Source organism: Procambarus clarkii, chromosome 62 (assembly GCF_040958095.1).
Source record: "Procambarus clarkii isolate CNS0578487 chromosome 62, FALCON_Pclarkii_2.0, whole genome shotgun sequence".
NCBI classification, from domain to species: Eukaryota; Metazoa; Arthropoda; class Malacostraca; order Decapoda; family Cambaridae; genus Procambarus; species Procambarus clarkii.
This window is the reverse complement of record NC_091211.1, coordinates 16,816,403-16,888,491: the sequence shown is the minus strand read 5'-3', so window position 1 is coordinate 16,888,491 and position 72,089 is coordinate 16,816,403. Positions and strand designations below refer to the sequence as shown.

General features: G+C 40.6%; 4 protein-coding genes across 11 annotated transcripts in view; 2 read left to right on the top strand and 2 right to left on the bottom strand.

Annotated features, from left to right (window-relative positions):
* The window catches only part of LOC123766450 (uncharacterized), a 42,576-nt gene extending 10,677 nt beyond the window's left edge, over nucleotides 1–31,899 (bottom strand). Inside the window, exons 1-16 of one of the 4 annotated variants that reach the window (XM_069308223.1) lie at nucleotides 31,653–31,899; nucleotides 22,026–22,385; nucleotides 20,411–21,058; nucleotides 16,439–16,508; nucleotides 13,667–13,781; nucleotides 12,873–12,917; nucleotides 11,871–11,996; nucleotides 7,533–8,907; nucleotides 7,132–7,416; nucleotides 6,532–6,744; nucleotides 5,492–5,622; nucleotides 4,492–4,617; nucleotides 3,426–3,605; nucleotides 1,469–1,648; nucleotides 888–1,098; nucleotides 1–97 (exon numbers count right to left, since the gene is read on the bottom strand). The exon at nucleotides 1–97 is cut by the window's left edge and continues 71 nt beyond it. In XM_069308223.1, coding sequence (XP_069164324.1) covers nucleotides 1–97; nucleotides 888–1,098; nucleotides 1,469–1,648; nucleotides 3,426–3,605; nucleotides 4,492–4,617; nucleotides 5,492–5,622; nucleotides 6,532–6,744; nucleotides 7,132–7,416; nucleotides 7,533–8,907; nucleotides 11,871–11,996; nucleotides 12,873–12,917; nucleotides 13,667–13,781; nucleotides 16,439–16,508; nucleotides 20,411–21,058; nucleotides 22,026–22,049 — 3,826 coding nt within the window. In that variant the 5' untranslated portion in view covers nucleotides 22,050–22,385; nucleotides 31,653–31,899. Of the gene's footprint in view, nucleotides 98–887; nucleotides 1,099–1,468; nucleotides 1,649–3,425; nucleotides 3,606–4,491; nucleotides 4,618–5,491; nucleotides 5,623–6,531; nucleotides 6,745–7,131; nucleotides 7,417–7,532; nucleotides 8,908–11,870; nucleotides 11,997–12,872; nucleotides 12,918–13,666; nucleotides 13,782–16,438; nucleotides 16,509–20,410; nucleotides 21,059–22,025; nucleotides 22,386–22,668; nucleotides 22,690–31,652 lie in introns of those variants that run through there. The other 3 variants (XM_069308226.1, XM_069308225.1, XM_069308224.1) reach the window with 3 other exon arrangements.
* A 7,753-nt stretch (nucleotides 31,900–39,652) lies between these two features.
* On the bottom strand, nucleotides 39,653–46,810 carry Fib (rRNA 2'-O-methyltransferase fibrillarin). 2 transcript variants are annotated; one of them, XM_069308221.1, is made up of 5 exons: nucleotides 46,668–46,810; nucleotides 46,109–46,348; nucleotides 43,679–43,828; nucleotides 42,257–42,423; nucleotides 39,653–40,402 (listed from the first exon to the last, which is right to left on the bottom strand). In XM_069308221.1, the coding sequence occupies exons 1-5, from the start codon at nucleotides 46,678–46,680 to the stop codon at nucleotides 39,989–39,991; spliced, it is 984 nt and encodes a 327-aa protein (XP_069164322.1). In that variant the 5' UTR covers nucleotides 46,681–46,810; the 3' UTR covers nucleotides 39,653–39,988. The 2 variants fall into 2 exon arrangements, with proteins under 2 accessions (XP_069164322.1, XP_069164323.1); XM_069308222.1 differs by having other exon boundaries at nucleotides 46,677–46,799.
* A 1,461-nt stretch (nucleotides 46,811–48,271) lies between these two features.
* Hmbs (porphobilinogen deaminase-like protein l(3)02640) lies at nucleotides 48,272–66,677 on the top strand. Of its 3 annotated transcripts, none has more exons than XM_045755558.2 (7): nucleotides 48,272–48,427; nucleotides 50,375–50,447; nucleotides 50,765–50,898; nucleotides 53,659–53,794; nucleotides 56,144–56,325; nucleotides 57,932–58,129; nucleotides 60,479–66,677. In XM_045755558.2, exons 1-7 carry the CDS (start codon nucleotides 48,374–48,376, stop codon nucleotides 60,842–60,844), a joined length of 1,143 nt encoding a protein of 380 aa, XP_045611514.1. In that variant the 5' UTR covers nucleotides 48,272–48,373; the 3' UTR covers nucleotides 60,845–66,677. The 3 variants fall into 3 exon arrangements, with proteins under 3 accessions (XP_045611514.1, XP_045611517.1, XP_045611515.1); XM_045755561.2 differs by having other exon boundaries at nucleotides 48,325–48,447; XM_045755559.2 differs by lacking the exon at nucleotides 48,272–48,427 and adding an exon at nucleotides 48,480–48,532.
* A 4,299-nt stretch (nucleotides 66,678–70,976) lies between these two features.
* LOC123766446 (phosphatidylinositol 3,4,5-trisphosphate 3-phosphatase TPTE2) overlaps nucleotides 70,977–72,089 on the top strand; it is a 98,236-nt gene continuing 97,123 nt past the window's right edge. The window contains exon 1 of one of the 2 annotated variants that reach the window (XM_045755556.2): nucleotides 70,977–71,397. The gene's annotated coding sequence lies outside the window, so the exon portion shown is untranslated. The remainder of the gene's footprint in view (nucleotides 71,398–72,089) is intronic. The other variant, XM_045755557.2, reaches the window with a different exon arrangement.

Below are 72,089 nucleotides of genomic sequence, written 5' to 3'. Positions count from 1 at the left end.
CGGCCAGATCCATGACCTGTTGGCTGACCTTGGTGAGGGTGGCGCCACTGGGCCCCGTGTCACCTGGCCACCTCACCTCACGCACCCGCTCCATCAGCTGCAACACGTCCTTAGTAATCCCTTATCATGCACCAAATGACTTGAAACTTGCAACAACAATTTGGGTATATTTTAAAGTCTAAAAATAAGGAAGAGCATATTCGATAATATAATTGATTGTTTAGTTGATAGCATTCGGCTAAAGGCAGTAGCTGGAATTATGTTGGTTATTCAGAGCCTAATATACAAATAATTATTACAAAATTACCTGAACGAAAACTACCAGGCTACTTGTCGCCTGGTAGCTTCCCCGAAGGCCGTATGTAGAGTGACAACATGCTGCATAACTGTGACCATGACATATAGGCTAACACAGTGTAACTACCCAGAAGTGTTCTGGCAGCAACTCCCACTGATACAAACACAAATAACGAGGACCCACAGGGGGGGGGGGGTAGAAATAGCCTAAGCTACTCTATCCCTTTGAGATGTATTTCTTTCTTATCTCAATAAACATACTTGAACTTGAATTGAACGAGGACCCTTCACAAATCACGTACAGTCCCGACGCGAACATTAGAAACCGTGGCTGTCAAGCTAAATGTTGTTAAACTTGCTTTCTTCAGATCATTAAAACTGATCACATGAACTAATCGGTACAGAGATCGGTTTGTACGATACAGGGTCGGCGTTCAATCCTCGATGGGCCAAGTGGTTGGATACTGTTTCTTTCCTCGATCCTATCCCAGCTCCTTTTCCTCATATCCCTTCCCTCCCATATCATGTATAGTCACACTGGCTTAGTGCTCTCTCCTCATCATTACCATCAGACAATTCAAGGAACTCACCGCCTTCAAAAGGTCTGCACAGCCAACAGCTGATTGGCTGTATCCCTCCATGTCATCAACAGCCACAAACTCATCTTTCTGAATATCTCTGTCGACTTCTTCTAGTGCCAGGAGCTTGCTAAATACCAGCCAGTGTAGAAGGGTGGTGGAAAAAGCATCCCGGTACTCTTGGGGTATCAAGTGTTGTGGAAGACGACTCTCAATCCCAATCCTAGGGACAAAAATAATCATCTGATAATTTATTTGATTACTGTATGGTTTTGGGTCGGGCTTAAGGGTAATGAGAGGTGTACACCACAGTAGCTTACTGACTAACAACAAATAAGTGTACTATAGTCCTGAACATAGTCCAGGGTTAGAGTAAACTTTTACTATATATATACACAGAGAAGTTGGGTACATCTCTTGGTTTGTATATATATATATCCTTTGATTAATGTCTATAGAAGTTACCATGTGGCATTCTATCGCTAAATGTCAATTACTAAACAGTACATAATTATGTTGATATTAAATACAGAAATCAGTCCATAGTTCACTAATAAGTCTAAATATTACACTAATTATTCCAAATTACATACATATTGATTTGACTGAGGTTTGTAGTGAGGACCCAGGCAGCCTGGGCAGCAGAGGGCGTCACCTCCGGTGGGACTTGACTGGCCCCGTGCACATCATAGGCCAGGAGTGGGAGCAGCAGATGAAGGGCTGCTGTCAGCATCTTGGGCATCACCAGGTACAGGTAATCCACAGACAACTCTCTGACATTCCAGTAAATAAGCATCACCTCATTATATTTCTCGTATACATCCATATTTACATGTAGGAAGTGGCGGGAGGAGAGGAGTATTAATGTGATAAAACAATGCAATACAATGAAGAAATATAACAAAGATAGCCTAAATATACTTACAAATGTGTGATTATTTTTTAAATATTTCATAAACATTCCTGTGCCCGATGGTGAAGTTGTTAGGTGAAGCGAAAGATACAAAAGTTAGACAAATTATAGGGAGAAAATAGACACTTTCTAAGGTTAGCACAGAATTCGTTGATGTTAAGGAGAGCTAGAGATGTGTACGAGCATCTTACTGAGATTATGAAAGCGGGGAACAATGGTTTTAAGTAAAATCGCCATAAATATATAGAATGCCTGTGCATTCTATATATAATAACCATAATATTGCAGGAAACAATCCAATATACAACACTGGAATACACACATTGCAAAATCAAAGACAAAGGTAATTATTGCCTCTACTATTAAGGGATGACCTGTAACATCTCAAGAGTACCACTGACTGCAACACCTGTACCTACTTGTTGCCCCTACACACCTGTACCCACTTGTTGCCCCCTACACACCTGTACCCACTTGTTGCCCCTACACACCTGTACCCACTTGTTGCCCCCTACACACCTGTACCCACTTGTTGCCCCTACACACCTGTACCCACTTGTTGCCCCCTACACACCTGTACCCACTTGTTGCCCCTACACACCTGTACCCACATGTTGCCCCCTACACACCTGTACCCACTTGTTGCCCCTACACACCTGTACCCACTTGTTGCCCCCTACACACCTGTACCCACTTGTTGCCCCTACACACCTGTACCCACTTGTTGCCCCCTACACACCTGTACCCACTTGTTGCCTCTACACACCTGTACCCACTTGTTGCCCCCTACACACCTGTACCCACTTGTTGCCCCTACACACCTGTACCCACTTGTTGCCCCCTACACACCTGTACCCACTTGTTGCCTCTACACACCTGTACCCACTTGTTGCCTCTACACACCTGTACCCACTTGTTGCCCCTACACACCTGTACCCACTTGTTGCCTCTACACACCTGTACCCACTTGTTGCCCCTACACACCTGTACCCACTTGTTGACCCTACACACCTGTACCCACTTGTTGCCTCTACACACCTGTACCCACTTGTTGCCTCTACACACCTGTACCCACTTGTTGCCTCTACACACCTGACCATCAGTGTTCTCTATCAGAAGTAAGTTAAGTATCCCAGGATGCATACTGTGACAGTACTTTTTCTTAACTATGTGGGATTACATTAAACACAATTTTTTTATCCCACATATTTCATTTTAAACAAATAAAAAACAAATAAAACAAATTCATTTTAAACAAATTTTTGTTAAACTACCATTCAAGCTGTCATTGCAATCAATCTGAGCTACCTATGTGCTTTAATATACCTACAATTTTCTCTCATCTTTTATTTTTTTTTCTTGCTATGTAACTGTTATCATTTTTATAAATTTTGCAAGTATTTACCTACTAAAAATTTTCTTAGATTAAGGACCTGCCCGAAACGCTGCGCGTACTAGTGGCTTTACAAGAATGTAATTACTATGCTATGTATCCTCACAATCCCAATGTACCTTCTTGTATATATATAAATAAATAAATAAATAATTAAAATCAGACTAATAAGCAAAAGCATGCAACAAAACGCCATTACAGTTTGAATAGTAAGCCGGAGCAACAAACAAGTAATGTAACTCACATCATGAAAATTGGTTGATACGTGTGAAAGGAGATGGTGAGAAAGTTTAGAATAGGCTTGGTGAGGATGGTGGCTCTGCGCTGGGCGTCCCGCCACTCCATGAAGGCTCCTGGTGCCTGGCTGGGCACCAAGCTGGCGTCACTATCCCTCTTCACCTTCTCCTTGTTCAGGGCCTCAACCCTGACACACATACACACATTGTTCATATTAACCTCGCGCTCCTAACGTGTCTCAAACTTTAATTTAAACATTTACATTCACCTGGGCTCTAGCAGACTCGAACCCTGGACCCCACGCGTGTGGCGTGTGAGGCCCGAAGCTCTATCAACTGCGCTATGAGTAGTCTTAATAAGTTAACCTTTAAATTGTTTAATTAATAGATTTATAATCTACTATCTATAATTTTAAGTTAGTTCTTAAATTACCATCACGGTTTAATTTAAGGTTTCTATATGCTATCTAGGTTCAATTTGAGTTTCCTAATATAATTATGTCTACCTTAAATTAAAGGTTTCTAATATGCTCTCAATTTATAATAATATTACACTGATGAAATTTAATGAGGTTTCCAGTGTTAAGGTAATAAAGTTCTAATTTGATATTCCTAAGATCATGATAACCGTGAATGATATAATTGTTAACCATCAAATCCCAGAAGTCGTGTACATTTAGATATATATTACACTAGCTTTCACATGTTTATATGGCTGTAATTATAAAATATATATATACTGTATATGTTGGAAGAGATATTTTGCATTCGAAATTAAGCATAACATTAAGACGACTGACGCTATGCGTAATTTTTTGGTTCTTTATTAAATAATATATAACACAAAGATCGCATTTACATCAATTTACAAGGGAATATACTACATTTATATATAGTTTATATAATTCTCGGTAAACCAGTTTTCCATATCATCACAGAGCATGAGCCTTAAACACCAAATGGTATACAGTACTTGCTCCTGTCTCACAACAACTTAAATATTTTGTCTACTGAGTAACCGTAATTAGTAACTTTTTTCGTAACTTAATTAGTTTGTTTTTCTAATGAACTGACCAGGTCTCGACGTGTTTGGACAGGGCGCCGTGCAGCTGGTCGGTGAGGGAGGGCAAGCCTAGCTGAACCATCTCTCGCTCGAACAGCACCCGCAGCTCGTAGCAGTTCTCCACGGTGTTGAAGCACCTGATTGATTGATAAAGATTAAGCCACTCAAGCACGGGCATGAATAGCCCGTAATTGAAGCACCTGTGTGTAAAGCCCACCCAACACCACCACCTTCACTCACAATCTATAAATACCTTTCTTCATTTTAGAAAAAAAACTGCTGGCGTAGTTTCTTACTTGTATTTATACAATGAACTACAACTCACAGGATAAGTATGAGGTACACAGTAATCTACCATTCACAGGATGAATATGAGAGTCACGATAAACTACCACTCACACTATGAATATGTGGTTCATAAACTACCACTCACACTATGAATATGTGGTTCATAAACTACCACTCACATCTGATGAATATGAGGTGCTTCATAAGCTATCACCGTCCTCCTAAAGTTTCCCAACGTCAAGAAACTGTCGTACTAAAGTGCACTTATCCTAACCTACCAAAGGACCCAAAACAGAAAACGGGTCAGTTTGTCAATTTCGTGAGCCGCGACCATTTTCTAGTACGACCATTTTTGGCCTTAAGTAGAGTATACGTCAAAATGCGACGTTGTATTAGGATGACGGGTTGGATGAATATGAGGTGCACAGTAAACTCAGCATGAGGGGCACAGTGCCAATAAGAGGTCAGACAAGAACCCGGAGAGAGGTCTTTGTGTACTTGTCTATCCAAGATTTATCAGTAATGACAGTGGTTTAAAATGCAACACTTTATGACGTCTAATCTAGCCTATGGAAGGTATTGTAATCTACTGAAAATTAATATTAATTGCTTAAATTGCAGAAACAACATATTACTGCATAATTTTCATGTCTTTAATGATGGCTAATGAAGAATGTTATCACAAATTTGAAGATAAACGTTTGAGATGACTACTGCACTTACCTGAGGAAATTTTCCAGCCTTGGCAGTTCTATGAGGCTACAGGTGCTTGGAAAGGATGAGTGGAGCATCTCAAACTCCTCCAAGAGCGCCTTCCGCACCCACCTGGAGAGGGCGCTCCCCAGCTGACGTTTCTACAGAGTTATGGAACAAATTACCGGGTAACACAATCGACGTGGGATCGTTGGAGTGTTTCAAGAGTAGGTGAGACTCACTTAGGAGTTTGGGTGGGTATAAAAGGAGCTGTTCTGCATGACCAGTTTTTTTCAGTTTTCAGCCCCGTTCCTGTGCCAGGTAAGTCCATCACGGGCTCACCATAGCCCGTGCTACTTGGAACTTTTAGTTCCTAGTAGCTGAATCTTAAACAACAACAACAACGACCAGTTTCCTCTATTCTCATGTGCCTATGGCGTACCAATGTGTGTGTATGATAGCAGAATATAAATGAAGTTCGTCACCAACTTTTTAGCAAGAAGACATATTGTTAGCAGCAGGAATGATGTGCATGCAACAGTTTTTATAAACATAGCAACGGCCTATTTTGAATTAAAATTGTCTGCCCAGAATAACACTGCTGTCTGTCGATATTCTTTCTAAACTGAGAACCTGGAACTATTTTAAGGCATCGCTGTGCTTCGGATGTAATAGGATAGATAAATTGAATTAACAGATACTATTGATCCAATACAGCACTAAAGTTTTCAATAAACTGGAAACTTTCAAAAAGAGGAAAAATGTCGTTTGTACATCATGTGCGCCTCCTCAGCCCATAGGGAGGCAGAAAAAGTTTTTTTAAGAACATGAAATTAACTTAATTTTTAAGAAAATTAAATGAACTATATCGTTATGAAGTGTAATGCATAATCCAAGGTGTAGCAATGTACTATAAAATTTGAAGCACATAACTCTTCGCTAAAAGCATATTACTCCCATGTTAGACGGTTTGGCAAAATGTTGCATGAAGCAATGAGGAAATGCAACAAAGCCTGATCAAATTTGACTTTTAGAATTTAGATAAAAGATAACATTTGGTGATGGTGTACCTGTGTGGTGAGGTAGAGGCCAGCCTCCAGGTGAGTCCTAATGGCTTGGAGGAGAGGCAGCAGGAGGCCGGGGTCCGAGGGCTTGATCTCGACCATCACCAGCCATCTGGCCAGTGTCCGGTGTGGCTCAGACACCCGGGAGAAGAACACCAGTTGCTGCAGGAGAACATCTCCCACCACTCCTACACTACCCTTATATTGGTCCAACGTGTCCTGTAAAGGGAATATCATGCTATATGGGAGAGGAAGGGTGCTGTTAAGCGGGTACAAATTATCATTTCGTCAACGTCGTATATATGTGCATTGTATGAAGTTACTGGTCTTCAAGAAAGCTCAGAAACCATAAATAATTATGTATATATCTGTTTATATTCTCCGTGTCTTTATCTCACTAAGAACTCCTTCGTTACGATGATTGCTTGGTCTCTAGGCAATCTTGTTCTACTACACAGGATTTACCAGGGTTTGGGCATACCAGGCTTTGGACATACCAGGGTTTGGACATACCAGGGATTGGACATACCAGGGTTTGGACATACCAAGGATTAGACATACCAGGGATTGGACATACCAGTTTGGATTACTAGGGTTTGGACTTACCAAGGGTTCCCTTACCAGGGTTTGGACGTGCACATCAATCAGCTTGCGAAGAGTGGCACTGTAGGTGTCATAGCTGGTGGTGGTGAGGTCAGAGTCCGGCGGGAGTAGTGTCAGGCGGATGTGAATCTTACAAGCCATTCTAGCCTCCTTCTTGACCGTCTTCGATGTACCGTTCCCATCCACCTTGTTAGACTTCTTCTTCTTCTGACCCTGAACTGAGTTGTCTTTATCTTGGTTAAGAATCAGAGGCAACCAGCCTTCCTTTCTCCATGTACCTATTAGACTCTTAAAAATGAAATTATAATGTTTAAAAGAAAAGTGTATGTAACCTGAAGTATTAAAGAGATATTCAAATGTAATGTATAATACCAATAGGAACCAATGGATCTTTCCTTCCTTACCTTAACTGGGACGCTGACGTGCGCCAGACGTTCAGCCTTGAGGTGACCTTTGCCAATGCCTGACAGATAAGTCTGTATTTCTGGAGGATTTAGTGGGGCTTCCAAGGACTTGTCACTTTCATCAAGTTTATCGGTTGTATAGCCTTCTCTGTTGTATTTGGGGTCGCTCTGTTTCTTAGTATTTCCTTTGTCTCTCAAACTTCTGAATGCTCTTAAAGTTCTTGGTGTGGAAAACTTTTTTTTAAAAGACTTTCTCATGTAACAAGTAATCATTGGAGAGCCGTGTGCAGCAGCGTCCTTAGTGTGTAGCTGTGATTGGTCAGTATTAATGGTGTTATCTGGCGTGAGTGAGCCGTTAGTGTGATCCCCTTCATGGACACTCTCCATCTGGAAACTTGATATTGATATATTATCACTTGGCAACTGCTGTCTTCGAAGCTCAGGAGTGGATGTCTCACTCACACACTTTTTATCGCGTTTGCTTCCAATTCTTCTGAATATTTCTGTAGCTTTTTGTGATGACTTTCGTATGCCAAAATTGATCTTAGAGAAGGATGTGACGCTTAATGTACTCCTTGACCTCTCGCGGTCTAGATTATTATTTACATTTTCTTTTGTTATTTGAGATGAGTTTTTATCCAGATTTTCTTTTTCTCTCGTGGGTGAATCTTGACCATCTTTGCATTGACTGTAATTACCTGACTCTCCATTATCAGTAGATGAGGCATCACTTGTCTTGGATCTCAAAGAAGGCTTATTTTGTAGATCTTTTGAATCTAAAGAACTATTATGATTCAGCTTTCTGATACTGGAGCGTAATGACGCCCTAAAGTTACTCGCACTCATTTTAAAGCCGCCTTTATGCAGTTTGTTTCTCTCGGACGCCTTGTCGCTGGTGCGAGGCAGGTCAAGGTTCTGGACGCTGGCGGACCTGCCTCTTGGAGTACTTGTCATCATGGTGTCTGGGCTCAGTTCTGAATTGATTGAAATAGTATCTGATATGTCAAGAGTATGGCTTTCACTTCCCTCCAAGTCAACTTCGTCCCCATTTAAAAGTTGTCCACTACCAAAGCCTTTGCTGTCTGTACTGTCGTTGTGAAGGGGCACACTCTCAGTACTAACAACTGTCTTCTTTATTTTGACTTGCACGATTCTTGGAGCAACTTTGTGCTTTGCGGTTTTGGTTGAGTCGTGGTGTGGTGGTTGTAAGGGATCTGATTGGTGCTTGTTCTCCCAGAGTGACACATTGATGATAGGCGTGTCATCTGAGTGGTCGACTTCGTCCTCCTGAACGACGCTTCTCTCATCAGCTGCCACATCAGATGACTGACCCTTCTGGTCCGGCTCTGTGCTGGCGGCGCTCTCATCTGAGACTCTGTGGTATACACATCATATATACATTAAGCCTTATAATCAGTTATTATACACCTCTTTAAATAATATTTAATGATATCATTCATTTAATGTTTATTACAAAGTACAAAATTATATTCAATAACACAAAAGGGACAAAATTTGACATTATAACAAAAAATATCAGAACACAAATACCATCATTTGAAATACTCATATGAGTAAATTATGATTAATTACGGCCTTTAATTTAAGGGAAAAGTCGGTATAAATATATTTCTGTAGCTAAATGTGTTCTGGAATAATGTCAAATTTTGTCCCTTTTGTGTTACTGAATATCATTATTTTACTATTTTTCTCAGCTTGCATTGAATTTGTGATGAGGCGAAATCACCTAATTTATTGATCCCGCAAAGAAGTAATGTAAATAGCATTGCAAATTAGTGCAATGTAATAATCTGAACTAATATTCTCAGCTTTGGCAAAGGCCAGACCTGCACGATCCTGTGGCGTGTGAATTAATGAACAACCCAGCGGGTTTTCTTCCTATTGGGGAGTGTTGTACATGCTGCTATGGTGGTGTGTCCACTCACAAGATGAGTGGCGCTGCCCAATAAACTCGCCCCTCGGGGCAAAATTTAAAAAAAAAATTAAAATTAGAATAGAAATCGTGTTCGGATTATTATGATAGGAAGTTAACCAGACCACACACTAGAAGGTGAAGGGACGACGACGTTTCGGTCCGTCCTGGACCATTCTCAAGTCGATTTTGAGACTTGAGAATGGTCCAGGACGGAGCGAAACGTCGTCGTCCCTTCACCTTCTAGTGTGTGGTCTGGTCCACATTCTTCAGCCACGTTATTGTGACTCATCGCTTGCATTATAATAGGAAAGTTGAAGGTGATGGAAAGACCCAATATATGTGTAAGTGTATTAGAAACCAAATTTTCGTATATAACCTACATCCTTCCTCAAGGTGCTGTGTACAGTTTTTAGTGAAAGGGTGTAGGGTACATCCGAAAATTTGGTTTCTAATACAATTAAACATATCTTGAGGTTATCTTGAGATGATTCCGGGGCTTAGCGTCCCTGCGGCCCGGTCCTCGACTAGGCCTCCTTTTTGTTACACATCCAAAGGAAGCAGCCCGTAGCAGCTGTCTAACTACCAGGCACCTATATACCGCTAGGTGAACAGGAACATCAGGATGAAAGAAACTGCCCATTTGCTTCCGCCTCCGCCGGGGATCGAATCCGGAACCTTAGGACTACGAATGCCCAGCGCTGCCCACTCAGCCGTCAGGCCCCCATATACTGGGTCTGTCCTTCACCTTGATCCAAGCATTACGGCATTGAACAAATCCACAAGGGCCGTGACGAGGATTCGTACCTGCGTCCGGGAGCATCCCAGACACTGCCTTAATCGACTGAGCTACGACAGGGTAAAAGAGTTGAAACCGAAGTTCTACTGAACTTACTGGATCCTGCAGCCTCTCCGAGGCACAAGCCAGGATTTTACACAACTCCCCCCTGCACCCGAGCTATGTCAATAGGCCGTTCTCCCTCTTCGCCCTAACATCATTACACACACAGATCACACTAACGTGATGCATCAATTGAACAAATCCACAAGGATTTGATGCATCACGTTAGTGTGATCTGCGTGTGTAACTACGGCATTGTAGTAAGTTTCTCCGTAGGAGCGTTCATAACGTTGCCAGTAATTAGTCGGAGAAAACCTGCAAGGTTTGCTTGTGTGAGGAGAAGGAAGGACGGAGCAGTGTCTCCCTGCCCAACCACTTGGGCTGGACGGTATAGAGCGACGGCCTCCCGTCATGCAGGTCGGCGTTCAGTTCCCGACCGTCCTAGTGGTTGGGCACCATTTCTTCCCCCCGTCCCATCCCAAATCGTTATCTTGACCCCTTCCCAGTGCTATATAGTCATAATGGCTTGGCGCTTTCCCCTGATAGTTGAGTTGATGCCTCCTCCTGCTCACTACTGAACTGCTCACGTGAGCCGCCATCTGTGACGCCAAGGTTTAGGAAATAACATATCAAATAATTCAAGAAAAAGATAAACTATAATAAATGCAAATATTATTTAACAATGTTCTTGTTTTATCTCCAGTACTGTCAGTGTGTATACACAACACGTGACCCCCCCCCCTTCCCTCCCCCCTCCCTCACCGTGATGACAGTCACTAGCTTGGCTGACATTTCCCAGGACAGTGCACGTGATCACGCTCCTCGCACACTCCTCAACTCCTCCAACACTCCTCAACTCCTCCAACACTCCCGCCATCTCCCCAACACTCTCGCCATCTCCCCAACACTCCCACCATCTCCCCCAACACTTCCACCATCTCCCCAACACTCCCGTCATCTCCCCCAACTCTCCCACCATATCCCCCAACTCTCCCACCATCTCCCCCAACTCTCCCGCCATCTCCCCCAACACTCCCACCATCTCCCCCAACACTCCCACCATCTCCATCATTAACAGTCTCCAGTTCCCCCTCTCCTACACCTAACTCCCATTCTGCTAAATGTTAACATTACACTTCAGGTTCATTATATGTCACTTGACCGTTGCCCTGTAATATCCTCACACATCTCTACACCTTAGACCTGGACCTCACCTTCTCACCGTGTACCGGCCATATCTTCACCAAATTCAAATTCAAATTTAGGTAAAAGTACATATATAGAAGATGAGTTACAAACATAATGTTGGATTTATTGATAGAGCTAGTACATACAGTACCTAAAACCACTAATACGCATAGTATTTCGGGCAAATTTCGGCTAAAACCAGTTATTATTTAAAGAAATTCCAAGTATTGTGCAGTTGAACATGAATTTATGCACCTGATTTGTATGAACATGTTGCCCATATAACCCCACCCAATATGGATATTAGTAAATAAGTGCTTGGTACCTACTTAAGGCATCTTAAGAACATGTTGGTTTAACAACTGTGGGAACTTACCTGGAGGAAGCCGAAGCGTTGGCTTTATCTCTCCTGTTCCTGATGCTTTTGATGATGAGGCGACCGAGGATGTCCATAACGGGGCTGGTCTGGGCCTCCTCCACCACGGCCGGGATCCCAGCCTTCCTGTAACACGCCACACTCCTTATGCCTTGTCCTGGTCACCACCGTAACAACACAACATGTCCACTAACTTAGCAATGATCAAGTCAGGGGTATGTTGACCAGACCACACACTAGAAGGTGAAGGGACCGAAACGTCGTCGTCCCTTCACCTTCTAGTGTGTGGTCTGGTCAACATACTTCAGCCACGTTATTGTGACTCATCGCCTGCATATCAAGTCAGGGCTTCTGCATATACCGGGGGGGGGGGGGAGATACACATACAAGCCAGGTCTTCCGAATATTCTCGAAGATGAGTAATTAACCTATTGCCAATCTTTGTCAATGTGTGATGCTATAGATGTACAGGTGAGAGAGGAGAGGGGAAGAGTAAAAACTGTTTATTGGTTTCATTTAAGAAGATGCTAAGGCTATATGCCCGAAACGCTTTGCGTAATAGTGGCTTTAGGCATTGTATGTACTAGCTATATCTATAAGTTAAACAATCCTTGTAAATATTTATTGTATGTATGTACCTTACCTAAATAAAATTGTATTGTATTGTATTGTATCATACTACAGGACTTGATACCAATAGTCAGAGAATGTAAATATGGTAAGAGTGAGGGAGAAGTTGTACTCACTGACAGTTGGAGGAGTCCGTGCTCAATGTAAGAGGAATTTGTACTCACTAAGAGTAAGAGGAGTTTGTACTCACTACGAGTAAGAGCAGTTTGTACTCACTAAGAGTAAGAGGAGTGTGTACTCACTACGAGTAAGAGGAGTTTGTACTCACTAAGAGTAAGAGGAGTTTGTACTCACTAAGAGTAAGAGGAGTTTGTACTCACTAAGAGTAAGAGGAGTTTGTACTCACTAAGAGTAAGAGGAGTTTGTACTCACCAGACCTCAAGCAGCAGCGTCTCTGTGTACATGTTCTTCACGCCCCTGTAAGTCATGTCACCATATTAATACTGATCAAAGTTTAGTAAAAGAACCAAAGTTGGTTACAAAACAGTAATTCATCTTTTCCTTAATGTAATCTTTAGGTAATAAGCGGAACATTTTCCTTGAACATTCATTTATCTCATGTCAAATAATAGAATCACAATAGACTGAACCCAGGTCAATTAGATTCTTATTATGCACCCATTATTTTGTATGAAACAGATAAATCAAATAAGGGGGTGAGTATTCATATAAAAATAAGTATGATCTAACATTATCAGAGTCTACCCTGTGGGGTCTGAGCAAGAACGTTGTTCTCTCTGAAATATTTTTGCGCCGCGCTCGCAAGACGAGGATGGACTGCGCCAACAACCCGTCCTCTTAAAAATAACGTCGCTTTTCGCTGGTATGCGCACTATGGCCAAATTTGGACGTAATTTGAAATTAAATCGACTCACAAAAGTGACGTACTGTTCGTTTTCTGTTTGAGTCGCCCGGCTTACTCGGCAAGCTTAGAAGAGGCAACTTTCCATTAACGTTTTTCATAACGTTTTGAAACTTTATGAGAATTTCCTGCCCACCTAACCTACCAGAGGACCCTTAACTTACTGTTGTTGATAAAAACAATCCGAAATTTATATTCATTTTTTTTTATTTTCAAATTACGTCCATATTCGGCCATACGGGCAAACGGCCAAAAGCGACGTTCTTTTAAAGAGGACAGGTTATGGGCAGTTGAGAACACGTACATTGTGAGAGTGTTGTGGGTGACCTTGGTGGCGGAGGTGCTGCTGAAGGTGGTGAAGCGCCCCTCGCCTCCCATCACAGCTCGCACGAACACCACTGGTGGCGAGGGACTGTCTGCTTGGGGAAAACGTAAACAAATATTGCACTCATGTTTTCATTTTGCATAATAATTTTTATTTTATTTTATTTTACTTATATAAACAAGAGCTATTACATTCTTGTAAGCCACTAGAACGCATAACGTTTCAGGCAGGTCCTTAATATTCATTTTCCCCGGAATACGACCCGCCAAATCGTTTAACCAGATACCCATTTACTGCCGGGTGAACAGAGGCTACAGTTAAGGATTGGCGCCCAGTTAATCCTCCCCGGCCAGGATACAAACCCAGGCCAAAGTGCTCGCGAAGCGCCGGGCGAGTGTCTTACCACTGCGCCACGGGGACAATAAATTAATATATATTTACCTCACCCCATTCCCATTTTTATTATTAGAATATTTTGATATTACGTTCTCTCCTTTATTTATTTTTTATTATGTATTTTAAATAATTAAATCTACTGTTGCTCCTGGAAGACATTAGTAGGCCCAAGTAGGGGGGTAGAAATAGCCTAAGCTACTCTATCCCTTTGAGATGTATTTCTTGCTTATCTCAATAAACATACTTGAACTTGAAGTAGGCCCGACTGAGTAATCTTGCCTTTCACATATTAAATGAACTGTTCTTCAGCCAAATACTCGATTTAAAATTGTTTCTTGTCTAAGTATCTGACTGTATCAACCCTGAAAAAGCACTACCGGGTAAATCAAAAATAGTAGGAAGGTAAATGTAAAGAGAATAATATCAGCGGTGTATGAGAACCTGTGAAACATTTAAGAGCCTGAAGAATGAAACAACAGCTCAAAAATTAGCATGGCCAGGCTGGAGTCCTCATCTTATGACACATCAATTAAAACATGAAGCAAACTTGTTGTTTTGAACAAGATTAGTCCCAGAAGTGATTGAACTTAGGCATGAATATAGGCTGGGAGGGCTTAACATTTCTGGGAGAAAGGAAAATTAGAGGTGACATGGCTGAAACATACAAGATACTTAGGTCGTGGATAATATTTGCCTGAATTTACCTAAGGGCCGTCATTCCAAGGGGTCCAGGTGGTTGTGCACCATTCATTCACACTATCTTCATATCCTAGCTCCTTGTCCCCATACATATCCTAGCTCCTATTCCCCGTATAGAGTGCTTTTTACATTTAGTGGCACCTAGTTAGGGACAGGAAGCCGGCGGGTTGTTCAAGCTCCCCCATATTTCCTGAGGATTTGTATGGCTATATTTTGAATTAGATTACTGTCTTCAGCATTTAGGTTTCGGTGGGTAGGTGATTGTGTGGGTTTATTGCCCAGTGGGTAAAGACATCTGTTTCCCGTCCCACACTGTGACTATTTGCTAAGGGCTATTCATGCCCGTGCCACCTCTTGGGTGGTTTAATCTTCATCAATCAATCAATCAATCGGCTTGTTACACCTGGAGCTGCTGCCCTCTGGTCTGAAGTGTTCTTAGTTCTGAGACCCTCAGTCGTTCCTGGTGAGAGTTGATTTAGTCTTGGAATTATTTTTGTCGCTGTGCGTGAAAATACTTTCCACTAGTTATGTTTTTAGAAGGTGCGGTCTGCATGCTTAGACATAGTCCAGATGGAGAGGGGCCACATTTGTACACCTCAGTAGCCACTCTGTCTAACTTAAAGTTAAAGTTTGATTGGCTTTTTTTTTATCGTAACTCAAATTTGCTGAGCAGGTTTCAGTGATTAAGAGATTTTTTTTATTAAATCTATGGTCGTGCTTTTAATGCGGTTATTATGGTCTATATTGTTATGCCATATTCGTAATGTCTTGCATTTTAAATAATGAAGAACATTTGTTCATTTTTAAATATTTTTAGACATGACGTTGATCGTCTTGCAATGCATCATTATCGTTTTCATTTCCCAACTTCCCGTAGATTGTCGTGTTGTCTGTTAACTCGAAGTGTTGCCATATACGGCGTTGATGTCTGTTACGAAAAAAAAGCATTGACCCTAAAATAGAACCTTGCGGTACTCCATTCACAAACGGTATCAGAGCTTCCATTTATACGTGTAGCAAGAACACTGAAGAACACTGGGTACTGAAATGAGTCGCGGGAACTTGAGGAAGCATTTATCAAGTGCACTTGTACCGATAAAATGTAGAAAGGTCTCAGCCTTTCAGATGACCGACAGCTAGAAAAATTGGGACCAGGAGCTGAATATCGACCCTGCTAAATAATATAGGGAAGTGCAAATGTTAATGGACATAGTAAAACATACAAATTTAACTGTACATGAACACATCACTAATTGAGTACGTAAGCTTTTAAGGGTTGATAGATGTTAATCTTCTTGTTTGAGGAGCTGTTCACTTGAGACAGTTAAGCAAGTCCCAGCTGTGTCTGGGTACAAGTGACAGGATGAACAACCCAGCGGGTTTTCTTCCTATTGGGGAGTGTTGTACATGCTGCTATGGCGGTATATCCACTCCCAAGATGAGTGGCGCTGCCCAATAAACTCGCCCCTCGGGGCAAAATTTTAAAAATTTAAATTTGAGTACAGCAGAGCACCAACAGCAGTTAGGTACAGCAAGACAACAACAGCTGGGTACAGCAACACACTAACACTAGGTGTTAGTGTGTTAGTACAGCCACTAGGTACAGCAGCCGTTGGGTTGAGAACACACCACCAACAACACAGCCAGAATACTTACCTGTAGTGTGCTCCAGGGCGAGGCCTTCCGTTCTTATCTCCTCCAGCATCAGTTCCACCGCCGGCACCTCCTGCGGGAGCACATTACACGTGTTCCATGATGCCATACTGTAAACACTCAAGGTTATAACATGGTTGGTAACGGTCACGTCGCTACACACACACACATATAACACTTCTCCGTGGTAAACCTTATTCTCGATTCTATATGGACAACACAAGTCATCAGTATTTAAGCCAATATGTACAGTACGCTCTAGCCTAGTCCTCACTGTAGCAAGGAAAAGACATTATGAAGGAAAAGTGCAAAGTCAGTATGACTAGATTTAATAATGTTCATAATTCATTAGTGTCGGGGGACAGGCAGCCAGAGTGTATTCATACACTCTGAAGTATGAATATGAATATTCATACTTCATATGAATATTCATATTCATATGAAGTATGAATATATCCCCCCCCCCCTCCAAGGCCGCATTACTGACCCCGCCCAGGAGACAACCCCACAACAAGTTGACTAACTCCCGAGTACCTACTCACTGCTAGGTGAACAGATGCATAAGGTGAAAGGAAATGTACCCATCGATTTCTGTCCCTCCCGGGATTCGAACCCGGAAATCTCGATTGTGAGTCGAGAAAGAACCCAACTGTACAACCGGGACCCTCATTATTGCATAGGGATAAAATAGGGGGTATGGGGGGGTGGAATGGAGAAACGACACCCACCTACTTGGACCAGTGGGAATCGAATGTTGGCCTGCAGGAAGTTAGGTCGCCACTGTACCGACAGTGCAAGTGGTTGGAGTGCATTTAACGAAAAGCAGTGTAGCCAGATATATCTGTACAAGCCGTGCTGGGATATTGCTTTCAAGCGTCACGCTCATTTGTACAAATCTTATAATTCATAATAATTTGAATTTAAACAATGTTAACAATAAGTTTTTTTTAACCCTTATACAATGTTAACAATAAGGTTTTTAACCTTTAAACAATGTTAACAATAAGGTTTTTAACCTTTAAACAATGTTAACAATAAGGTTTTTATACTGGCCCGAAACGTGGCCTGTATTGAAGGGCTCAGCAAAACTTTATTTCACTTTGACACATTATCTATATTTGTTAATAATAATTTTCTCCGCTCTATCTCTTGCAAATAATAATAAATTGTATTATTTATAAATATAATAATAATAATTATTATTTTTATATTTAATAATAATAATTAATTATTATTATTATTATTATTATTATTATTATTATTATTATGGCCCTAAGGGAGGGTAGGGCGATAATAATGGTCTCCCCTTTATAATGGTCTCCCATGATGATGATGATGGCATGGTGGTCTGCCCTGGGACAATCAGGGGAAAGCGTCAAGCCATTACGACTATATAGCACTGGGAAGGGGTCAGGATAAGGATTTAGGATGGGACGCGGGGAGGGAAGGAATGGTGCCCAACCACTTGGACGGTCAGGGATTGAGAGAGAACAATTCTGGGAGGTTCGTCTGATTACATTTTACTGCTGTGTTCACTGAGTTTCTTACAAGTTTGATCGTATGTTTCATGCTTTCATACGATCGTATGATGATGGTTTGGATGGTAAAAATGATGGTAAGTTTGGATGGATCGTATTGGATGTATTTGGATTGGATCGTATAGGATGAGTTTGATCGTATCTTACAAGGATACGAAAGGTGAAAGAATAACAGTTGACTGGAAGAGAACCGGTAGATGAATAACAACATAGACGAAAGTGATAGTGATCTTGGAGAAAGAGGCTCTGAACATATGAAGTTCCACGTGAGACGTATACAAGAAATGTTCAGTGAAGAACACCAAGTGAACAGTTCCACACAGGGAATGTGAGGATCAACTTGAAGGAGGTTAAGTGGCACGAATTCTTCACGATAAGATAAAGTAGTGCATTTTTATTGACAGAAAGTGAACGAAAGAAAAAACAGAAGGTATAAAAAGAGCAAAAGGCATGTGAAATGATTAGTTAAGTAGAACAAAAAGAGAGAGAATAGGGAGATAGTGAGAACAAATTAAAAAAATAATTCAGAAAACAGAAAGCTATTTTGAAAAGAAAGAAGTGCAGGAGGGAGACTGATAGACGGGTCAATAGAGATGGTGCAGTGTTAAATGGTGAACAGGAGACTACAAGTGGAGGAGAGAGTACCTTCAACGTCTAATGAGAAGAAGTGATGAAAGCAGTAATAATGAAAGAAGTGGTGATGTGAACGTGATAGGACTTGATGGCGTTGAGAAGAGTGCAAAATAGCATGTCAGCCAAGACCTCGATTGACGAGTTGAGACCATCAGTAAAAGATGAGGTACATGAAGAAATTGTATGCTAATGAAAAAAAGGAATGGGGTGGTAGAGTACACAATCCCAGCTGGCTCACAATCCCAGCTGGCACACAATCCCAGCTGGCACACAATCCCAGCTGGCACACAAACCCAGCTGGCTCACAATCCCAGCTGGCACACAATCCCAGCTGGCACACAATCCCAGCTGGCACACAAACCCAGCTGGCTCACAATCCCAGCTGGCACACAATCCCAGCTGGCACACAATCCCAGCTGGCACACAATCCCAGCTGGCACACAATCCCAGCTGGCTCACAATCCCAGCTGGCACACAATCCCAGCTGGCACACAATCCCAGCTGGCACACAATCCCAGCTGGCACACAATCCCAGCTGGCACACAATCCCAGCTGGCACACAAACCCAGCTGGCTCACAATCCCAGCTGGCACACAATCCCAGCTGGCACACAATCCCAGCTGGCACACAATCCCAGCTGGCACACAATCCCAGCTGGCTCACAATCCCAGCTGGCACACAATCCCAGCTGGCACACAATCCCAGCTGGCACACAATCCCAGCTGGCACACAATCCCAGCTGGCTCACAATCCCAGCTGGCACACAATCCCAGCTGGCACACAATCCCAGCTGGCACACAATCCCAGCTAGCACACAATCCCAGCTGGCACAATCCCAGCTGGCTCACAATCCCAACTGGCACACAATCCCAGCTGACACACAATCCCAGCTGATACACAGTCACAGAGGTTGCCATCAGCTGATCTTGGGTGATGGCCTCAGAGCCCCACTTGCGGGTCTGATAAGTAATCACAAAGGTAATAATGTAAGGCGCCTCCTTACCACACAGGTTGTCAAGCCTGACAGGTGCCTAGCGATTATATATCTGATGGGAGCACCTTCGTGTGACTGTCACTTTCCTTATCTGTCTATAAACTAACTGCTACTGCCCACACGATGGACATGGGGGTCCATAATAACATAGCAAAAAAATGCTAAGATAATATCTAAAGGCTGTGTATTCATAAAGCGCGCGTAATCTAGTCGAAAGTTATCCAACCCCGTAAATAGTATCTATAGATATATTTTTTGTGTTACGAAACTGATCGCCAGAATATATTACTTCAGAGCAATCATGTGCCACTCTGGATTAAAAAGAAATTACCTGCTAAAATATATATCCTGTGTTGACTATAGCAAGTGAATACAGCACAACTAATAAACACAGAAATCACAACAGCGTGATATATCAAATGAATAAATCTACAAGGGCCGTGATGAGGGTTCGAACTTACGTCCAGGATGATCCCAGACGCGCCTTAATCGACTGCGCCACGACATGGTGAAAAGAATTGCAACCGGGAGTGCTACTACCCTCACACGGATCCCGCAGTCTCTCCGAGACACAGCTGATCTTGGGTGATGGACTCAGCTTGTTGACAGAGCCCGAGTGCATGGGGGAAATTGTGTAAAACTCCAGTTTGTGTCTCGGAGAGACTGCGGGATCCGTGTAAGTGCAGTAGCACTCCCGGTTGCAATTCTCTTCACCGTGTCGTGGCGCAGTCGATTAAGGTGCGTCTGGGATCATCCTAGACCTAAGTTCGAACCCTCATCGAACAACTATTCATTCACAGCACAACTAACCTTGCTATTACCAATGTCCTCCACCAAGCGTCGAAGGTCCAGACGGGTCACGTTGAACGCCTGAGTGATGACCTCCATGACATGGGCTCGGGAGACGCCGCTGATCTCCAGCGTCCTAGACGCTCCTGCTGGAGGTGTGGGGGTGGCTGGCGATGGAGGTGTGGGGGTGGTGGGGGTGGCTGGCGATGGAGGTGTGGGGAAGGTGGGGGTGGCTGGCGATGGCGGTGTGGGGAAGGTGGGGGTGGCTGGCGATGGCGGTGTGGACGGGGAGGCGCTAGCTGACATGGGGCTACTCCTCTCTCTTGCCGGTGACGTTTGCGGCGGGTAATCATCGTCAGGTTTGGGACTTGACTCTCTGGTGGGGGAAGCCTGACTATCGTCCTCCGTAAAGGGATTTGTATCATCGACTGAGGAGTTTGGCTCATCAGTAAATGGATTCTGATCCTCGATAAAGAGACTCTCATCAGAGAAAGGGTTGTTATCATCACTGGCAATACTGTGCACAGGGGAGGGAGAAATGTCGGTAGTCTCTAGAAGCGGATGTGAGGTAGTCAGGTGTGAGGTCTTGAGTCCGTTATGAGGGCCGTCATCGCTGGGGAAGTGACCGAAGCGGATGACATAAGCCACATCCAGCAACGCCGCTGTGTCCTGTAGCAAGGGTAAACACCGTATGTATATGTATATATATATATATATATATATATATATATATATATATATATATATATATATGTATATATATATATATATATACATATGTATATATATATATATATATATATATATATATATATATATACATATGTATATATATATATATATATATATATATATATATATATATATATATATATATATATATATATATATATATATAAACCCAATTATACCCAAGATGACGTGAGTACAGACTGGTACAGTTAGCCAAGATTTGCGACAGGATTTCAACAATACTCTAAGTGAAATAATTGAAACATTATGCCATTAAATGTTAATGATTTAACTGATTTAGATCACTTCTAGTTATGACAATCAGATCACTATTTTTGTTAAAGTTCGTCAATTTTCAAATTGTCCAAATGATATCTTGCAATATTATAATGTCCTAGGCTTCGAACACCGTTTCTCAGCCATCTATAGGATTAAGAACCTGCCCCGAAACGCTATGCGAGTTAGTGGCTTTACAAGAATGTAAAAACATCAATGTACTCTGATAAACCCAATGTACATTCTTGTGTATTCATAAATAAATACAATTCAGTTAAACTGCATCTGTATATTCTTCTGATTTTATTTCCCCGCTCTATTTTGATGTCATCTGCAAATTTGTTAATTTTGCTTTTGAATCTTGTGTCTAAATCAGGAATATTTATGTTAAACAACAGAGATCCCAGGGCAGAGACCTAGGGCACTCCACTAGCAATGGCTTCCAGCTCTGAGTTGGTTCCATTTAACCTTTGCCCACCTGTTTCCTCTGAAATAGTGATGATTTAAATATGGACAAAACCGTGAGATTTGGGAGGCATCACAGTAGTTTATTAACGGGTAAGAGGTGAGGTCCAGGAGTTAGAGCAAACTCACTGCAAATAAATACAAATAAAAAGCGAGTACACACCTGGGGACTCCGAAAGCTGTCCATAACAGCGGCTCCCGCGGGAAAAGTGAGGCCAGTGTGAGGAGGCTCCCACGCTGCCAGAGCCTGACAAGTCCCCCTCCCTCACGCTGACATCTTCCCTCACGCTGACACCTCAGCAGTAGTGTTAACGGACGCCTGCTTCTGACTCCTGCTGACGCCTCTCCACAAACCTGTCTCCGAACACTGCTCCCTGCTGTTTCCTCCTCTCCTCTGACCTGTCTCCTGACGCCTTGCTGCTGCCGCCGCTCCACGGACCTGTGTCCTGAGGCTGCTTCTTATTGGTTCCCCTTGCTAACGCCGCTACACAGACCAGTCTTCAGACTCGAGTCCCCAACACAGCTGTAAGAGGCAGGGGAAAGATCAACGTTACACTAAGTATGGCAGCTAACATGCTTTTGTGTCAATGACAACATAAATAAATAAGTTTGCGACAGGTAAACAAAAAAATCTTCATCTAAAATTGACTGATGCTTTATATGACTCCTTAAAACTGCACCTCTAGATATTTAAATTTAAATGGCCATAGTTTGGTATCCAGTTAGTGTATCCACAATTGAGGAATGCACAACTGGAGTATGCACAGTAAAAGCCTATACAACATCAGACAGCTGATTGTACTAACCCAAATAAGAATTCGCGACGCACTAGGATATACAAATGACCTTTCCAAAGCACAGGTTCGGTTGCTATCCCCAGTTTTGGCTTAAGAAAGGATTCTGAAAAGCATTCCATGACATAGTATAACAAATTCAAATGAAATCTGAAAGTAATTTGAATAAAAAAACGAAAGCCGTGATTAATTACATATGGAAGTTAACACGGCAAATGTAGAAATAGCCTCAGTGATTTGTATGTGCTAATGTTCGTATGTGACAGACGAATATTAGCTGGACAAATATTATGATACAGGAACCGGTTAGAGCAATACAGTGATAACTAATGCCAGCTGTCACTGATAGTACAGGTGACGTAGGATCTCGTGGAGACTATATCAATACTTCCCTGTCAGTGTCTACGAGAGCGTGAGGTCTAGCTGTTTAATTACGCCCCACCTTCTGACACTAGCGACTGTCGCATTGATGACCAGACCACACACTAGAAGGTGAAGGGACGACGACGTTTCGGTCCGTCCTGGACGATTCTCAATCGACTTGAGAATGGTCCAGGATGGACCGAAACGTCGTCGTCCCTTCACCGTCTAGTGTGTGGTCTGGTCATCATACTTTAGCCACGTTATTGTGACTCATCGCCTGCAACTGTAGCATTGTAATTTAACAGTCCTAATGTTCTAATTCCTTGTCGAATCTATCCTTAAAGTTGTGGATGGAGGTGGCTTCCACAACTTTTCAGTGTATTGCACTTGTCAACCCGTGCAGAGTACGAGTATTTCCTTACATTTCTTCGGCTCATTTGCGTTTCCAGCTTCCACTCCTTTCGTCTTACTTTTAATTTAAAGATGTTGCCCTTGTCCAACTTGTTTATTCCTCTTAATAACTTGCATAATGTGATCATTTCTCATTTGTTTCTTCTGTTCTCTAGGATTGCGAAATTCCATTAGCGGGTTAGTTTTTTCTCGTAGCTTAACCCTCTTAGCTCTGGCACCAATCTTGTTGCAAACTTCTGCTTTTCAATTTGGGTTTTATGCCTCACAAATTGCTTATTCCATTTCGGTGCTGCATAGTCCAGTATTCGTCTAACAAATGTTGTGTAAATTGCCTTGAAGGACTCTTGATTTAGGTTTCTAAAAGAGTTTTATAATGTGTGTCAAGCGTCTCATATATTGCCAATGTAACCTTGTTACGTGTGCCTCTGGCGTGAGTGTTGGAATTATATCCACTTTCAAATCTTTCTCTCTTTCCGATTCCTGTAGTTGCCTTCCCCTTATGGTGTAGATACTTCCTGGTCTCCTTTCTCAATTTCCCATCTTCATTATCTTGCACTTGTTGGGATTGAATTGCAGTAACCACTTATTTGCCATCTGGAGTTTGTTAAGGTCCTCATATAACTTCCTGCAAGCCTCATCTGATTTCACATTCATCATCAGCTTTGCGTCATCTGCGAACATTGACATGTACTAGCTCACTCCCTCGGGTAGGTCGTTCACATTAATTAGAAACACCAGCGGTCCGATGACCAAATCTTGTCATCACTACATTACATACATTGGGACCCCACTCGTTACATTCCTCCTGTTCGAAACTTGCCTCTGTAATCCTTTACACCACCGCCCACGGGATGGGTATGGGGTGCATAATAAAGAAAGAAATTGAATTCTCTCTGTTACTGTTTTTGCCGTTCAAGTACTCCCTTACTCAGTTCAGCATTTTCCCAATTATTTATCCCAGCCTGCGTCTACATCTTGTATACCAGGCTTTCATGACGACGTGTCAAATGCTTTTTTAACAATTTAGGAAAATACAGTCAACTAGCAATCTTTTTCCCTGTCTTATTTTGGGATTTATGGTTTCTGCGGGTAGGAGGTTCCATGGGTTTAGAACCCTGTGAGTGAAAAGCATCTCCTGTTTTCAGTCCAACATTGTGGCTTGTTGAGCTTGAAACCGTTGCTCCTTGTTTGTGTTACATCTGAGCTTTTGAATAAATTGTCCGTATCAACATCTTCCAATTTGTTCAGTAGTTTAAGTTTCGATGAGATCCGCCCTGTCATGCCTGGTTTGTTGTGTTGTTAGCTCTGTGGCCCTCAACCGTTCCTGTTTTGAGAGTTGACTTTGCTCTGGAATGATTTTTGTTGCCCTGTGTTGAGCTTTCGCCAACGCAGCTGTCTTTCTGAAGATGAGGTCTCCATGTATGGATACAATAATACAGGTGGGGGCGCACCAGGGATTTATACAATTGAATAACTACCTTCTTTTCCTTAAAGTTACTTGATTAACGCTTGATTATTCCTAGGGTTTGAAAAGCTTTTATTTTTTTAGTTCCGCTCCCAATTGTACAACTTTCAGTGAATGATGGATTCCGACTCCAAGGTCCTCTTCTTCATCAATCTGCTGCAATGTGGTGTTATTAATTTAGTAGTTGTGGCATAAGTTGTTATACCCCACATGCAAGGTCTTTCATTTATCGATATTAAAAAGCATTTGCCAGTCTTCTGACCATTTGTGGAGTTCATATAGATCTCTTTGTAAGCCTCAATATCATTTTCACTTCCAACTTTGCAATAGATCTTAAGTGTCATCTGCAAATCTAATGATGTGCTTTGTAATATTCTCATCTATGTTATTGATGTATTTGACATACGGGTTAGCCCCAAAATGGACCCCTGTGGTACCCCAACTCACCACATTTCTCCAGTCAGATACATTCCCGTTTAACACGACCCTTTGTTTTCGTTGTTTAAACATCTATTTTAACATTTGTATACACCCATGAACAGGCAGCCCAACCACGTCGGTATCACGTAACCAACTTACTGACTGATTAGTGTATATCGTCTTGTCAGATATACCAGAAAAGAACCAATGATATATTAGATAAGAGATGCTAGCACACAAAAAGAACATATATATATATATATATATATATATATATATATATATATATATATATATATATATATATATATATATATTATATATATATATATATATATATATATATATATATATATATATATATATGTAGGTCATATGAAATGTGAAAATATATTTGTTTGTAGTGATTTAAGAATTAAATTGTCCTTAGCGTATAAATGAAGTACTACTTTGTGTGTAAAGATGATTCAGCAACAGTTCCTAGAACATTTATCCTTATATATATATATATATATATATATATATATATATATATATATATATATATATATATATATATATATATATATATAATATATATATATATATATATATATATATAATATATATATATATATATATATATATATATATATATATATATATATATATATAATATATATATATATATAATATATATATATATATATATATATATATATATATATATATATATATATATATATATATATATATATATCTTTGTGACAAACATATCTGTACTATAAGAGAGAGTGTCTATCTGTCTGTGCAAAGTTGGAAGCCAGACGATTGGGGTTAGCCTCACCCAAATTTGCAGGGGGATGTGATCTGGGTTAGGGCACGGACATAGGCTGCTCGGGGTACACCTAAATTAAATGCTTAAAAAAAATTAAATGTAACCCCTTTCCTGAAGCGACTTTCATAAAGTCCTTAATTAAATTGGGGGATCTCTGTAAAGTTTAAACTTACTCCCGCCGTTTACCTGAGCAATCTCATCATTTACATAAGAAAGATAGATGGATATATACACACACACATGAATGAATAGATAAATGGATGGACGGATAGATGGATGAATAAATGGATGGATAGATACATGAATGGATATATTGGTGGATGGATATATGAAAGGATAGGCGATGGATAGATTGATAGATGTATGGGAGACAGACAGACCCATATGTGGTTAATTTAACATGTGTACAAGACTGTGTGCGTGCATGTGTATTATGCCAACGACAGACTGACGTATGGCGAATGACAATATGTCGCTGTGTTAGTACCTACCAGGTTAGGAACCGTTAAATCTGGACAGTTAATGGATGGGGTAACCCTGTGGACTTCAACAACCATGAACTAGTTTCCTGCCCCCGAGGGGAAGGGGTATACCTAAGGCTGTTGCTGTTGCTTTAGATGCAGCTACTGGGAACCAAAAGTTCCAAGCAGCACGGGCTATGGTGAGCCCGTAGTGGACTTACCTGGCACAGGAGCGGGGCTGTAACAAGTAGCACGGACTATGGTGAGCCCGTAGTGGACCTACCTGGCACAGGAGCGGGGCTGTAACAAGTAGCACGGGCTATGGTGAACCCGTAGTGGACCTACCTGGCACAGGAGCGGGGCTGTATGGCTTATGTACACTAAGGCATATTTCCTCAGTAAATGACTACTCAAACATGAGGATGTGTTAATGTCCACACATGGGTGGGATTACAACATGGGCGAGAGCGCCCCGGGGCTCGCCTGTCGCAGCCTTAATCTGTGATAAGATAGCAGAAGCATACACTACTTATCCATCAGTGTTGACGAGTGGTAAATTGTGTTCAGGTCACCACAGGGGAACCTCACAGCCTCCACCACCAACACTGCACGTCATTGTCACTCTACTCACCATCACCATCACCAAGATGTTTCCCGCATGAATAATTCAACCTGTCCTAATAGAACCTCGCATTCAGACGTATTCACTACCTAATGCCAAAAACCGTCGTATTAGAACATTTAAGCGGCTAATTGACATACTGTCCCATTTTCTGTTTAGGGTCCTCTGGTACGTTAGGATAAGGGCACTTTAATACGACAGTTTCTTCAATAATTTTAAGAGCATCCTTAGTGCATGTTTAAAGCCTACCATGATCTCAAGTTCAGATCCGGTAAATCGTACGTCTACATAATTCCAGGTCGAGATCCCGAGAATAATACAGTATAAATAATCCCAAGTTCAGATCCGGTTAACAGTAGGCCTAAGTGATCCTAGGTTTAAATCCGGTAAACTGAAGGCCTTCACAATCCCAGGGTTCAGGTCTAGCTACGAGTTCCTTAAAATACATTATATTTAAGCTTAAATCTGTTTTATGACATATTCATAATTTTCTGGTCGTCACTGTGCCTATTACGAGAATGATTTCGTCACCTGTAAAGATTATTAACAACAACAACACGGGTTGTGGACACACTTGAGAGTGCGAGGCTCCAGTAATGAACACAACACGGGTTGTGGACACACTTGAGAGTGCGAGGCTCCAGTAATGATCACAACACAGGTTGTGGACACACTTGAGAGTGCGAGGCTCCAGTAATGAACACAACACGGATTGTGGACACTTGAGAGTGCGAGGCTCCAGTAATGAACACAACACGGGTTGTGGACACACTTGAAAGTGAGAGGCTCCAGTAATGATCAAAACACGGGTTGTGGACACACTTGAGAGTGAGAGGCTCCAGTAATGGTCACAACACGGGTTGTGGACACACTTGAGAGTGAGAGGCTCCAGTAATGGTCACAACACGGGTTGTGGACACACTTGAGAGTGAGAGGCTCCAGTAATGGTCACAACACGGGTTGTGGACACACTTGAGAGTGAGAGGCTCCAGTAATGGTCACAACACGGGTTGTGGACACACTTGAGAGTGAGAGGCTCCAGTAATGGTCACAACACGGGTTGTGGACACACTTGAGAGTGAGAGGCTCCAGTAATGGTCACAACACGGGTTGTGGACACACTTGAAAGTGAGAGGCTCCAGTAATGATCACAACACGGGTTGTGGACGCACTTGTGAGGGCGAGGCTCCAGTAATGAACACAACACGGGTTGTGGACACACTTGTGAGGGCGAGGCTCCAGTAATGATCACAACACGGGTTGTGGACACACTTGAGAGTGCGAGGCTCCAGTAATGATCACAACACGGGTTGTGGACACACTTGTGAGGGCGAGGCTCCAGTAATGATCACAATATATATTCACATAAGGCTAAATTTAATTATTTTAGTACTCGAGTACTTTCTTTGCCGGATAAGTCGATTTTTTGGCAAAATATTTGTAATTAATTCCGGTAAACTGTACTACCACAGTTGCGTTGAGTTTTGATAGGCTGCTAGCTATAATATACTTGAGCATTATAATCATACATCAAAATCGGAATATCATTTCTTGTAATTATTTATGATGTTCCCTTCACCTGGACTGTATTGTTATTTATGATGTTGTCATTCACTTCGTAATGTTCTCGTAACTCCCGTAGACCATTCTTCATTCCCTCGGGAGCTTCGGGCCAGATTCACGAAGCAGTTACGCAAGTACTTACCAACGTGTACATCTTTCCTCAATCTTTGACGGCTTTGGTTGCATTTATTAAACAGTTTACAAGCATGAAAACTTTCCAATCAATTGTTGTTATTGTTATAAACAGCCTGCTGGTGCTTCGGAGCTCATTAACTGTTTAATAATTGTAAACAAAGCCGCCAAAGATTAAGAAAAGATGCACAGGTTCGTAAGTGCTTGCGTAACTGCTTCGTGAATCTGGCCCTTCGTTACCAAAAAAACAAATGATTGCCGATATCGCTGTTGCCAGTTGGTTTCACCGCCGAGACTAACGTAGCCGAACAGCTAGGCTTTGTTTGTGAGTTTATGATTCCCGTTGTCAGGGGACAGGAAGCCTATACTTATACTTATTGAGGCCTCCCTAAGCCATTAAGATTAAGATTCAGCTACTGGGAACTAAAAGTTCCAAGTAGCACGGGCTATGGTGAGCCCGCTAAGGACTTACTTGACACAGGACACACCTTCCCCGGGATGCAACCCACAATAATTGTCTTAGTCCCGGATGCCTATTTTATTGCTAAGTGAACAGTTCCATCAGGTGAAAAGAAACGAGCCATCGTTTCTGTCATGCCCGGGGACTGAACCCAAGTCCCTTGGTTGGAAGTCGAGGACGTAGACCACTGTGCTACAGGAGCTCATACGGTCATACCTAACACATATGTTCTTTATCACATTGAGGTCACAATATCATTCCTCCAAAGTCTGACATTTATCAGGGCTTTATCTAGCCCAGCCCTAAAACACTCAGATAATGATAGCTCATTAACTCCTCAGACTCTCAAACGCCATGAGAGCACCACTGTAAAAAGTTATGATTCGTTTAGACCTGAAACCTATGTATATGGGCAGCACGAAACGTTGAATTAACACTGATATCATTAATTCAACGATGAATTAACACTGATACCATTAATTCAACGACGAATTAACACTGATATCATTAATTCAACGATGAATTAACACTGATACCATTAATTCAACGATGAATTAACACTGATACTATTGATTCAGTGATGAGTTACCATTACTCTTAGATACTGTGCTCTCACAGTCGCTACCGGCGCCCTTATAAGCTCCACTCGCCTTGCCTCATCACCAGCTATGTACAATCACCAAATTTACAATGAATTATTTATCATTCATTGTATCGGGGGACAGGAAGCCAGAGTATATTCATATACGTTAGGCTTATATCGAAAAGGTCTAATTACTGACCCCGCCCAGGATGCAACAACCCCACAACAGCTGACTTACTCCTGAGTACCTACTTACTGCTAGGTGAACAGGGGCATTATGTGATAGGAAATACACCCAACCATTTCTGCCCCATCCGGGATTCGAACCCGGAATTCTCGATTGTGTTGTTGTTGTTATAGATTCAGCTACTCGGAACAAGTTCCAAGTAGCACGGGCTATGGTGAGCCCGTAGTGGACTTACCTGGCACAGGAGCGGGGCTGAAAAAAAAGCTCGATTGTGCGTTGAGGATGAACCCGACAGCACTACCGGAGCCCCTTAATTATCTACAATCATGCGCCAAATTTAATGATTTAGACAACATTAAATATATGTTAAATGTGAAATATATTGACCAAGTTTGCAGACAGAAGCCAGAGACGGATGAGGCTATAGTGTCTTGAGTGACACATTAGTAACACATAGATAACGACCTTATCGCCAACACATACGGTACAAGTTACACAACTACCCGCCAGTAGGCTGCAACCCCTTATACATTTTTGTTTATTATTATTATTATTTTCTACCACAGACGTGGCCACACATTTACAATGCTAACTAGCATATATACATTTTCTTCTGTCCTCCATGGACAGGGTGAGAGATTTGTCAAACATACAGTTCAGGGATTTATTGAACAATCAACCACAGGTGATTGTAGTGCTTTTAAAATGCTAGGCTAAGCTACATACGTAAATACATAGATACACAGATTTATGTATGCTACATCAAGTGTTCGATGTGTCTTTTACATAGTGTCATTAATGTGCATTTACAAAGGTGAAACGTAATTCTGATCAGCTTCCACATACCCCTAATACTGTCTGGCTCAGTGCTGTCATCACGTTGATACAAGGCACTAACTCCCTGCATACCTCTTACTGCCTCACTTTCACGTACAGTAAATCAATGCCACTGTGGTGATGGGTTAAATAAACAAGATACCTTGTAAATTTGTGTAACGTGAATAAATATTGACAAAGTCCAAGTTATAGTCCCGCTCCTGTGCCAGGTAAACCCACAACGGGCTCACCATAGCCCGTGCTACTTGGAACTTTTTGTTTCAAGTAGTGAATCTTAAACAACAACAATGACAGTCATGAATGAACAATTAAATAAATCAACAACAATCTTTATCTGTCCGAAGTATGAGGCCAGACCCTTGGCGCTAACTTTACCCAACTTTCACATGTGACACATGGGTGGTATGGGAGTGTCATAGGCCAGACAGAGATGGCCCAGATATCGACCCCCCTACGATTTTCACGGTCTGAAATATAGGTCGTGTTTCCATAGAATTATTTTGCAATTTCGGTGCTTCATAATAATCATTTTCCGAGAGAGAGCAAGAGGTGGGGAGGTGGGCGACCACGACTAGGTTATGACAGTCACACACCACCCATGTGTCATCTTGAAAAATTAGGCAAACCTTTATTTATATAAATAAATGTGACAATCTGAAGTGTATGAGTACTTACCGGGTCTCAATATCACAATTCCGTTGTGTGATATGCTTAACTAATTAATTGTTTTCTAAGCCATGCAGACGAGAGAGCAATTGTGTTATAATGAGCACATAGTAAGCGTGAGACTAACAAGACCCCCACAGTAAGAGGAGAGTGTGTGTGTCCTGAGGGTCGGGTGTGGTGGTGGTCAGGCAGGAGCGGCTGCCTGAGGACACCAACAGTGTTGAAGAACAACTGGAGACGGCGTCCTGGTGGCTCCCCCATCCCCAGCAACACTCAAGCCTCGCCGCTCTATCTTATCTTTTCACCACTCCTCTGTGATAGCCAGCCAGCCTGTAATTCCTCGTGGTGATGTGCGGATAACAACAGTCGCAGATTGTGTTCCGTAAATGCCGTCAGATTATCGTGATACAGATTATATTAACGTTACCGGATGTGTGGGGAGGGAGGGAATGGTAGCCTATGGTCACACCCGACGGTCAGCATAACATTTGATTTTGATTGTTCGGCGGCTAGTTTATTGTGCACCCCATACTCATCCTGTGAGCGGTAGAGCAAAAGCATTACAGAGGGCACAAAAGGTCTTTATCAGACCTCATCTTAGATTATTACATAAACAATTTCATCTATCCTTCACACCTTAGCACTGTTCCTGTCTCTTAATACGACGTTCAATTGCCACTTTTCACTTCAGCGGATTAAGGAACGATACTTAAGACATCGTTAAACGTGGTAACCTATATTATTATTATTTGAGTTACCTTCCGCTTGTTACCAATATATCTGACGTCACTCCCATCCTAACATATAATCTGACACCTCAGTAGTCCACCTTCCGCTTGTTACCAATATATCTGACGTCACTCCCATCCTAACATATAATCTGACACCTCAGTAGTCCACCTTCCGCTTGTTATCAATATATCTGACGTCACTCCCATCCTAACATATAATCTGACACCTCAGTAGTCCACAGTTTCAACCATGGCATACATCTTGCAAGCAATTTAGACGCTCACACAAGCTCAAGATACACTTATACACAATCCATGTATGGAACAAACTAATTCGTGGGTTGTGGAGTGGTGGAGGCAAACTCCATACACAACTTTTGTAGGTGGACTCAACCATACACGGATTGTGGTAGAAACTATTCATATCCCCAAATACTTACGTTACAAGTGGTTCCATTCTTTTTAAAATCTTTGAATTACTGTAGACAATTAAGACGCTGTACATTTTCAGATATGCTCCACTAACCAATGTAACTGTGAGTTTAGACACGCTAAACTGTCCAATTTATGTTTAAATTCTCTGGGATGCGCAATAAACTACCGCTCATAGGAGGAGTATGGAGTGCACAATAAACTACCACTCATAGGAGGAGTATGGGGCGCACAATAAACTACCACTCAAAGGATGACTTGTACTCCTACACAGAACGTCGCATTTCGCTCGTGTGCGTTAGACAAGGACAAAAATCGTCGTACTAGAAAATGGAAGCGGCTCGCGAAAGTGACGTACTGTCCCGTTTTCTGTTTTGGGTCCTCTGGTAGGTTAGGATAAGACATTTTAAATTTACTGTATTCTTGACGCTGGGAACCTTAGGAGAACGGGCAGGAGTATGGGGTGCACGACAAACTACGCACCTCCGGCGCCAGTAATCAAAATATCAATGCTGTGGACCTAATATTGTTAATAATAATATAGGATACAAACCCACACGTGTGTTTGTGAAATTTATGTAAGTCTTTAAATTCTTTCTTTCTCAAGCCTTTCGCACTCGTCTGAGTGTGTGATTAGAACGAGACTTAAATCTCAACGTCTAATAAGCTGCCATCCTGGGTCCAGTCTGCTTGACCGAGGGAGCCGGTCGGCCGAGCGGACAGCACGCTGGACTTGTGATCCTGTGGTCCTGGGTTCGATCCCAGGCGCCGGCGAGAAACAACGGGCAGAGTTTCTTTCATCCTATGCCCCTGTTACCTAGCAGTAAAATAGGTACCTGGGTGCTAGTCAGCTGTCACGGGCTGCTTCCTGGGGGTGGAGGCCTGGTCGAGGACCGGGCCGCGGGGACACTAAAAAGCCCCGAAATCATCTCAAGATAACCCCCTGACCAGGTCACCACTATCCCCGACTGACGCTGTACCTGCAGATTGATGAAGAGTAAGCCACCCAAAAGGTGGCACGGGCATGAATAGCCCGTAAGTGGAGGCCCTTTTGAGCCATTACCAGTATCAATAGATGATACTTTAGATCTGTGGAGGTGCGACTGCACCCTGCGTGACGGGAGATGTCTCCCATTGTACCTGCAGTAATGTCTTCCACGGAAATATGGTCATGTGACCTTCCCGTAATCCTGTTATTCTGGGAAGTGGAGTTATTAATAGTGGTGTTCATCTGCCTGTTGTCCCTTGTAACCCTTTCCATACCCCCTAAGGAACGTGGCTAATGGAACTGCTTTCATTATTATCTATTTATTGACACCTAATTTTAATTCACTCAGAATCATTTTCCTAGTAAAGCTATCCTCTGAAGTAAATTTTTTGTTAATAACAACTCCAGTTCCCAGAATAGCAGGATTACAGGAAGGTCACGTGGGGAGAGGGGGGGGGGGGGGATTGAAATAGCCTAAGCTACTCTATCCCTTTGAGATGTATTTCTTTCTTATCTCAATAAACATACTTGAACTTGAATCATATTTCCGTAGATGGCATTACCGCAGGTACAGCATCAGCCGGGAATAGTGGTGACCTGGTCAGGGGGTCAAGAAGGAGAGAACTGAACCCAGGATGGCAGCCTTATTAGTCGTTGAGATGTAAGTCTCGTTCTAATTACACACTCAGGAGAGTGTGAAAGACTTGGTGTAAATTCCTTTTATAAATTTCACAAATACACAAGTGTTTGCTTTTATCCTATGTTATTATATCTGTGAGAAGACATTACCATTACTAATAGTAATGAGAAAATGCGTAGGAGCCGTGATGAAGGTTCGAACCTATGCGGTGGGTGTTCCCACGCTCTAGACAACTAGATCACCACATGGTGTAAGGATTGCATCCTGGAGTTTACTGAACACACGAGAGTTTCCTGAGGCTTCCACTGAAGCCGGACCAGGATTTTCACACCATCCCCCGCCCATGCTCTCTGGCTCATGTAGGAATGTTCTACCGCTGATCTCTCTAGTGACACCATCACCTCATTATAGTGGCACCATGATCTCATTATAGTGGCACCATAATCTCATTATAGTGGCACCATAATCTCATTATAGTGGCACCATAATCTTGGCATCATGATATAATACACCATGACCTTATTATAGTGCCACAATGACCTCATTATAGTGACATCCCTGCCATTATAGTGACACCATAGGTGTTTCCGAGGACCAATGTCCTCGCGGCCCGGTCTCTGACCAGACGGCCTGGTTAATTGGTGGCATTGTCTACCAGGCTATATAGACGCAACTGCTCGCAGTCTGGCCCGAGTTGACCAGATGACCTTTGGTGGCGAGTTCATTTTTGAACGCCGAAAGAAGTCGATGAGTTGTGTCCCTTTAATGTTGATGTAATTCACGTGGCGTACCTGTTGCACCTTCGACTTTTTAACGGATTTTCTGGCACCATCTGACATTGGGAGTTAGAGATAGCCTAAGCTACTCTATCCCTTTGAGATGTATTTCTTTCTTGTCTCAATAAACATACTTAAATCTGTCATGCCTCCTGGTCTCGTAAGGGATTATTTTCGTATGCAAATTTGAAACCAGGTCCTCCCGTCAGAGATTTCAGTTCTTTGCGCGTTCTTCAGCCTTGAATGGGGCTGACAATGTGCAACAACTGTGTTCCATCCTAGAGACTACGTCTTAAAAAGCATCATTACAGCAGCGCCATCCCTGTAATTTGCTGTTTGTTGTTGTTATAGATTCAGCTACTCGGAACAAGTTCCAAGTAGCACGGGCTATGGTGAGCCCGTAACTTACCTGGCACAGGAGCGGGGCGAGTATCACAGGCTATGGTGAGCCCGTAGTGAACTTACCCGGCACAAGAGCGGGGCTATGTGTGTGTAATTTGCTATAGTTGTACTTAATTAAATACATTTCACTCTAGCCTTCACCCCCCCCCCCCCGCTTAGCTACCTGTGCTGACGGTGGTGTCGGTGGGAGGTCAGCCGGGCAGCTGACGCAGAGGCTGCGGGTATCAGCTGCTGACGACGCTTGCCCCATGGCTTCTGCCCCACCACTACATCCGCCAGAGGCCCCTTGCACAACGCTATCTTTCCTACACACACAGCTTGGGGGGCTTTGAGGATGCCAGAGTTGCACTGTGCTTCAGCGGCTGGAGTGGGTGGACGGGGGTAGGGGGGCCAGGGGTGACCTGTGGCTCCTGGCATGGCGTCTCCTGACCGAACATTATCCCGTTTCTCCACCATTTTTCAAATTTCAAATTTCAAATTTCAAAATCAGATTTCAAATGTTTATTCAGGTACTTATTGCACCTTCGACTATTGTTGTTTTTTACAACTGCTCTGGTTTAATATACATACATAATTTGGCAGCAGCTTTTCTTGTATAAATATATTATTGGATATGACAAAAATGTTGGAATTGATGATTCTAGCACGCATCTTCAGCATTTTTCTTATGTTTGTCTTCACTTGAGAAAGAAGTTTACAAATTAACTCTCCAAAGTTCAGTCCAACCACTTGGGTTGGGCGGTAGAGCGAGGGTCTCGCTTCATGCAGGTCGGCGTTCAATCCCCGACCGTCCAAGTGGTTGGGCACCACTCTTCCCCCCCCCCCCCGTTCCATCCCAAAATCCTTATCCCGACTTCTTTCAAGTGCTATAGTCGTAATGGCTTAGCGCTTCCCCTGATAATTCACTCCCTCTCCAAAGTTCATTCTGAAATTTTTTATTATGACCTGACCCTAAGAGATGCGTTTCATTAACCCTTGTCAACATTATTAAAGGCAGTGTTCGAACTATTACAAGTGTTGTTGAAGCACGGGGTGACACGGGCATGAATAGCCCATAAGTAGTAGAAGTTTGAAGTGAATGTGATCTTTGGTCGTGAAATACAAGTGTTGATTGATTGATTAAGATTAAGCTATCCAAGATGAGGAACGGGCATGAATAGCCCGTGTCAAATCGCTGTCATACCCTCAGCTGATGGTCATTGCCAACTGCACTGATTACCATCCATACCTTGCCTGGTACAGTAGTTACATTACAATAGTACATTCATGATTGGTAGGCCATAATAATGTGTACAATAAACACTGGACAAACCCACCTATGTCTGTTCTTCCTAGCCAGTTTCTCCTGCTTAAGTAAACTGTATTCAAGAGCATATTGAATTATTCAGGACAAAATGTAAAGAAATCTACTCTTAAGCCTTACAATCATAATACATTTTATGCTAAAACTACAAACATAAGATTCTATACACTAACTTTACATCATTACCCTATTTCCTTTGTCTATGGGGTGGAGAGACATCAACCCCGAGCAGTGAAGTGTGGGGGTGGAAGGGGTAGGGATGGGGGGGGGGAGAGGTACAATACTGTATATCAAAAGTAGGCCAAAGTTGACACCCATTCACCTTATACAGTAGATAATTTACTGTCAATTACCATCGACAGTAAAAAGGAACATAAGAAATATTGAGAAAATTCGTGTTAGAATTATTAATCTTACTTTTTCGGTCATATTTAACAACTTATACAGTAGACTACACTTTTCTGCAGACCAGTACTACATATGCATATCGTCCACAGCAGAAACTATTGTATAAATGTAATAATATGCATTCCATCGCTTCAAGGCAGGAATGAGAGAGATTTTGAAAATATTATTTGAAACATCTGGATCCAATTAGTCCAGATTTACAAGGTTGAACTCTAGGTTCAGTAGAATGCATTGAATACACTTATGGAAATTATCTCCATCTAGTATCAAAAGCAAATGTAAATGAAATTAAGATATAAAATAATCACGTGTGAATAGCTAGGAGGCGGGTCCCAAACATCTCTGCCCTCTCATTCACACTGATAAGTAATCACATATTTCCAATATTTGTATCATGACCACCTCCACACACATATATATATATATATTATATATTAGACGTACATTAGGTGTGACAAATCTGAACTGAGGTGGGATTTTGCTTGGCAGTGTCACTTTGAATCTAGTCATGTTGAAGGCAGTTGGAAAATTATAATTATCAGAGGCAGTGTTCATGATTATTTACATTGAACCCATAAATGTGTTAATATATTGAACATATGTATTCCACAACCCTTACATACTGTCTACATTATAAAAATGTATTAAATACACTTTTTTTTCCTGAAACTCCGTATATCGTGTGAGCCATGACAAGGAAGGCATCTCCCCTACACAGGAAAGTTAAGCACTCTCATCAAAGATAAATAACAATTACACTATTGCATCATGTTACTTGCCTCATTTGCAGTCTTACTGACCTGATAATTACCGACTGCTGCTTTTTTTCAGTAACTTCTCCAAGTCTATTTTATAACCATATATAATTTCCCACTTTATCTATCTTTGTGGGTATGTTTTGCAGTACTGTACCTGTATTTGGCAACAGACACCTGTTATTTATAAATCAAAAGTTAAGTTTTCCATTCATTTCAGGACAGAAGTACAAGATTTTTCACTTGACACTCGCATGCTAATACAATTATGGGTTCAATGTGAATAATAATGAACACTGCCTCTGATAATTATAATTTTTCAACTACCTTCAACATGACACTGATTCAAGGTGACACCGTCAAGCAAAATCCCACCTCAGTTCAGATTTGTCACACCTTATATACATCTAAAACTCATCCAATAGTCGTCTTAGAACCAAACTAATATGTACTGGACTGGCATTTACAAATATCCTGTACTAATGAACCTACCTTTGAATAGACAACAGACAAAGAATAATCTGCTAATACATACGGAATACTTTTAATTTTAACGGTATTAGTTGGGTGCTCAAGGTGTGGTTGATGCAATGAGGGGCTACGTCCCTGCTATCCAATTTTTCAATTCTTTTCACCCTTTACTGCTAGAATCCTTTACTTCAAGTGTAAAATCCTTGATCCTTTACTGCTAGAATCCACTCGGTAAAACATCTAAACTACTGGGACCGACTAAAGAGCCTAAATCTGTATTCCCTTGAGCGCAGGCGGGAGAGATACATAATCTATACGTGGAAAATAATTTAGGGGCTGGTCCCAAACCTGCACACAGAAATAATATCACACGAGACCAGAAGGCATGGCAGGATGTGCAGAATACCCCCGTTGAAAAGCAGAGGTGCAACAGGTACTCGGAGAACTCTTTATCAACATCAGAGGCCCCGAGACTGTTCAACACGCTTCCACTACACATAAGGGACATAATTGGCAGACTCCTCAGTGTTCAAGAGAGAACTTGACAAACGCCTCCAAAGGATACCTGATCAACCAGGCTGTGACTCATACATCATGGATGGGGCTGCGAGCAGCCGCCTCCAACAGCCTGGTTGATCAGTTCAGCAACCAGGAGGCCTGGTCGGTGACCAGGCCATGTGGACACTAAGCCCCGAATGCACCTCAAGGTAAGGTAACCCTGCTAGACATTTTCCCCATTACACAGTAACTGATTGACTTTTGAAGTTTCATTAAAAATATTTTTATTGCATTAAAGTCTGCTATTTTGTAATGTTCCTTTAATCGGCAATCAATTGAGGTGCTGAGTTAGTGTGTGGCACCTGCACCACATTCCCCTTAAAATGTAAAACCTCAGTTTGAAACTATATAGCATAAAAAGCTGGATGTAGGCTTTGAAGTGAAACCTTAGTAAAAGCTTTTTCAACCCATTAGTAGTAAGGCTACTCATCAATAAACACTTCAGTACTACAAGCAAGTCTACATCTTTTCACTCCTTTCCACAAGAGACCCATCCACTAAACATATCACACACACATATGCAAAGGCTAAATAATACCCAAAAGTTAATTAAAAGTTTTTATTGAAATACATTAATATAATTATTTCATGTAACAAATAGTAATTAATACAGATATGAACGCGGATGCTCGTCTCATACTGCTCAGGTATGAGCACTTCAGACAGTACAATGAGCACCAACTGTATGATAAAATCCATATAATTGTAATAATGCTCTGACAATTACCAGTCGGTGTACCCCAGTGCACGTACAGGGTCAAAATGATTTCCCACCCTATAAAAATCACAATACCTTCAATGTTATATGAAGACAGGCCATTTCTATATTGCCATAGCTTTTAAATTAAAACATACCAATAAGCAATATGCTATATATCACACTATTTGTTTTTCTTTGGTGGTCTGTAAACACCTACTACTACTGCATGATCTCTCTCATATGGTTCTAGAGTTAGCTGTTCCTGGGGTTTGAGAAGGTCAGTTTGAAGCTTTTTGATTTCTCCTGCAAACACAGCTTCAGCTGGGGCAGTTGAATCAATGCAATTAGCCTTGATGGATATGACATAATGGCCACCTACTTTCAAGAAATGCTGGGCATTGATAGCAACAATACGAGCTTGATCAGGCTGGGCAACATCAGCAAAGATACAATCTACCATACTGCAGATCATACGATACTTGTGTGGGTGACGAGCGTCCTCTACAATGGGGACAATGTTCGTGCGTTTCTTTGCCATGTTCACTAAGTCACGTCCCGAGCGATGAGAAAACTCCACTGCATACACAACGCCTTCCTAGTTTAGGATAAATGAAATATATATTAAAATTATTTACACAAATAAACATATAATTTTCTTAAATATTATTTTTCTGGCACTTAAGACTATGTTACCACAGACAAACTCTACCAAGCCTCTATGTTAGTGCAGGCCTACTGAAGATCAAGATTCCAGAATCTAGTCTGCTTATTGAGGCTAGAGAGATGCTTCAGGTTCAGAGATTGTCCCAAAACCTAGAAAAAGCACCCAGAAAGTACAGGAATAGCAAAAACAAATAATCTTGATAGGTATACATAACAATTCAACCAATATTTGGATGTTGGCAAAACTTAAAAGTGGTTGGGCACCAAGCAGTGCCCAACCACATGGGCTGGACAGAAGAGCGACCGTCTCCCTTCATGCATGTTGGCGGTCAATCTCAGACAGTCTCGAAGTTATCTCGAGATGATTTCGGGGCTTCAGTGTCCCCGCGGCCCGGTCCTCGACCAGGCCTCCACCCCCAGGAAGCAGCCCGTGACAGCTGACTAACACCCAGGTACCTATTTACTGCTAGGTAACAGGGGCATAGGGTGAAAGAAACTCTGCCCGTTGTTTCTCGCCGGCGCCTGGGATCGAACCCAGGACCACAGGATAACAAGTCCAGTGTGCTGTCCGCTCGGCCAACCGGCTCAGTCCAAGTAGTTGAGTACCAATCCTTTACCCTGTCTGATCCCCAATCCTTATCCTGATCCCTTCCAAGTACTATATAGTTGTGGTGGCTTGACACTTTCTCCTAATAGTTCCCTTCCCCTTTGCTCTAATTCAACCAGCCCCACACAAGGTGGCAGCCCAGGATCCCTAGGCCATAAACAATCATACACCTTACAACACATTTCTGAAGATAAAATGAAGGTAACAACCAGACTGAAAAAAAGAGCACCACGAGGGAACAGGGAACACAGGAAGATGAACACCCCAAACCCTGACCCATGAATAATTGAATGAGACCCAAAATGAGGAATACTAGTACATGCTGGCAAGTTCACTGTCAACAGGAAACAAACCAGTGGCAAAACCGAGACCCCAAAGCAGGGAAGCAAACGGCAAAAACAGGCAGCCCTCACATTCAACAATGGAAAGGGTGAGAGGCAAATAGGCTCGGCTTTAAATAAAAAAAAAAGGGGGAGGGGGGGCACAAGATAGTCAGGAAAGAGAACAAGAAAGCAGGCATGAAAATATACAACTGGAAGACCAAACAGAAGGACTAGATAAAAAAAATTGTACGAGCCACAAATCACACATCCCACTGAATGCACCTGAATGAAAAAAAAGAGCGTCTTGCTCCCCTATGCAGAATGTCCAGAGTATAAAACAGAAAGGGGGGCAAGCCCCAAGACACAGCTTTGGCACTCTGCTTCGAGTGCCAAAGCACAGAACTCACAGCCAGTTATTTTTGGCTCACATTTGGGTACAGTATTTGAAATTTAAAGTCAATACAATGAGACATTCTCTCAGATGTTAAAACAAACTTAGCAGAAAATAAAAATAAGAAATCTCTACTTAAGTCATAAATGTAATTATGTACTATTAATGGTAATTATCTCAATTACTACAGATTCGAATTTTGGTATTTAATTGTGGCTGCTTGACCATTTCTGAAATACTTTGCTTATGAACAGGTATGAATATGATTAAATAAAATTTTACAATTATGGTTTGGTTTTCCATTGTCAGAAAGCCTACTGGGCTTATCAGGATTTCCTTAGACTTTCCCCAAGATGCAACTCAACAGTTGCCTAACTCCCTGGTATCCATGCAGAGAAACACTTTAATTAAATACATCTCTAGATAAACGAGTAAAATTCAAGTTTAAAAACAAAGAAAACTTACCGGTCCTACTACATCAGAAACATGTGATACCGTTGTGCCATTTGCGGCTCCCAAGTATAGAACCTTTGAGCCAGGAGGCATGTAAATATTTCCAATCCCTCCCACAATAGCAGCAGCCAATTTTGAACGGAATGGATTCCACACACGGTACTCAATCTTATCGGTGCCTTCCTGCAAAGTATTACAGTAACATGTGAACTTAAATTGTGAAAAACACTAAGCATAGAAGTGACAAAATTATATAACATGCACCAGAAATTTAATTTAAGCAGGATCTGATCCTGCACCATTCTGGAAAAAGAAAATTTAGGTTTTTACTACATAAACATACAGTAGTTCCAGCAGCTATTAGCCGAGCCTTTTGAATTTATTTTAAGTTTAATCCTTGGAAAATTTAGCAGAGATGTATTAGAGTATAATATACACAAAAGCTTTAATTTTCTTTCTATTTAAAATGAAACGGCATCGACAGCTTGGTAGTATAGAAATATACATGACTATCTGTAAATCGTACAATTTTAAGCATATTTTTTTTAGGTAAAATACAAAATGATCAATTGGAAATCTAGTACTTTGAATGTGCAGTATTGTATCCCTCAATTTGCTAAATGTTATTTTACAGGGTTTAAAGTGTTTCATAAATTATTTCCACTCCAATATGCAATTAAAATGAACCTCAAACAAGCAAAATTGGTATTATTTGTGCCATTTAAATAGTACAAATAATATGTAACTTAGTTCAAGATAGGCTGGAGACCGGTGAATGCTGAATCATTCATTCATGCACAAGCCAAACGGCTTTTTTGATCATGTTGCAATTAACCAAAGCCAGTTTTTTTTTTATCAAATTGGAGATTCGTTATGATGGAACACGGTGCAAATGGGGAGTAAGAAAAAGTTTCCATAATTTACTCTTATCTTTACAATCATTATCATACATCATAAACGTCATCGGCATCAACGTAGTTATGCAGTCCCCGTGGTGCAGTGGTAAAACACTAGTTCGTATACTGGCCAGGGAGGATTGTCTGGGTGCCAATCTTTAACTGTATTCTCTGTTCACCCAGCAGTGAACGGGTACCTGGTTGTTATTAAAATGATTTGACGGGCCGAATTCCGGGGAACATTAGGATTAAGGACCTGCCTGAAATGCTATGCATGCTAGTGGCATTGCAAGAATACAAGAACTCTTGTATATATAAATAAAAACAAAAATAAATAAATGTGGTAAATTATTGTTTTTTACAATCTTCTTTCGGTGATGAGCTACAGCTCATTATATACAACCCTTCATAAACTGTCATCTATACCACATATATTACCTTATTAGTCTTAAAGGAATATAATACTACCAAGTTTTTCTTTATACAATTATGTATCATTAATAGAAAATCCCCCCCAAAGAACAGCGAGCAAAAATACTTGCCTCTACACTCATTCTCTTCTCTCCATAAACACTTTCCCCAGGAACCATATTCTTTGTGACTAATGCATCCTCCTTACCACGAGCAATAAACACTCCCTCGTGACGATGGGGCTCAATTAAAACAGTCTTTCCACCCCTAAAACCTCCTGCAAAAACAACCTTAATCAGATTGATGCAAAATATTGTGTGGATAAAATGATACACATGCTACATTTACATATGTATAATATGCATGAGATTTGAAGAATGTGCTAATTATTGAAAGTAAGTAATTATCAAAAGGCACCAAGCTGGGAAGACAATTGCAGATATACAAATATTTCAGCCCATCTAAGACAATAGTACTAATAGCAATTATTAGGTCAAATATACAAATACGTACTGCTGGACCCCCCAAAAGCTCACATTTTGCATTACTGAATGAGCCCAATTGGAATAACTAAAGAACTTAACCTTACCTGTCCAAACAATCATAGGCCTAATAGACATTATGTTATACCTAAGAATGTTTGGTTTTATGCTTGCTTTCTTGGACTATAAAATTAATTAGTACAAAATGTGAACTTTTGGGCCTAGTGTTCGACTAAACAGTTACTGTAAGTACTACAGATGACCACATGCTTTCTGGGCGACCACTTATCCGAATACGCCTGTTATACATTTTGGGCGTGTCCGAATGAAAAAGTTTGATTAATTGGTGGGGCAGGCAGTCTGAATAAAAATGTGTGATAAAGATTGAACTAGTTTGTCCAGTGATCGTACATGGTGCCACTTTAACAGTGCTCATACACTGATGGATGGCTCCGAAGCTTTAAACTCTGTCTTGGCATTAGGTACATTACAGTACATCATTTTAGGTGGGCTGAAATATTTATCAATAAATCTACCAATCTGTAAGAAACAACTGCTCTTTTAAAAGCACTGCACTGTCAAGTTTTTAAATGCATACTATTCTCTAGACCATCAAATGATATTTGTTAGGCAAAAGTTAGAACTGCAAGAAAGATAGTAGTACAGAGCTGACAATGGCAGAGAAACACCAAGAGTTAACTTTACTGATGATTAACATTTTGCCTGTAAGAACTATCACTTCTAACATATACAAGATGAGCTGTTCATAAAATTATAAAGTGAGAAGGTTGGGTGATTTCAGCAATCCCTTTGTGCTAAATGGCTTAAAACCAAAAATTAATGATTAATCATTTATCTTTTTAACCCCCTCCCCACTTTTTCCCTTTATAAACATCTAACCTTGTGTTTCTATAATCTGATAAAGTACTACTAATAATGTCATCTTCAATATACTCTTAGCTATGATTTTTTACATGCAAGAGGATTGTGAACCTTACAGCTAAAACTCTCCAACAGCTCCTGCATCTGGTATTTAGCATTTAAAAAAAAAAAAACTGTCCAAATTTTAATTCGGTTATATAAAATTAAACAAATGAGGATAAGAACATACATTATAGAATAGATATCCATGGATGACTACTACTACTACATCCGAATATCACACAACTTAAAGTACTCTAATTACCAGCCATAGAATACATAAACATTACAACAGCAACAGAAATAAATAAATACCAAAACAAGGTGCCAAACCAGGAAAACTAACAAACACAAAGTGCTCATACCATCAACATGTCTGATCTAACTATCAACAGTAATGTGTCACTAAAACATGTATTTATTTGAAGAAACCTGATAATCCAAGTGGTTGGGCACCATTATTTGCCACCATCCTATACTACTCCTCTTTTCCTCATATGCCTTCCAAATGCTAACATACAGGCTTAGCGCACACTCCTCATAACTACCCTATCTTTAAGAACATTCACACAAACTGTGTATAGTACCCAAGAACACTAGCACAACATTGGTAACCAAATCATCTAATATCAGACCACTATTAATGAATTAAAACGTGGTCTTTAATGACAATGTTAACGTTTTATTTTCAGGCAAAGTGTAGAGGATATAATATTGATATCCTGTATCCAAATACGTAGTATGATTAGGGGTTAACAAATGTTCTCAAGTCTAATTGTGCCATCACTGCTACTCCTTTTTAAATAAACCTAACCCAACAAGAATAAATTGGTTTGTGACATTACTGATGCAGCTGTACTAAGAAATACACTTAGCAAGATCATCATCAAGAGCATGTAGTACAGATCTAGTAGTCAAGCCAAGACATTACTGCTAACTTATAAATAAAACTATTGGGAGAAAACACCCAGCCATTACGACTATAAAACCCTTGGAAGGGATTAGGATAAGGATTTAGGATGGGATGGGGGAAAGGAATGGTGCCCAACCACTTGGACGGTCGGGGATTGAACGCCGAGCTGCATGAAGCAAGACTGGCATTACCATTCAGCCCAAGTGGTTGGGCTTATAAATAAGAGTGAAGCATCACATACCTCTTCCTCCACGTCCACCTCGCCCTCTGCCACCGCCACGGTCTCCACCACCACGTCCACGGAAACCGCCGCCACCACGTCCTCCTGGTGAAAATCCTCCACGACCCCCAGGTGAAAACCCTCCACGACCTCCGGGTGAAAATCCTCCACGACCACCACCTCGGCCTCCACGGAAGCCACCACCGCCTCCGCCTCCACGGAAGCCTCCTCCACCACCACCACCTCCACGGGGTGAGAAATCTGAAACAAAACACACAATGCAAGGTAGACGTTTTATATGACGATTGCTCCATAGCCAAATACTACTACGCCTCATTAGTGACCTTGTAAACAACACAATCGTAATAAAAATGCATGCAAGCTCAATTCAAATTATCCACTGTATGATTTGTATAAGTACAAAACACAAATTATTGAATAGCTGCTCCTTTAGCCATCACGTGGAGACCATCAACAACGCCACTGGCCATGAGGTACATCACAGTAATACACTGATGACCCGTCTCCCTTCTCTCACAATGAACACTTGGAGGTCATTAACGATCCTTAGGCTACTCACCAGGCTTACCCATGAGGTTATAGGAGTACTAAAAGGCGAGGAACCACCAACTACACAACCCGGTCGGCCGCCTCCCACGTGTAAACAACAGTGTGTGTTCCTCGTCCACGCCGGTCCGCTTGCTCCGACCACAGGAACGCAGGAACGGGACGCCTCGCTCACATATAATTCTAATATATTTATTATTTAACTAATGTAGGTTAATTTTTATAACAAATAAATTGCAAAATAAATTTTTAATCGTTTTATATAGATTTTCAAGCTATATTATTGCCTATTTGTTTTCAATTTTGATTTTTTAAGATTTATATAGTTTCAGTATATTTACATAGATATTTATATTTTCATTACTACTAATGAAATATTTATGCATAATTAATAAATATACAAATAGACTGTTTATATATATTTTAAATGCATGTATTAATTTGATAAATTACAATTCTGCCAGTAATTCAATTTCAATTTCTTTCTTTATTATGCACCCCATACCCATCCCGTGGGAGGTGGTGTAAAGGATTACAGAGGTAACTTATTTGCTTTAACCACTTCACTACAGAACCTCTATACTTTGCCTTTGTTAATTTATTTACACAATCCATTCTACTTTCTTGTAAATATATATAAACATGAAATAAAATATTATTGTAAACGAAATATATAATAGTCAAAATTGCAAAACACGTGAATGGTCATTTCGTATAAAAGTATTTCTCACACTGTAAGTTACGTACATTAAGGGTCCCTACAACTATTTATGTACGCAAAGTACAGTTTCGTTTCTGTACGAAATTTCGGCCCAGAGATATCCAGTGGTCACTTCGTATTGGAGACACTTTCCACGTGTATTTTAAACCCTACTTCAACTGAATTTATCCTAGTCTATCGAATAAAATGTAATATAAAAAATGAATACATTTCTTTATGGACTCTCATTTCATGTGCTCCCCTCAGTCCTGTGAGTTGGGGATATTAAATGAACTCAGCTAATTTTTTATCTACATTCTGAAATCCTTTATATAGAACAGGGTAGCAGCAAATTGCTGCGAATTCCTAAGTTTGTTATAATAGGATTTAAAGTCTACCTGAAAAAAATCAAGGCAAATGGAGGGGGGGGGAGGTGGAGGGGATCTTCGACAAGCCGCCGGCTTCCTGTCCTCATTGAGTTGAGGTCACTAGTATTAGTGGCCATCAGGAGCATGTAGTACAGACAAAATCAGGTAAATCAGGTCAATAAGGAAGGTATTTTCTCCTCTGATTCCATGTACTGTATGACTAACCATCCTGTAAGATGGGAATATTAGATGAACTTATAGCTAGTTTTTTTTTAACTACACTGTGTAATCTTTCATATAGAATAGGGCAGCAGCACATTGCTGTGTATACCTAAGATTGTTAATAAAAACTAAAAAGTAAATAAGAAAAGTTACAAATAAAGTTTGCTTTAGTTTGTAACGGTTAAATTAAAATTATTATTGCCCGAAACGCTATGCGTGCTAGTGGCTTTACAACAATGTTAATTCAACTTATTTTCTATATTCTCTGTTAACCCTTAATGTAACTTCTTGTATATAAATAAATAAATAAGTAATTGTGGTTTGTGTACGAAGCGACTGTGTGTGGTAGGCTGTGGTGGGGTCAGTCGCCGGCGAGGACCAGAAGCAGGTGGTGGTGGTGGCAGCTGGTGCAGGAGGCTCTCCCTCACTATGGCCTCTCCTCACACCCACACCCTCGTCAGGATCGGCTCCAGGGACAGTGAGGCGAGTTGCTTCACCAGCAGGTGTTGACTACTGCGGTTACCCCCCAGCTGGTGGATACCTGTGTATCCACCTGGCCAATGTTTTCCCACAGCACCACCTATTTATGTAATGTTATCAGCACCTGGTGCAGTGTCCTTACCAATATTGTTGCCCCTAGTGATGTTATATTGGCAGCTGGTATAATGTTATTGTGTGTGTGTAGTAGTTTTGGTTGGAATTACATGTTAATGCGGTGTTTTATAAAGGGAAACATATGTTGTGATTAACTAACACCAAAGTGTTGTCCAACGTGGGCTCTCACAAGCACTCGAGGCCTCCTCTTACTATATTAAAAATTATTTGTTTATATATGGCAGTGTTGGCACAAGGCATATGGGGAACACAGTGCGTGCGGCAGTCTGATATATAATCATGTAGGGTCTCGGGGTACAGTTGACTTAATTTCCTTTCACTTAATGCCTCTATTCACCTTGCAGTAAATTGGTGCCTGCAAGATAGTCAACTGTTGTGGGGTTGTACTCTAGAAAGGTTATGTAGGTTGATCTTGGTGGGGGGAACCTCGATGCAAGCTTGAAGTGTATATACATACGTACTTTGTCAACGACAAAAGCGGGCCCTAATATCCCTGCAAAAAAAAAAATATTTATTATTAATTGCCAGAAACAATGGTGGGCTTGTTTCCTGTAATGATTCTGGCAGTACTGTGGCTGTACTTAACGATCAGTACAGAGAACTGAGGTCTAGCTCTCCTTCCTACTTGCCTTGGTGTACCTGTTACAATATAACTTTACTATGCTGGTGTTAGTAGCCTGTGTTCAATCCAGTCCAGTTGAGTAGCCTGTGTTCAATCCAGTCCAGTTGTACACAGGCAGTCTGGCTTGGCTCTTTTTCTGTTAAACTTGTATATCATGTGTGAAGATGTCGTCATAAATATTTGTATTAGGCAGTCATTAGGCAGCTATATATTATGTTAATATAATGGTAAATAAATGACCTCTGATCTTCCAGTATTTTACTGTCAACAGCTGAGAACAATTTGTTCCAGCACTACTTCAAGAAAGGATTAAAATAGCAAGTTTGCTATAAAGTACTATGGTGCAGAGCAGAAAGCTTAAAATATAACAATTATAATGCAACCAAATAGTCATTTAAAGATAATGATAGAGAACACTGCATAAACATCAGAGGTCCGCAGTTGTTCAACATCCTCCCAGTGAGCATAAGAAATATTGCCGGAACAACCATAGACATCTTTAAGATAGTTTTCTCCAAGAAGTGCCGGACCAACCGGGCTGTAGTGGGTGTGTAGGCCTGCAGGCCGCTCCAAGCAACAGCCTGTTGGACCAAGCTCTCACCAGTCAAGCCTGGCCTCGGGCCGGGGTTGGGGAGTAGAAGAACTCCCAGAACCCCATCAAGCAGGTATCAAGCAGATAAGGCAGCCAGTAAGTGGAGTGTTGCTTTTCCTGAATATGCACTCCAGGTGTGACTCACCATCATCATGATTTGGCAGTTTTGTGTACACACATGTGCGCGCACACACACACACACACACACGTGTGCACATAAGATAATGTTTGTTGGCACTGCAGCTGTAAACAACAAAAAATGCAACCTCAATTACTGTGTTTGGATGACATTGGTGCTGTATACTTGTCTGCCTCTAGTACATACATCACAAAAATGAAGTGCTTATTATACATTTTTTAAAAATAGCTGATGTAAGAACATTTTTATGGTTATATTTTTTTATATTATTATTTAAGCTATAACAAATGTTTTGATCCTTTTTGCACAAAATAAACTTTTAACATATTTCTTTCAGTAGAAATATTATAAAGTTAAAAGAATTAGAACTACTGACAAATTAGCAATGAACAAAAATGTTGTGCTGCCTATTGTCATTCATATTACTCATATTATAATTGTACATTTTTATTTCATATGCAGTTGGCCCTTAAGCAGACGGAGATGGCAAGAGCTGCGCTACTAAAAGTACATCCACATCTAAAGTCTGAAATTGGTAATTGTCTTTTTTAAATCAGTAGACTGACATAGGGTACATTGTAAATACTGTAATGTAATATACAAATATACAGTATTTGGCTTGTGTAAAGCAGAGGCATTCACTTAATTTTGTGATATTGGATAAATGGATATTTGATAAATAAAACTACACTGAGCAGTATAAGCTTCCCTATATATTATATACAGTATATAGTAGTAGTACAGTATTGATTTTAACATGCACAAAATTAGATATAACTTGTCATTGAGATATAGATTGAGATTGCTTATCCAATTTCAAATTTGTTAATTACTTTTTGTTATACCAAACAGTGTCAATGAAAACTAAAGGCGATAAGATCCTAGATGTGGCACTGTCAAAGATTGGTAGCAAGAGCCTCTTTACAAAGGAGTTAGAATTTGCTCTGGAGGAGAAGACTGTGGATATGGTTGTGCACTCTCTGAAGGTTAGTCTTGAAAGTTTTGTAGCGATCAGCTTAACTGCTCAAAGTACAGTATGTGGAATGGAAATAGTGATTGGTTGACGATATGATTTGTAAAAAATTTTTGCTTTTACATAATTGTAATAATTATCATTCCTTACTTTCATAATGATGGGAAAAGCAATACATACAGGGAAAAAGGGTTAAAGCTACTAATTGTATGCTCATTCATACATACTACTTATACTTTGTACCATAACAAGGAACAGTACCATCACACTCCAACAAATACTCCACACTTGTGTAAGTCTCTTCATAGATTAGGAAGTCAGTAAGCCACCTGTGTTCCTTCATTTATTTCCTTTTGATACATTGCTTCCACTTGGCTTTCTTTGCCACTCTTTCATCCAACATTCACATTGATATCACATATGAGTATGCTTCTTAGTCTTATGAATCAGTGTGTTTCATATTTTATAACTTTCCCTGCCACTATTTATTGTGATAACACCACATACTATCCTCAGACTCTACATTTCCACTGTCCTAGCTCTTAATATTTTGCACACCCCTTAACACTAGCAGTTCACAACTTGCCATTCAGTCATCTGTCCTTACTATTTATTCATTATTTATTCATAACTAGGGCTTTTATTGTACCCTTCACTTTTGTTACCTGACCGATTCTTAAACATTTCCAGTTCTTTTCCAGTCGTACTCCAGGCTGCAGCACTTCTCTCTCCACCCTGATATCCAATATAATTTCCTGCTCATTTGCCATGATCTTTTACTTTTAGACACCTTAAAACTTGTCGCACATTAATCTGTAGAGTATACTGGACGGGTATCTCCTTTGCCAGAAGAACTAACTGTACATACAAGTTTTATATACAGTATGGTACTTTGTTCTATCATACATTAATGAACTTAAATCAAGATACTAGAGTAGAAATAATTCCTTGAGATTGATAGGGAGTGTCTTACTGTATATATTTACCATATAAAGGATTACTTTAGGAATGTTGCAATGTCATACGAGGAAATAAAATTTTAAATAGTAAAAAAAGAAAAGTTATTTATTATAGCAGCAACAAGACTATGTAGATGAACATGTATTGCCTAGTTTAAACACACACTGAATAGTAATTAGATATTTACTATTACCAAATTTGTCGAAGTACTGTGCAGTACAACCTAAATTCAACAGACTGTATAAGACCCACCCCAATTTTCATTGCAATGAGGGGAATTGTTGCAATCCGAGATGCCTCCAGGATGCATTTCCCAAGTTTTATGGACTAATTTTCCTTGGCAAAATCTCATTTCAACCTACAGTACTGTATAATATAATATGCAACCAACTGAACATGTCTTTAAAAAAAATTTAACCACGCCTAGTTTATTTTTCATGTCCCCAGCCCTAATACTCATTTTTAAAAGGTAGCAGGACCATGCCTGATTGAGCGAAAACTTTCCTGACTCAAAATGAGAACAAATCATAGAATTTGGTTTGAAATATCCTCAATAGTGTTTCCAAGGCTCCAACTTTTTCTTGTAATGTTCGAGTCCATTTACAAAAATACAAACGAGATTAGCGCCATATTAAGTTACCGTTTGCCCAACAAAAACGATTCCAAAATTAATTAAATTAAATTTGGATATTAGCATTAATAAGTTGTTTTAGTCAGGCAGTCGGAATATAAAGGTACAAGAATAAATTGCATTGAAAGAAGACTTAAAAAGATAAAATTAATTGCAGTCAGAGGAACATGGAGTGTTTAGAGAAAGTTGGTAGGAAGACTGTTCTTAACATTCTGCAAATGGATTTAACAGATTTTTTCACACTCCATGCTGTAATGCCATATTCCTGCGTCATAATCGTGTTTCTTCCCTTGCCTGATACACCCTTACTGATCTTACTGGATGGCATGGCTTTAACTCGACTAATATATCCAGAGAAATGTTGGTGACAGTGCTTGAGTAACAAGATGGTAGCCCACACTCACACACAAGGAAAACACACACATTGGGTATGTGTGCCTTCATGGTTGGTCTGGACGCCACAGAAAAAATGTCACATGCAGACTTTAGTACAATTTTTAGTACGGCACAAGTATAGTAAAACAGTTATAAAATATAGAAGTATTATATTGAATACTCTAGTAACAATTAAAAGAGCAACATTAGCTTAGACATGGGAGTATTAAAAGATATGATAAAAAATACTTTGTAACTAATCAGTGTTCAGAATTTCACTGCGTCATCTTTGGAATTTAGATACTTTTGACATTCAGATTTCAAAAGGGAGCTCTGGTGGACAGATTTGATTCATTGTTTAAGGCAGTGGTTTCCAACCTTTTTGGAATTGTTCCCAAAGGGGTTGCGACCCAGCAGTTGGGAACCAGGGGTTTAAGAATGTTATGTGGTTGGTGGAGGGTTTGCTTTATCTGAATTGGATAGACTTGGAAGGAAAGGAAAGACTTGGGTAAATACTGGTTCGGTAACAGGGTTGTTGATTTGTGGAACCAATTACCGCGTAACGTGGTGGAGGTGGGGTCCCTCGAGTGTTTCAAACGTGAGTTGGACATGTGTATGAGTGGGATTGGGTGGTTATAAATAGGAGCTGCCTCATATGGGCCAATAGGCCTTCTGCAGTTACATTGTTCTTATGTTCTAATTGATAGGGACATACCAAAGATAATATTGAAAACCGTGAGGTATAATTTGTGTGTGATGTCAGAAATAACCAGAGCATGGTAATAAACAGATTCAATATTTCACTAGGATCTTCCCACAATATTACCGGAAGGCATGGTTATAGGGGCAGTGTTGCAGCGTGAGGATCCCAGAGATGCTGTCATCATGCACCCTAAGTATGCGGAGTGTACCTTAGCAACACTGCCTGAAGGCTCTGTCATAGGTAAGGATTCTTACTGCATGATCTAAAGTACAAAACGGTATTCAACTTTCAGGTTTACAGTATCTTACAAGTAGTTTCTGCCCACATAAATTAACACTTTCGCGCTCCGTGGAAACTCGCGGTTGACAGGGGGATAGTGGCCCCTCCGTGCGGGTAAGCGCGCGGTGACACCCAAATGTGTATACTCATTCCAGCTTTCTCACCTTAATTCTCGTGCTACGTCGCTCGTTTTGGTATCATTGTGTTCGCAATTAAATTCTCTACAGGTGTGTATAAATATAATGTCCAAAAGCCTAGCGTGACTCCCAACAGCAAAGCGTAAAGTCGGCAAAAACGCACAAAATCAGTAACATGTGCATTCTCGTTCCATTTTTTTACCTTAATTCTCGTGCTACGTTGCTCGTTTTGGTATCATTGTGTTCGCAATTAAATTCCCTATAGATGTGTATGAATAAAATGTACAAAAGGCTGGAGTGCCTCCCCGCAGAAAAGCCTGAAGTTACCCGTGAACGAGCACCATTTTGTACATTGCAACCTAATGTTCAACTCGTTCAATTTGATAACATCAACTTTCGTGCTACGTCGCTCGTTTTGGTATCAAATTGTTCGCAATAAAAAGGCGATTATTTTAAAACTAGTCCCAGAATAATAGAGCAATAACTGGATTTTTAACAAATATTGTAATTCTGGACGCTCATCATCACAAATTTATTTATACCTTTCCAGTGTTCTGACATAAATATTTGTGTTACATCTTTCATTTTGGTATCAAATTGTTCACAATAAAAAGGCGCGCATTTTAAAACTAGTCCCAAGATAATAGGACAATAAATAGAATTTTAACATATATTTTAATATTCGGACCATAGGCCTATTTATAATATTTCAAGTGTTTGGACATCAAGTTTCATGTTATATCTTTGATTTTGGTATCAAATTGTGTGCAATCTAAAGGCGCTTATTTTAAAACCACTACCAGATTGATCTGATAAAATTTAAATTTTTAAAAAATGTTTTAATGAGTGACTCAGTATTGCGTCGTTGGAACACATTCAGTAGAAAAATGAGTGACGAGCTATTCAGTCTGTGGAACGCGAAAGTGTTAAGTACAGTAAAAGTTTATTCCGATAAATTTATTCATATCAATAAAAATCCAAAAATCCATAAGTGTACAAATTTCATCATGAGACATACTGAACATTAATGTTCTGGATTAACCAAGGAAAATTATCAAATACTGTGCCTATTTTGTTGGAATATTTCATGTATGATAAATTAACCAGATTAATTTTATCTGGTTAGGGCCTGAAACACATTGATACTGAGTTTAATTTTTAGGCCCATTGGCATGGATAATAGTTTGTATTTTGAAAACAAAATTACATAAACCAATTAGATTATTTTAAATAATAATAACTTGAATTTGTTATTACTGCAAATCCTGATTAGTGGGAACTATTTGTTTAAATGGCCATTTGACCTGTATGAGGTACAAATAGGCATAACTGGACTGGATTTCATCCATTGCAGCCAGATTATCAACATGTTATTGTGCTTCATCCAGGGCCAAGGCTCATGTGATGTGGGACCCTTGGTGGGTCGCGTGGTGCGGGACCCTTGGTGGGTCGCGTGGTGCGGGACCCTTGGTGGGTCGCGTGGTGCGGGACCCTTGGTGGGTCGCGTGGTGCGGGACCCTTGGTGGGTCGCGTGGTGCGGGACCCTTGGTGGGTCGCGTGGTGCGGGACCCTTGGTGGGTCGCGTGGTGCGGGACCCTTGGTGGGTCGCGTGGTGCGGGACCCTTGGTGGGTCGCGTGGTGCGGGACTCTTGGTGGGTCGCGTGGTGCGGGACCCTTGGTGCGTCGCGTGGTGCGGGACCCGTGGTGGGTCGCGTGGTGCGGGACCATTGGTGGGTCGCGTGGTGCGGGACCCTTGGTGGGTCGCGTGGTGCGGGACCCTTGGTGGGTCGCGTGGTGCGGGACCCTTGGTGGGTCGCGTGGTGCGGGACCCTTGGTGGGTCGCGTGGTGCGGGACCCTTGGTGGGTCGCGTGGTGTGGGACCCTTGGTGCGTCCCGTGGTGGGTCGCGTGGTGCGGGACCCTTGATTACTTTACCACAATCGAGGGTCCTTCTGGTAAGAGCAAAATTGGCCTTGGCAATTGGAAGAAGACTTTCATGGGGGGCAAATGATCTAATTGGTTTTTCTCCCTAGCATTAACAGAAGAAATGCAACTCTAGGATATTAATATTGTAGATAATGGATATTATGTATAAAGCGTGAGTGTACAGTATAACGGGTAATGCTGTGTCTTTTTCTCCATGTCACAGTACAACATTACGGCTGTTTTTGCAGGCACCAGCTCCTTAAGACGCAGTGCCCAATTGAAGCGAAGGTTCCCAGACCTAGTGTTTAAGAGTGTGCGAGGAAACTTGAACACCCGCTTCCGAAAGCTGGATGATGCAGACGATTATGCTGCCCTTGTTCTTGCTGCTGCTGGAGTCGTCAGAATGGGCTGGAAAAACAGAATTTCTCAAGTTAGTAAACAGTATTATCAACTAATCTCTTGGCATCTATTTTGCTATGGCCTTCATGTACATAAGGATTGTTTTGTGAAGCAGTCTGTGAGCAATGCATTTGGTGTACAATATATTGTTTTCACACTGGTGTAACAAATCTTGGTTATCTTTTCCAGCATTATGATGGTTGTACTTAATGTACATACTTTTCTTTTGGTACAGTCTGTTTGTTAAGAGATCTATTTGTATATTATATTTATTCCAGCTTCAAAATTAATTGTTTTCATCTTTAGATATACTACATTAGATGCTCATTTCACATTCAGCAGTTTTTATGTAATTTATATTTTGTACAATAGAGTGAGGCCTCACAAAGGCATTACAATGCAGAAGTTGGTTTCAGGTCCCTTCATTGCACAGGTATTTCTGTTAGATATTTCTAGTTTACCACTTTTTCTATTCTTTCACTTTTTTCTACCATAAATAATGTGATTTTATTAGCACAAATGATTGAACCTTTATTTGTTTATAATTTAATACCAAAATTTATATGCACAAAATGCAAATCCCAATTTTATGGATTTCTCTTGTTTATATAGACAGTAATTATATGACTCGATTGTCATATTGTAGTTAAAGTGAAACTCCACTGCATAGTTTCTTAAAATAGATATTTTCAAAATCTAAGTATTCTAGGATTGTAATATTTTAGCATTGTATACATTTTAATTTCATAAACAAAATTTGTATAAACTCTACTGTAGGGCATGATGGAGTCACAAGTTTCATTCTTCTTGTATTCAAACTTGTTTTCTGATTGTATACACCCAACCTTGGTGTATACAATCAGCTTAGGTTTAACCCTCTTACCATTCTTTACCCGATCTGAAGCCAATGACTTGGTCATCCTGTGGTCAAGAGGCAGCATCTACATTAATGTACACAATGTTTATCATGGCAAGAATGATCAAACACTTCCTTATACATTGAGCTTTTTTTTTTCCCCACCACATCTGATATAATAACCAGCGTGTCACCAAAATTATCATACACCAATACGGTCATAATTACAGTACTCGGTAATACACTACACAGGAATGCTTTCCAACTAAATTTAGTGCAAGAGTGAACTGGATCTTGTGGGAAAAGTAGGATGCATTTCAGAATCAAGGATGATGTTATACAAACAATTACAGTAATGTATTTAATATGTAGTAAATGTTAGTAATCAAAAATTTAATGTAAAGTATTTTCTGTATTAAGGTTTGTTAATACCATACAATTAATTAATACAATTGCTAACTTATTTTGGTGTAAAATCTCTGGGTTTAAATGTCATTTAAACTCCTGGCTTTAAATGCCAGTATGTTGGCTTTGTTTGGATATTGTATTTATGCAAAACAGTCTGTTCAAACCTTGAAATACTGCATTTATGCATTTAAAGTAAATTTGAAAACATACTTGGTTAGATCCATGGACCTCCATTGGTAAATAAAGTTGCAAGTGCTCTACAGTACATTAAACTAAAAAAAAAAAATTTACTGTGTTCACTTGTTATAACTAAATAATATGCATGTTGATGCCTTTGCAATTTGATGTTAGTTACTTTTTTATCTGTTTCCAGTATTTAAGTGATGACCTTTGCATGTATGCAGTAGGCCAGGGAGCACTAGCAGTTGAATGTCGGGAAGGAGATACTGCTATTCTAGATATGCTGGCTAAGATAGCTGACCCCAACACCATGGTTGAAGCTGTTGCAGAGAGAGCCTTGATGCGCACGCTAGAAGGCGGATGTTCTGCTCCTGTAGCTGTTCACACCAAGGTACTCGAGTGTTTCATGTCATGAATAATTTGTATAATTGTCGGTGTATACCAAACCACATTTGGTATCTAGTAAATCACTTTTTTTAGGATCTGCTTGCTGTATATGCTTGTGTAATTGTATATATTTTTTCTGTTCATTTCTTGAAAGCTATAATTTGAGGGTTTAATAATTACACACTAATATATTTAGAAAGTTTGAAATTCATGCTTGGCATTTTGCTAAACATTTAAATGAAAATCTCTTTTCATGGTAACACATCTCTTGTGCAACAAAACTGTCAAATCAATCTTAGCTTTGTTACTATGCATGCCTCTTAAGAACTGTGGTTGTGAGAGTGGTAGTTATTTACTACAATAGCTACAGTACTCTACATTCCCTCCAAAATATTAATTTTCTTCATCTCGAGCTGTGCTAAAAGTTTTACCTAATTTCGGACATTCTTCTCTGTTGGTGAATTTTCTTGTTTCAGCATAATTGTCTTCCGTGGAAACTTGTTGACTTTAAATCAAGCTGTGTAATTTTTTTGTACACAAAATACTAAAATGTTGGCACTAGACTAATAATATAAAGTAAAGGAACACACCTACATGCAATTACTTAAGTGTAGTTACCGGATGAGAACTACACTTGTGGTGTCCCGTCTTCCCAGTACTCTGTCGTATAACACTTTGAAACTACTGACGGTTTTGGCCTTCACCACCACCTCACTTAACTTCTTTCCGAGTTCTTTAATTCCTTTCCACATAATTTGTAAGTTGTGTGTGGTCTATTTTCTCCAATTCCACATTCCATAACATGGCATTTATTCATATTGAATTCCATTTGCCATAAGCACTTATTTTATCTAGATCAATTTGAAGGGCATACACAATAGTTATGCCCAAGGGTGATGGCCCTTATACTACAAAACGTAAAGGCGATGAAGATTCCCGAGGAGGGACCTACCATAGAATTCCTCACATCGAGGGTGAAAAGGAGTGAAATGAACATAAATACAAGTCTAAAATATAGTTTGTTTTATGTACTAAAGTTGTAATTTGTGTTCTCACACCACACCAGTCTTGGGGGGGGGGGGTCTGCCACTTGTGCCATGGTTCCAACTGCAATACACTGCAGTTTTCTAGTAACTACTCTTTTGCATGTCTGAGTGGAATTTGAATTTTAACCTGTCGGATGATGGATCATCAGGCAGGTTGATGATGGATCATCAGGCAGGTTGATGATGGATCATCAGGCAGGTTGATGATGGATCATCAGGCAGGTTGATGATGGATCATCAGGCAGGTTGATGATGGATCATCAGGCAGGTTGATGATGGATCATCAGGCAGGTTGATAATGGATTGTCTGGCAGGTTGATGATGGATCATCTGACAGGTTGATGAACCAGGAGAACCTGTCTATTGCAATTTTATTCTAATCCCAGTATTCCAGGCTCTGCCCCTAATTCTTATTTTCAAGGATAGTGCCATAACCTCTTGGATGTGTAACTGAACCAGGCTTATTGACTTTCTTTACTTCAAGATTTTCTATGAAGTGTCTTGAACTCACTTCATTAAATGTAGATATGGACTCGTAATCATAATCAGAATAACATTTCTGGTACCTCCACTGGACAAAAGTAGTTAAAATTTGCCTTGAGATTTCCTCCAAAATGAGCCCCATTGACTATACTACACCCCCCAAACTATTTCTTTTGGCTACTTTCTATGACAGTTTTTATAGACCCCTATTAAAACTGTAATTAGATTTGGGTCAATATTCAGAATTTTTCATTCTCTAAATTAAAATTAGTCATATGATCGTTATCAAACTAGTCCCATAAGATTTTCATATGCCCAAAACTTACTCTTTATGATAGTTCACATTTAAAAGATGGTTTCATAACTATTTTCTGAATTAAATTTGTTTTTCACTTCCTCCGAACTGAGCTTGCAATGGTGTTTTAATAAATTTCACGCATTTATGTAGCAAACCAATTCAGTTATTTTGTATAAATGTGTCTTCCACTGCTGAATCATGCTGACATATAATGGATACTAGAGGGTGCAGAATCTGACAGTTTAATGTCCAGATAATATCAGAATCTTGGTAACTGTTGATCCAGATAATAGGGGTTGGTCTTTACTGTGTTTCAGTTGATTCAATTCCATTGTGGCACATTTATTTTAAATTTATTTTTAATGGACAGGCTGCATGTTTTATAAGTGGCTTTCCTAATATTTACTTTACCCAAAGGCATGGCAGTGTTGGTTGTTACTCTGCACAGGTTATTAACAGGCTTACAGGTATGTGCCTTGGCTACTTTGTTTAAAAACATTAAATAAAATTTCATCAACTGTTGCAGGTGACGGAGGATAGTGTGACTCTTAAAGGTGGAGTATGGAGCTTGGATGGGTCTGAGGAAATTTTGCACACAATGTCCTTACCATCTCAGGAGCCTGACACTTCTTCAGAATCCATTCAACCACCAACCAAGGTAGCGAAGACTTCAATCACTTTCTGTGGAATAGTTCCTCTCCCTGAGCACAAAGTGTTCATGACACGAGCAAACCAGCTTGGAATCTCTCTCGCCGAGGCACTGTTGGATAAAGGAGCGGAGAAAATTCTAAAAGCGGCCAAGGCTCAAAATGTTGCTAATGTACCGCCAAATGTGTCTTCCACACTAAATGGTAGTTCTGGGGGAGAAGCTGTACCTGCTAATGGTTCATAGAATTTGTTGTACAATGTACAGTATTTGCCATTGAAGGTTCATACAATAATAAGGTGACATACTTGGGTGAAAACGTGCATTAATTCTTTTACGGATAACTTGCATAATTAATAATCATTATATTGTGACAACCTACTCATCACATATACTCTTTTACATTATTTTGGTTTGCCACTTTGTGCCTTTAGTACATATTCGGGATACAGAGTACAGTATATACTGTATTTAGGTACATTCCATCAGGTGTATCAGATAATTCATAAAGCTCAAATTACATAATTATTTTATTTATAATAAATGCTTGATATATTGTTCCTTCTGGGTTCCACATTTTGAGATGGCCAGATGTACAAACCTCTCAAATACTAACATGTTTGTTTGGTTTACATATAAATGAAGCAGTCTCCACTTGCTTGCCCTAGAAAATGAGAGCTACCTTTCTCTGGCACTTACAAGTGAGAATGTAGAAATGAAGTGTGAAAAGATTAAAGTGGATAAAAAAAAAATGAAAACTAATATATTGATAGGGTGAGAAGGAGATTATTTCAGTAGATGATGTAGTGGCACTTTAGTGTAGGTAAAATAAAGCTATGTATTGGAAGCAGTGCATCCTTCATACTCCCACAGTTGGGCTTCTATGGGTGACTGAAGCCAACTGGTATTACTAGTACCTATAATGTTACTCATAAATTTAGTGATTTTTATGGCCATCTTTAGTTAAATGACATTCCTAAGAAGGTACAATGTATAATGTATTCAATCCTTAGTTGAAAAATGCTTCAGGTTAAGATAAGCACTGTATATATTTACAATTAAATTTGATTTTATTTACAGTAGATGTGAATTTATCTATTCTACTTTTGAAAATCGGTATGTAGGTGCTGCGTCCATAGACAACACCTTAATTTAGTGCATTAGCACTATTGGGTTTCCTCCTGGAGGGACAATACTTCGAATGAAAAGTTGTGTATATATTAAAAATTTCTGACATTTCAGAAAAGATATTTTTTTACTCTTAAGTATTAATGTAATGCACAAATTAAGTGAGGTTGTTAGTGTAAAGAAAGTGTGGTAATAGTTCAAGATGTACACAACATTATGACACTAGTAGCTCAGTGAGGTTATAAGTGACCCATCACAATTCACAAGTAACACATTGTATGTGTTTCCACATAGCTGAGATACTCTTTACAAAGTTTGCAATCCTAACATAATTCCAGTGGAGACGCTGCATTACACAAGTACCCGGTATCATTAAAATGCGTCGAACAGATTCATATTTACAAATTCCAAGGCAGTAATATGTAGCAGGTCTTATCTTTTCATTACACTGTATCTCGGATCTCTCTAGATCGATTCATTGTTTTGATATATAAAATAAATTGCAGCCTTTTCACTGGTGAAATATTTATAAAAATATCTACTGAAATGATAATTGGGTTCCTGGTAATTGTTTTTTGATATTTAGATAATATATTTTTTTATTCATCTCTTTAAAAGACTGTTAATTTTGTTAGAATTACAATATAATTGTTTTTATAGATTTTAACTTGCTTATCTAGATGTACTGTGTTCATTGTTTATTTTATAAGTGTATATAATTGAATTTATTTTTAAATATTTAAAATGTTATTTAGGCTTGGCAATATATGGGTGTAGTGGGCGTGTGTGCTGGTGGTCGCCCATCATGTTAACGTGTCGTGTACTACCAAACTGGCTGCTGTATGTTGATCACACAACTCCAAAATTGAAACCCTAAAAAAGTAAAAAAATTAACATTTCGGTAAATTTATCGTTAATAGAAGAATTTTGAAACCCTTTTTTTTCTTGTCTCAGTACCTTGCAAATTTTGCATTTAATGTGTTCATTTAATGTAATAAATAGTTAATCTTGTTCCTGGCTGTCGATTTGGGGATCCCAGGTTTACTTTGCTGGTGCGACAGAATTGGTTGGGTACGTTTCCTATTCACCTAATGCAGCTGTTCACCTAGCTGTAACTATGTACTGTATCTGCGAGTTAGGCAACTGTTGTGGGGTTGTATCCTGTGAAGGGCCAGTAATTTGACCTTGGTGGGGGACCTTGATACAAGTCTAAAGTATATAGTCTTCCTGTCCCTGACAAAGCTAATTTTAATATAAAATTACACCGAGTTAAATCAACGGCAGAAATAAATACAGCATGCCAACACCTAAAGTATTTGAAAGTGTTGTCTTTGGGTATCGGTAATAATCCATGTACTGTAGAGTACAGTAATTGTTTGTCTACATAATTCTCTGGGGTCCAGCCAGATATCAGTGTGACCTGTTTTCATAGCAAGTGCTGGTAGTGGGAGAAGCCACAACACTCGGCCTGCTCGCTAATGCTTTCCTACACATTTTTAGAAATGAAGTTAATTTGTTCTGGAAGTATGTACTATGTACGATTCATTTTGAATTTTAGGAGAATGGTTTAATTACACTTTTTGTAAGCCAGTGGTTAGAGCTATTGGGACCAGTTTTCAGTGTATTACGAAGTCAAAAAGTGAAGTACTGTTACTCAAATTGTACTTAATTATATTTTCTTAAATAGAAATACTGTAAAAGCTATTATTCAATAATGTTTGGTGTTGGAAAGAAGTGCTTTCAAAAAGTTCCTTATTTTCCTTCCTTATACTACTGTATAATTCTCAAATAAAATATTTCTAGTATAAATTGATGCAGTACCCAGTTAAATCATTTTAGAATGCCATATAATTTCAAAGAAAATTTAACATTTTGATTCATAGAGTAAGATTCAGTCTGGAGTTAAGCCAGACTTTGGGAGTAGAACTCCCAGAACCCCATCCAGGTACAAGAACCTGTGATACGTTTTTATGAACTTGGAAAATGATAATCATTTACAATGTACTTTATATGGAAAGTATGGTTAAGAATTAATATTTTCACTGTGGGGGGGGGGTGTTAAGCATAGTGAAATGTTTGTGAGCAGTCCTCTGGGTGCTTCCTTGAACCAGAGCTGTGGTCTACCCAAGATTCATTGTTATTCTTTCATCCTACTTTGCCCCTTCCTTCAAGGCTTCCTCTCTTACCAGAGTTTTAAAGTGTGCCTTGAGTCTCTTTTCTCCATGGCAGTGTTTTTATGGTCTTTATTGCTCTCGGCGGTCTTTTCTCGCTCTCGACGGGTTTATTCCACACTTTGTTCTTGTTGCCGTATCAGATTTTTCCTTCAGCACCACACGCTTGTGGTCAATAGTGTTTCAGCCTGGGCTACAAAGCATGGTTTTAAGCTCTACTGTGAAAAATTGTCCTATGACTTGCAAGGAAAACATTTCCCACCACCTGCCTTTAATCCTTTATGGAAGTAAACTTGTACATAGGGTAATGTAAAACTATTAAGATTGATATTTGCACCTGCCAGTCTTGTCACATGTCACCTGTGAACTAGTGCACCAACACCCTTACTTGACTAAACAAAAAAGTAATTGCACCTTCTGGGTTGTGAATACACACCGTTTTTGCACTTGTCTCCCCCAAGTGCTGTCAAAATTGAAAAATTGACGCCCCCACCTTATTAATTTTACCCTCAGCCCTTCTTTCTTACATGTAAAATCATTGTGCTACTGTATTATTAAAAGACTACTGTAATCGATATTGCCTTCGATGCTTTGCACTTTAATCTCGTGTGTGCTATGACTGCTGTCCCTGTTGAAAACCCTCTTTATTTTTAATTTTTGCCGTATTTTTACTGCACAGATTGCCTACTTGCAGGCTTTTCTCTCTGCACATGTCTGCAGTTTGTCCCTTCATATTGTTACCTACCTTCCCTACAGTTTTGTCATACTGTACTGCCTTTTTAACGAATATTTTCACTGCCATTCATATGCTACTGCTCTTTTTAATGAGGGGTTGAAGTCTACTGATGGCATTTACTTCTCCATAATAAATGTTTCTCGTCATACCTTTCATGCAACCCGTTCTCGCAAATTCGTAAAGTCAATATTGACTTATTAACTACGTGCATAGGTGATATACTAAACCTAATAGATACCCTTAAAAAGATTCATAGAAAACACCGACCTTACCTAACCTTGTTAGTATCTTAAGATAAGCATCTTATTACTTCGTAATTACAATTATAACTTAACCTATACCTATTATAGGTTAGGTAATAATTGTAATTACGAAGCAATAAGATGCTTATCTTAAGATACTAACAAGGTTAGGTAAGGTCGGTGTTTTCTATGAATCTTTTTAAGGGTATCTATTATGTTAAGTATGTCACCTATGCACATATTTAATAAGTCAATATTGACTTATTAAATTTGCGAGAACGGGTTGCTTTCATGTGCCACTTCCCCCAGTAGACTAATATTCTTTACAGAACTTGATTCAATCTTTTTGTGCTCTTAAGACACATTTACATTTCATGCACCAAGTCTCTGTGTATTGTAGTTGACTCGTGCAGCGCTCTCATGGGTCTGGAGTTGCATCCAAATTTGTGTGTTGCTTTTCATGATATTGTGGCTCAACACATTTCTTATATTTTTTCTTTTGTATTGGCATTTTGAATGATATTTAGGAACTTTTAAATATATGATTACAATGCTCTATACTTATGGGCTTGGTACTTCATTTTATTGCAGTGCTTAATCAAGGCTCACTCATCACTTGAATGATATTTTTTCACCAGTCTACACTCGTCAGTTCATTCAACCGTCTCTAATATTCTCCTTAATGTTGAAGTTTATCACTTCTGCACTTACATCTCTCCATGATATTTCTATTCCTATTTTATGCTTTCCATGATTGTACCGATTCTTTGATTTTAATTGTTTGACCACAACATCTCTGTAAATGTGCACAAGGCTTGGCATTCCTTCATACAGTCTGGTTGTAGCTTATTGGGACTTTTATTACCGTAGCTGCTTTCCTTCCATTGACTCGTGCTAATTCTCAGTTTTTAATGCACAAATTATGCCATTCACACTTCTCACAAATTTTAATTGATCAGCACTTCATTGTATATTTAACACAATTTCCTTCTTTCCACCACCATAACTTGCCCAAATTCACCTTTGTTTCTCTCGCACACAACATGAATACACTTCTAAAATAACTCAAGTATGTATGTACATGAGAGCTGACATACTCCGATTATTCACATGGCCTATATACAGTACTAGGTTTATAACTAATACTGTATACCCTGATGTCATCCATGTAAATATTGAACAAATAAGGTGACCTCACACTACCCTGGTGTCCAAAATGTTAATATCGACACAGTCACTCGTTATACTATTAAAAGCTACAAAGTCTTCCCATGCTCCATACATGCTCAACACACTCCAAAATTATCTTTTATTAACTTAACCATGTACTTTTTTCAAGTGCATTCTTCCATTACTATGTAAACTTCGCTAAATAACTCATTTTCATCGAGATACTTAAATATTTAAATGTGTAAAAAACTACAGTACGGTATTACCTTTTGTAATAATTTTAGGTCTTTGTGTTCAGTAGTTTTTAGTTTTCATATATAATGCTGTACTGAATTTTAAATTGTGTGTACAATATTTATTTTAACCAGTATTTACACCAGTATTGTTGTGTGATAGATCATATATACAGTACTGAATAATTATGTGCAATTTGGTTTTTTTAATATGAATTATAAATCAATACAGGCATGCTTGTATCAGTGCAGGAAAGGTAATGAAGATTGTTAAAGGTCAGAATATGTGCTGCTCTAGGGAGGGGGTGTTCTTGCAAATTTAAACTTTAATTGAACTTATTCAGGTTTTGTCATTGTGGTACTTAATTGTATTTGCAACATGAATAAAATTGATAATTATATTTTTGTTTAATTATTATTTATTTTAAAATTGATATAATCTCACAAATGTTGGTTATTAAGGGAGGTAAATGGCTTGGTTACGACAACTACGTCAGAACATTAGAATAATACAAAATATATTTTAATTAAGTGACTATTTTACACAGACGACTCTGCTGTTGGAGACTTGATACAAACAGTATTGTGACAAAATGCATGGCAATCTATAATGGGGTAACAATGTTAAAATTTGCTTCTGCCACATTAACTTTTATCAACTTCCCAAGTATGTTGGAAGAATTTTAGGATTTGGAGGTAAGTATTATTATGCATTTTCATGCAAACTTGTTTAATAAAATATAACCAAAGTAAGAGTACCAAATAGGAAACTTCAAGTATTGGTACTATAAAGTTCACTCGACAATAACTTAAGATATTGGGAGAATTGTAGTGAACCACAAAAACTGTACATCTTATATCTATAAAGAAGACTGTTCAAACTTGGAATGCAGACATTTCTGGCCACACCCAACTTTGAAGAGGACAGATTAGTAGGAACTGTCATAGGCAAGTTGGGGTTGGCTCCATTGACCTCCCTTTAATAAGATCAGCTGCTATTGGGACGCCTGTGAAGTCTGAAATGGGGTTTGGCTTTCCAGAGTTGTTTTCAACGGTGTTTCAGTTGTTCATCACACATACAGAAAGGCTACAACATTATCATAATGTTGCATTAAATAACCATAGTAAAAAAACAAAATTGTGGTTGTGTGTATATATTCCATGTTTTAAGAGAGGAAATGGGAGAAGAGTATTAAAGATGGAGAAGAGGGGTAGGGGTGATTTGGTGAGGAAAGAGCCGAGTACCCAATGTAGTTTAATATACTGTATCTACTGTATAAGAGAATGTCTGTGCCTGTCCGAGGTTGGAGACCAGACACTTGTGGATAGCCTCATAAATTATTATGGTGATTTGTGAATGTATGGGGAGTAACATAGGGAGGTTGGGGTTGACCCCCCCCCCCCACCTTTTTTTAAGTAGGATTGGCTTCTATTTCGATAATCAATTTAGTTTGAAAGAGGGTTGGGTTTCCATAGAGTTTTTCACAATTTTCATCTATTCATCACGTTAAAACATTGCATTAAAGTAACAATAGTAAAAAATAACATGATAAAGCTGGGTGCATATATATTGCATGTTCAGAGATAGAGAGAGACAGCCAGGCTGAAAAATGTAGACTCTGGCACTACCAGGTGCCATCCAGTAATCTATAAAAAAGAATATATGTCCAAGGTTGTAAGCCAGACATTTTGGGCAAGTCTCCCCCCAACTTTCTAAGATGATATATGGGAGTGCCATAGGCCAGTCAAGGATGACACCAGTACCAGCACCTAGTACCACCCTTCAAGAAATATCGGCATCTATAACAACCCCCCCCCCCCACTCCTGCATTTTCCAGTCTGAATTTTGTGATTTGTTTTTCGTAGTAGTTAACAGCTGTAAATAATACATTTTCTGAGGTGTGTGTGTGGGGGGGAGGGGGAAGAGGTGGATAGGATAGGATCGGAAAGTGGAAGCGGAGGAGGGGGAGAAACGTGGATAGGAGAAAAGAGGGGGGGGGGGAGGGGCAGAGAAACCCAGGCACAGTTAGTTCCCCAACTAGTATATAATTAAATTTTACATGTGTTGAATCTTTGGCTGAGTGACACTGCCTTTTTTTTGAGACATATACAAGAGTTGTTACATTCTTGTAGAGCCACTAGTACGCGTAGCGTTTCGGGCAGGTCCCTGGAATACGATCCCCGCCGCGAAAAATCCTTGTTACAACCAAGTACACATTTTACTGTTGAGTTAAACAGAGGCTACAGTTAAGGATTTGCGCCCAGTAAATCTTCCCCGGCCAGGATACGAACCCATGACAATATTATAAACCACCTTCAGTATTGAGCCTAGTGGCAGCATGACAACTAATGTCAGAAACTAGTGGCATAAGTCAACTTCAGCTTAGTAAGGAACTGAATGTTAGGTTCCAGCTCGAATGAAATCTGCTTTGCCCTTGATAGCAGAATTATTTTTTTAATATTGTAACTGTCAAATATAGACGCTAACGAGATTCTGGGACTATGGCTGACCTAGTGCTTTCCGTGTTACATTGCAACAATGTAAAATTAACACCAACATTGTTATATGACCTATTGTTACATATGAAGGCAACTGAGCGGCCAGTCTGGCATTATCATACTACAAGCTGTTTATTATTACAAACTGAAGTGTGCTTGAGTGCTTGTTTGTGCTCTTTGAATACGGATGTGAAAGAGGAAGCTATTAAATAGAAATAAAGGAAGGGGAGAGAGAGAGGGAGAGGAGGAAGGGGAGGCAGACAGACTCATACAGATAACCCAACTCTGCCCCGTATTGTTAAGAACCAATGTTACCGCAGACTGATACGGCACCAGAGAGGGGCGTTGGTGTAACTGTACTCACCGTGCATGTTGACACGCTCGACACCGTCAAAAGGTGCCACAAGTGTCGACACCGTCAAAAGGTGCCACAAGTGTCGACACCGTCAAAAGGGGCCACAAGTGTCGACACCGTCAAAAGGTGCCACAAGTGTCGACACCGTCAAAAGGTGCCACAAGTGTCGACACCGTCAAAAGGTGCCACAAGTGTCGACACCGTCAAAAGGTGCCACAAGTGTCGACACCGTCAAAAGGTGCCACAAGTGTCGACACCGTCAAAAGGTGCCACAAGTGTCGACACCGTCAAAAGGTGCCACAAGTGTCGACACCGTCAAAAGGTGCCACAAGTGTCGACACCGTCAAAAGGTGCCACAAGTGTCGACACCGTCAAAAGGTGCCACAAGTGTCGACACCGTCAAAAGGTGCCACAAGTGTCGACACCGTCAAAAGGTGCCACAAGTGTCGACACCGTCAAAAGGTGCCACAAGTGTCGACACCGTCAAAAGGTGCCACAAGTGTCGACACCGTCAAAAGGTGCCACAAGTGTCGACACCGTCAAAAGGTGCCACAAGTGTCGACACCGTCAAAAGGTGCCACAAGTGTCGACACCGTCAAAAGGTGCCACAAGTGTCGACACCGTCAAAAGGTGCCACAAGTGTCGACACCGTCAAAAGGGGCCACAAGTGTCGACACCGTCAAAAGGTGCCACAAGTGTCGACACCGTCAAAAGGGGCCACAACTGTCGACACCGTCAATAAGGTGCCACAAGTGTCGACACCGTCAAAAGGTGCCACAAGTGTCGACACCGTCAAAAGGTGCCACAACTGTCGACACCGTCAATAAGGTGCCACAACTGCCGACACCGTCAATAAGGTGCCACAAGTGTCGACACCGTCAAAAGGTGCCACAAGTGTCGACACCGTCAAAAGGTGCCACAACTGTCGACACCGTCAATAAGGTGCCACAACTGCCGACACCGTCAATAAGGTGCCACAACTGTCGACACCGTCAATAAGGTGCCACAACTGTCGACACCGTCAATAAGGTGCCACAAGTGTCGACACCGTCAATAGGTGCCACAACTGTCGACACCGTCAATAAGGTGCCACAACTGTCGACACCGTCAATAGGTGCCACAACTGCCGACACCGTCAATAAGGTGCCACAACTGTCGACACCGTCAATAAGGTGCCACAACTGTCGACACCGTCAATAAGGTGCCACAAGTGTCGACACCGTCAATAGGTGCCACAACTGCCGACACCGTCAATAAGGTGCCACAACTGTCGACACCGTCAATAAGGTGCCACAACTGCCGACACCGTCAATAAGGTGCCACAACTGTCGACACCGTCAATAAGGTGCCACAACTGTCGAAACCATCCGATGTGTGACAGCTGTACTTGAAATGAACCAATTACAGGGAATTAGAAACATTTGTACACATTTGTTCCCACAGCATCTGATACACTTGGCCTTAAGAACAAGGTGTCAGGAACTTTCTCAAGGAATGGGATACTATAAGTTCACTGACACTAACACTCTGGAGCTGCCAGTTTTCTGTTTCAGCGCCTCAGTGTGGCGATCCAGAGGGGAAACGCCTGCTGTATCTGCCGTAGAAGGAACATAAGAGTGAATAAACAAATATACATAGAAGAATATATATGTAACACCTCAAATATACATAGAAAGGGGTCAGGGTATTGTTTTAAAATAAATTTGATATGTTGACGCAGGAAGTGATAACACTGTAGGAAAAGTCACAAATTTTGTCTCATTAATGCAATCAGACAACACATCCCCTCCCCCCCCCCATCAGCAGGAATAAACAGTGCTCAGTGGATGGCAATAGTGGTGGGAGGAGTGTGAGATCCGCCCCCATACACGCCCACACGTGCTCACACACGCCCACACGTGCCCGCACACGCCCACACGCCTCACACGCCTCATACACGCCCACACGCCTCATACACGCCCACAGGTCAACCAGCAGGAGCTCGTCGTCACCTCCTGCATGGTGAGCGAGGCAGCAGAGGTGGTGTTGTGAAGTGCTGTGGTTGTGTAGGTGTGAGGCGTGAGGCTCAGTGTGGCGGCCGGAGTGAGGCCCTCACCGTGCACCACCTCCTCCTGCTGCTGCTGCCCTTCAGGAGTACCCATGCCCCGAGCCCCTCACGCAGTACCCTAGTGCAGTGATAACCATTGATAATACCGCCCATGTTCCCTACACCACAACTGTGAAGCAGGAGTTACAGTGGTCATCTGCGCCGGCCAGCAATTGAAGGTTAGTAGGCTAACAGCTGTATGATGGGGCGTATATACCCCCATGTGTCACTGTATGTATCCTCCCAGTTTACTTTGGTCGTAAACTGTGTTCACGACTCACGTATACTTGCTGGCGGGTCATTAAGCCATCAATGTGGACGTATATAACACTGTCTCGGTTGATTGACCATAATTAAGCCTAACACTAAACCAGTGTGTGAGTAGTGGGAGGGTATAGGGGTGGGGGGGGGGTGCTTGGTCGGGGGGGGGGGGGTGTGCTTGGTCGGGGGGGGGGGGTGTGCTTGGTCGGGGGGGGGGGGTGCTTGGTCAGGGGGGGGGTGCTTGGTCGGGGGGGGGGGTGCTTGGTCGGGGGGGGGGGTGAGGGGGGTGCTTGGTCGGGGGGGGGGGTGCTTGGTCGAGGGGGTGTGCTCGGACGGGGGGGGCCATCAAACCCCCCCCCACACACACACAAACGAACAAGAATGAGTGTGTGTATATGACTGCTACACAGTATTCATCTATGGACATCCATATGTGGTGAAACACATGTGAAGAACCTCTCACACACTCACAGCTCCCTGACAAGAGGGAGCCAGCTTAGCTTAGCTGCCAACACCCACACATGGTGTCAGCAAGGCGGACAGTCCGCCGCCTGCTTTCATACCTCTCACTGTATTTCCCACTTCTATACTTCCCTTCACCTATGCCTCT

Bases quoted from the DNA above. Each gene is read 5' to 3' on its own strand.
- Fib (XM_069308221.1), bottom strand. The intron at 43,829-46,108 runs GTATGTGATGCT...TTGTTTTTGCAG, and splicing joins AGGTGGACGTGGAGGAAGAG to GAGGTTTTAGGGGTGGAAAG. The intron at 42,424-43,678 runs GTATTTTTGCTC...CTTTGCAGGAAG, and splicing joins GAGAATGAGTGTAGAGGCAA to GCACCGATAAGATTGAGTAC.
- Hmbs (XM_045755558.2), top strand. From the start codon at position 48,374: ATGGCCTCTCCTCACACCCACACCCTCGTCAGGATCGGCTCCAGGGAC. The intron at 48,428-50,374 runs GCGAGTTGCTTC...TTTCATATGCAG, and splicing joins TCGGCTCCAGGGACAGTGAG to TTGGCCCTTAAGCAGACGGA. The intron at 58,130-60,478 runs GTACTCGAGTGT...CAACTGTTGCAG, and splicing joins CTGTAGCTGTTCACACCAAG to GTGACGGAGGATAGTGTGAC.